Here is a 72,089-nt window from a genome sequence, read left to right as displayed (position 1 = left end):
AGGTTGAAACTTTTACAGTGGAATTTTCTAATACGCTGAATTTAACGGTGTAATTTTTGTTAAGATTATATGACTTTTAGGGTGTGTTTTCACCTATTTTCTAAAATAACACAAATTTTCTCAGGCTCGTAACTTTTTATAAGTAAGACTAAACTTGATGAAACTTATTTATTTAAAATCAGCATAAAAATACAATTCTTGCGATGTAACTATTAGTATCACAATTCCATTGTTTTATTTCGTTTACTATTGAGACGGGTCACTCCTTACTTCCAGTTGGTTCCCATGAACTGTTAGATTGCCGAGTCATGTGAATGTAAACTTTCCCTTCTTTTGTCAAACCACATTTTGTAATATTATAAATCATATGATTGATATATTATTTTGTCTATTAATCAGTGCCTCTCTCTTCTTTTATGAATGGGAAATTGTCTATTCTATGTGAACTGCAAAGATGTTCTACATTTTCAGGTACCGTACTATTTTGAACAAGGGTCAAAAATAGTGGTTCTTATAGCCTGTTATTTATTGCAAGCAGTAGATCTTTTATAATTCAAACTCTGTTTGGATCTTGCATTATCCATTGGTTTCATTGGTCCGTGTCACTTATTGGTGCCTAAATTTCCTTGTACGTGCTCCCTTCTATATTTTGTACCACTTTAGGATCAAACATAGACCTTGGGAGCTTAGGTGGTATCCTTAATAATAGAAAATTGGGCTGATCAACTTCTTCTCCCTTCAAGATCCCACGTGGACAGTCCTCAGTATTTGCACATTCACCACTTCTTACTATTTCTTGGTGGCTTGGTGCTGTTCCATAATTTGGAGTAATTGTAGCTACAAAAAAAAATATTATTTTAGCGCAGTGTCATTTCGTGAGAATTGAACAGAAAAAACAGGTAGAAGGACTAGATTTCTGTTTGAGTTTTTTGAGCCCTAGTTTAAAAACAAAGTTATCGAAAAATTGTTTGAAGAACAGTTTTTTTGCTGTTCAACTGAAACTTGTTGATATACTTTTACATTTGAGAAATAACATTTACTTTGGAAGTAAATACTTCGAATAATACCTGAAAATTTAATATATCAGACCTTATGTGAAGTTTTGACGTTTTATGGTTTTTTATTGCTATAAGAAATCATGTTTAAAGCTATCTTCTCCTAGCCCAAATCCTCATATTTCTTGTGTGTTCCAAGGTATAACAACGAGATCGAGACAAAGAAAACGAATTAAAAAAAGTAGTTCTAAAACTTATAAGTTCACCCTTATAAGTTAGGTAATTTTCCAAATTTTTCGGTATATTAGAAATATTATCGCACATTTGGGTTTTGCGTGCGGTTATATTTATTACGTCCCGGCAAATGGATTTCAACGTGTAAGGATGAAAAACTGCGTTATTTTCTGAAAGATATTTAGCCACCCTTACCTTTGAGGTGCAAGAGGAAGAAGCAAGCATTAAAGGTGTCTCATTATTTGAATTTAAAGAATTCATGCCTGCACCCTTTGACACTAGCAACCTACACACATTCAAGTGACCGTTCTGTGCGGCAAGATGTAAAGGAGTTGAGTTACTAGAATTTGAAGCATCTATTGTAGCCCCATTTGAAATCAATAGCTTACAGGCTTTAAGTTCTCCAGACGAAGCAGCATAATGTAGAGGTGTTTCATTCATAAAATCTGTGGCATCTATTGTAGCACCGTTTGAAATCAATAGCAGAGAAATGTCCAGATCTTCAGTGTCAACAGCTATGTGTAAAGGCGTTTGATTGCAAGAATTTATTGCATCTGCTCTAGCACCCTTTGAAATTAATAGTTGACAAATATATATGTTTTTGGTCTCAACAGCCGTATGTAAAGATGTTTCACCCAAAGAATCTACGTTATCTATTGTAGCACCCTTTGAAATTAGTAGCTGACAAATTTCTTGATTCCCCATTGCAACAGCTCTATGTAAAGGTGTTTTTTTCTTAGAATCTATGGCATCTATTGTTGCACCCTTAGAAATTAATAGCTGACATATATTTAGATTTCTATTCATAACGGCTATATGTAAAGGTGTTTCTTTCCAAATATTTATGGCATCTATTGCAGCACCCTTTGAAAGCAATAACTGACAAATATCTAGATTTCCAGTCTCAACAGCTATATGTAAAGGTGTTTCTTCCCTAGAATTTATGGCATCTATTGCAGCACCCATTGCAATCAATAGCTGACACATATCTAGATATCCTTTCATAACAGCTTTATGTAGCGTTTTACCCAAAGATCTATTTACCCAAAGATCGTTATCTATTGTAGCACCCTTTGAAATTAGTAGCTGACAAATTTCTGAATTACAATTCTCCACACCTCTATGTAAAGGTGTTTCTTTCCAATTATTTATGGCATCTATTGCAGCACCCTTTGAAAGCAATAACTGACAAATATCTAGATTTCCAGTCTCAACAGCTATATGTAAAGGTGTTTCTTTCCTAGAATTTATGGCATCTATTGTTGCACCCTTAGAAATTAATAGCTGACATATATTTAGATTTCCAGTCTCAACAGCTATATGTAAAGGCGTTTGTTTCCATGAATTTATTGCATCTACTCTAGCACCCTTTGAAATTAGTAGTTGACAAATATCTTGGTTTTTGGTCTCAACAGCTGTGTGTAAAGGCGTTTCACCCAAAAAATCTACGTTATTTATTGTAGCACCCTTTGAAATTAGTAGCTGACAAATTTCTGAATTACAAATCGCAACAGCTCTATGTAAAGGTGTTTTTTTCTCAGAATCTATGGCATCTATTGTTGCACCCTTAGAAATTAATAGCCGACATATATTTAGGTTTTCATTCGTAACAGCTATATGTAAAGGTGTTCCTTTCCTAAAATTTATGGCATCTATTGCAGCACCCATTGAAATCAATAGCCGACACATATCTAGATATCCTTTCATAACAGCTGTTTGTAGGGTTTTACCCAGAGAATCTACGTTATCTATTGTAGCACCCTTTGAAATTAGTAGTTGACAAATTTCTGGATTCCAATTCGCAACAGCTCTATGTAACGGTGTTTTTTTCTCATAATCTATGGCATCTATTGTTGCGCCCTTAGAAATTAATAACTGGCATATATTTAGATTTTCATTCGCAACAGCTATATGTAAAGGTGTTTCTTGCCAAAGATTTATGGCATCTATTGCAGCACCCTTTGAAATCAATAGGTGACACATATCTAGATATCCTTTCATAACAGCTGTATGTAGAGGTGTTCTATTACAACTATCTATGGCATCTATTGCAGCACCCTTTGAAAGCAATAACTGACAAATCTCTAGATTTCCAGTCTCAATAGCTATATGTAAAGGCGTTTGATCACATGAATTTCTTGCATCTACTTTAGCACCCTTTGAAATTAGTAGATGACAGATATCTTGGTTTTTGGTCTCAACAGCTATATGTAAAGACGTTTCACCCAAATAATCTACGTTATCTATTGTAGCACCCTCTGAAATCAAAATTTTTCTAAGCTTGGAAGGTACAACATTTTCACCTTGTTCCTCTTCGTTACGTGAACGTTTGTTTTGCGATGATATTTTCGGTACGTTATCTATTGTAGCACCCTCTGAAATCAAAATTTTTCTAAGCTTGGAAGGTACAACATTTTCACCTTGTTCCTCTTCGTTACGTGAACGTTTGTTTTGCGATGATATTTTCGGTACGTTATCTATTATAGCACCCTTTGAAATTAGTAGCTGACAAATTTCTGAATTACAAATTGCAACAGCTCTATGTAAAGGTGTTTTTTTCTTAGAATCTATGGCATTTTTTCTTGCACCCTTACAAATTAATAGCTGACATATATTTAGATTTCCATTCGTAACAGCCATATGTAAAGGTGTTTTTTTCCTAGAAATTATAGCATCTATTGCAGCACCCTTTGAGATCAAGAGCTGACACATATCTAGATATCCTTTCATAACAGCTGTATGTAGAGGTTTTCTATTCCAACTATTTATGGTATCTATTGTAGCACCATTTGAAATTAGTAGTTGACAAATTTCTGAATTCCAAATTGCAACAGCATTATGTAAAGGTGTTTTTTTTTTAGAATCTATGGCATCTATTGTTGCACCCTTAGAAATTAATTCCTGACATATATTTAGATTTCCATTCGTAACTGCTATATGTAAAGGCATTTGTTTAAAAATATCCATGGCATCTATTGCACCACCCTTCGAAATCAATTGCTGACACATATCTAGATATCCTTTCATAACAGCTGTATTTAGAGGTGTTCTATTCCAAATATCTCTGGTATCTATCGTAGAACCTTTTGAAATTAACAGCTGACAAATATCTCGATTTTTAGTCTTAACAGCTATATGTAAAGGCGTTTGTTCAAAAGAATTTATGGCATCTACTTTAGCACCCTTTGAAATTAGTAGTTGACAAGTATCTATATCTCTGGTCGCAGCAGCTATATGTAAAGGTGTTCTACTTCCATTATCTTTGACATCTCTTGTAGCACCATTTGAAATCAAAATTTTTCTAAGCTTGGTAGGTACAACATTTTTACCTTGGTCCTCTTCGCTACGTGAACGTTTATTTTTCGCTGATATCTTCGGCATGGTTCTCTGTAATAAATTGAGGTGACCTTGCTTAAGCGTCTTTTTATATTGGTACCTTACGTCATGAATGACGTCAATACCTTTGGCGTCCCAAATGAAGTCATTTCGGTAATCAAGGATATTCAACATCCTAATGTTTTTAAGTTTTAGTATGACTTTTTTATGATCTGTACATATATAAAGTCATTTTTAAGTTATTTCAACTTGTAGATGCATCTTCTGTCAAAAATATATCACACAGAGAAAGAGCTTTTACCTTTTTAGGTGGAAATGGTAAAGTACGAGCCCCATTTGAAACTTAAGTCATCATTTAATTTTAATTGAACACCATATTTAGTTGTATCCTACGATTATGATATCATACATGATAATGAAAAAAAAGTTATACTGGATTTTTGATACTGTATACTGTGATACTGTATATGACAAAAAAAATGATAGTATATTTGGCAAAAAATTATTTTTATTTCAAACTAGCTATTGGGGTGGCGCTTCGCGCCACCCCAACATCAAGTTGGAGGGGGCGCTCCGCCCCCCCCCCCCCAAAGCCCCCCCCCACGCGCGTAACTCGTTACGTGCCATATTAGTTACGCGCCATTGTAGTTGTGTCCCTTTGTCCCACCTGTGAATATAGATTTATATATATATATATATATATATATATATATATATATATATATATATATATATATATATATAACAACGTAAAACTTGCGAATATACAACATTCTTTGCTGTCCCATTGTCTGTCCATATAAATAGATTGTCAGGTTTACCAACTCTTGAACATGCAACATAAGAATTGTCCATGGGAAAACAATCCGTATTCAGATCTATACCGCATTTTTCTAACGATTGCCCGTGAGCTTTGTTGATGGTGATTGCTAATCGAACATTCCCTGTGTCCCCGTCATCATTTATATGTCCCCCTGTGCCCCCGGTGTCCCCACTGTAGTTGTTTCCCTGTGTCCTGGTCGTAATTTATATTCCCCGTGTCCCGATCGTCATTTGTGTCCCGGTCTTCATTTGTGTCCGGGTATCCCTGTCTATAATTTCTCTTTGAGTGTCCCGGTCGTCATTTATATTCCCTCTGTCTCGGTGTCCCGGTCGTTATTTGTGTCCCGGTGTCCCGGTCTGTAATAGCTCTTTAAGTGTCCCGGTCGTCATTTATATTCCCTGTGTCCCGGTCGTCATTTGTGTCCCGGTATCCCGGTCTGTAGTGTCATCTTATAATAACGTCATATACAAAGCCTTATATACTTATAATGACGTCAAATGCAAACCCACAAACAAACAAACATGCATATATACAACTTATTTTTATATATGTAGATATAGTTTCTTTTTTAGTTTTTTTTTCTTTTTTAGTTCTTTCTTTTCTTAGTTTTTATTCTTTTTTAGTTTTTTGTTTTTTTAGTTTCTTCTTTTTATTGATTTGTTTTCTTCAAATTGTCAATGTTCATTCTAACATTGACACTTGGAAAAATCTTTACGTGCCAAGCATGCTAAAGCTCAAAAATCTATATATATATAAAAATAAGTTGTATGTGTGTTATGTCTGTTACACTATGTCTTATTCATTTCTTTGTTAGTGGCTGGATTTATCAATTTAATATTAAAGTGATAGCCGTCGGCTCCATCCCAGAAAATGATAGGATATTGTAGGGCATCGTAGTATCGATAAGTTTCAGCAATTCTTACCAACTGAGCGTTTCGCTTATGAAGAATAATATCTCGAGGTAAAAACTGATCATCGACCATAACGATTGCCACTTCGTCGATAGTTGGAGCATTGTATGTACGCACATGTTGGCCAGGAGGCGTTTTGTCAGCGGAAATAACAATTTTATGCGTATCAGTAGGCATCAAATCGATGGCTGTCTTGATTAGACGAACAAAATTATTATTTTCGTGGAAAAGATGTTGCAATTGGGAAACGATTGTCCTTTCAACGTCGGGAGAAATTTCGCAACGTGCATTCAATTCAGAATTTCTATCACTGATGAAGTACAATTGTAAAAATTTATGATTCTCGCCTGAGAATGCTAGAAGGGACCCTGTTCTATGATAAATTTGCGCTTTTACTTTGAAAATAGGCATAAATTGATCTGGATTTTCGATTTGGACACCAAACGACGTCATTTGGAAACATGAGTTATATTTTCTGATTTTTGATAAAAAAAAATGCTTAGATTCTGACGTAGTTCCAGTAAGCAAAGTCTTCAGTGGCTCTGGGGGTGCAGCCAGTTGAGGAAGTTTAACTTTTCCTGAGGCGCAACACATTCCCATTGTTTCACCATTAAATTTCAAGAACTTGCAGTAGGGACAAATTTTAGACATAGTCCCGATTTGAACACATCTACTATAATCATCAACTGGGCTGTACCTGAATGCCATGCGATGATTTTCACGTTGCTCTTGTGATTCCTCGGCACGCCTTCTTTTTTCACTTTCTCTTTTAGCAGCAAGTCTGGTTTCGCGTTGCTCTGGTAGCTCCTCGACACGCCTTCGTTGACGGAAATTGCACATTCCTAATCTGGCATTATCTCTTGAAGCCGCAAGCCTGTTTTCACGTTACTCTTGTGACTCCTCGGCACGCTTTCTGTTCTTACTTTCTCTATCAGCCGCAAGCCTGTTTTCTTGCTGTTCTTGTGATTCCTTGGCACGCTTTCTTTTCTTACTTTCTCTATCAGCAGCAAGTTTTTTGGCATATATTCTTTGAGCAGCTTCCTCGGCTGTTGCCATTGTAGGTTCTTCAGTCATTTTACAATTAAACATTTTTCCGTCCACGATCTTCTTACAATTAAAAATTTGTCTTTGAACGAATTTCTTAAATACCTTTAATGACGTCATCGTCATAACAAACATGAAGACAACTAACTTCATGACGACATGATGACATGACGTCAGTCGACAGACATAACACACATACAACTTATTTTTATATATATAGATATTATGTTTGGGGACTTGCAAAAGATATGTTAGTATCTTTTAAAATGTACTCTAAAATAGGTCTCTATGATGTTCTAGTGCCCTACTAATAGCGGAGATGGAAAATATATAGAAAAATGAGGACATGTCAGTGCTACCCATGCAATAAATGATTTATCATGTCGTTCTAGCCAGAGGACTCAAAGTTCCACTGTTACGGTTTTTAGTCATGATGAATTCAATCGTATGCTTTTCATTTTGATTCGGCATTTTTTTTTGGGGGGGGGGGGGTCGACCTAAGTTTTGTAGATGCTTTTAAATTTGTTTTAAAAACAACATTTACTATTAAAACTAATTAAAATAACAGTTATTCATGGGATTCGGCTTGAATTCAGCAAGAATTGGCTATTTTTTCACATAATCTATTTTCTTTAAGTTCATTTTCTGATTTTGGTTACTATGGACATTGTTTCACCATTTACTGGGTTGCAGCAACTGCTGCAACTATGACAATCCCAGAAAGTTTCAACTTGTTGCCCTAAGATGTTCCTACAATATTTTTTATACCTCATTCTGACAACCTTCATCTTCATAGTCTATTGTGATTTAATTTAACATATCCCTCAGAAACCTTGGTTTTTTCTTAATTACATTGCCCTTTTTGAAGACCCAGAATCTCTATATCAAATACGGTATCCCAAGGCTATTTAAATTTTTCTGATCTGATCTGATCCAATGAAGAAGTAATTCTTTTTCAGAAACTTGTATTTTACATCAAATATTATGTTTTGTTATAAACAAAGAACACGTGGAAACAGCTAATTACTTTTTTGTAACCTAGTGAAAAAAGTGTGTTATTTAAACACGCTCGTGTTTGAAACACGCTTTTAGCTTGTCAATGACGTGTTTAAAACACGCTTTTAGTGTGTCAGTAACATGTTTCAAAGACACTTTTAGCTTTTCAATTTAGTGTTTAAAACACGCTTTTAACGTGTCACTAACGTCTCTAAGACTCGCTTTTAACGTGTTTAGAAACGCGGATAGTGAGCCAAATTTCTCATTTGTAACTGATTCATGAATGATGATGATTAGATAGATTACTCTTAGTCGTAAAATGTTAGACAGACATGCAATATCTGTTGCCTTTCATCTAGTCTGTCGCCTTGTCTGTCTGTTGCCTTTCATCCAATGTCTAGTTGCTCTTTCATCTTTTTTTACTCTTAAAAAGTGAACTAAAACTTTCTGTTTCCAATCAAATGAGCCTCTGAGAAGTTTATACGAGCATCCCTTCCATAAGAACCATATATGTTCCCTGGGGATAACTTACAACGCTTGCCCCCGGGCCTGGAACTATTGTGTCGACACCGGATTTTTATCTGACCAAATGACTATCAAAGACTATCTTAGCAAAATGACTATCTTAAAATTTTTATCGGATGCATTTGGAGAAGAATGGGCATGGGTGGGGCTAGTTACTCTCCGATCTCTTTTTACTCTTAAAACCTCAACTAGAACTTTCAATTTCCAATCAAATGAGCTCTCTCTGAAGTCTACGTGAGCATCCCTTCCAAAACAACCATATATGCCCCAAGGACATAACTTACAACGCCGGTCCCTGGGCCCTGAGGGATTGTGTTGATCTCGGAGTTTTTGTTGTATAATCTTTGAACTTAAAAAAATGGCTATCTCAGAGCTCTTATCAGATGGGTTTGAGGAAAATAGGTTGTGGTAGAAGGGGGAGCTAGTTGCCCTCAGATCTTTTTTTTACTCTTAAAAAGTTAACTAGAACTTTCACTTTACAGACAAGCGAGCCTCTCCTAAGATTATACCATCATCCCTTCCACAAGAACCATATATACACTCCCAGGGCATAACTTAAAACACCTGCCCTGGGCCCTGGACGGTTGTATCGTGACTAGAATTTATTTTTTATCTGACCCTTTGAACTTATCTTAACAAAATGGCTATCTTAAATTACTTATCTGATGCATTTGGGGGGGGGGAAGGGCGTGAAGGCGGAGATTAGTTATCCTCCAATCACTTTTAACTCTTAAAAGTGAACTACAACTTTCAATTTCCAAAAACATGAGTCCTCTCTAAAGTTTATACGAGCTTCACTTCCACAAGCAGCATATATGCCCAAGGGCATACATTACAACGTCTGTCCTTAATCCCTGGGGGGTCTTGTCGACACCAAAGTTTTGTTATCTGACCTTTGAACTATTTTTAACAAAATGGCTATCTTAAAATTTCTGTCTAATGCATTTAAGAAAAAAGGGCATGGGAGGGGGGGGGTCTAGGTTCCCTCCGATCTCTTTTGACTCTAAAAAATGAACTAGATCTTTTAATTTTCAATCAAATGAGCCCTTTCTGAAGCTTATACGAGCATCCCTTCCATAAGAACCATATTTGCCCCAAGGGCATAACTTACAAAGCATACCCCCGAACCCTGAGGGCTTGTGTAAATAACAAAATGCATCTCAAAATTTTCATCGGATGTATTTTCGAAAAAGGGCATAGAAGGGGGGGGGGGCTAGTTGCCCTCCGATCATTTTTTACTTTTAAAAAGGGTACTAGACAGACATGCAATGAGACACTTTTTTTATACATCTCGTCAATATACAAAAGAACCACATCAGACACTTTAGAAAGTCCAAGACTTGTTAGTAGTGGCTGATAAACATTCAAACAAACAAAAACGAACAAACAAAAGGAAAATGAAGAAAAAGAGAGAGAGAAGGAAAAAAAATCCTACTTAAAAGAACAAGACAATAAGCCATACCATTTAAATTATTTGCTTAATCTCTTCCCAGAAGGTGGTTCTTCAGTCTACTCTTAAACTGGCGAATATTTACTGATAACCTTATACTCGTTGGCTACGAATCCCATACTACTGGTCCAGCAAACCTGGAATTAAAAATTACCCTCTGAGAGCTGCGACACTCATCTACCAAATCATCCATATTTTTAGTCTCATAACTGTGGTGTGAAGAATTTCTTGTAAACATTTGACAAAAATTTTAGGGGACAAACCATAAACACTATGAAATACAAAAATAGCAAGTTGATAATCATGAAGTTGGCTAACATTTAAGAATCATGAGTTTCTTATAACAATTACCTGTATCATTTTCACCATGGACATAACTTTCTAATAGTCTAATAACTTAATTTTGTAAAACCTTAACACGTTTAAAATTTGTATAAAATCCACTAGGCCAGGGGTCTCCAAACTTTTCAATGTAAGGGCCATATTATATATTTCCCATATTTATGCGGGCCGAAGGGTTAAAAAATGAGAGATAAAAACAAATCATTGCCAGTAATTTAATTTCCTCAAATATTAGAGTATAAACATTAAAAAATTAAAACATATCTTGTTGGAAAATATCCGGATAAAGTAAATAGACTCCTGCCTTTAGTTTTATGCACAAAAATTAGTGTGACGAATGATACTGTCGTTTTGACTTTAAAATTTCATTAAAATCAGGTTCCAGATTAGATGAGCCAATTGTAAGAATAGACTTCAAATGATCATCAGACAAATTTGCTCGATAGTTAGATTTCACATACTTCATTTTGGAAAATGTTTGTTCACACAAGTATGTTGTACCAAAAATGGACACAAAACTACAAGCAAACTTTATCAAATTTGGAAACTGATCTGGCTGCAGACATTTATAAAACTCAATCAGATTTCCTTCTCTATACTTATCTTTCAGTCTGTCATCTGCCTGGAGATCAATAATTTTCATTTGAGATAGAGTTGGAAGATTTTCAGCATTGCAGTCAAATGGATTATGAAAGAGCCTGATTTCATTTCCTTTGGCATCAAGGTCAGCAAATCGCTCCTGAAACTGCTTTTTCAAATCTGAAATTATTTCATTTGCAAATGAATAAGGAAATTTAACTTTACTTTCTGCATGAAATTTTTCACAACATGGAAAATGAGCAAAATTCGTAACTTTCATCTGGCCTTCAAGTAGCGCAAGTTTTGCTCTGAATGCCTTGACATGAACAAAGTAGTCACTGATCAAATTTGTTTTGCCTTGCAATCTCATATTCAAGTGATTCATATGACCTGTCATATCTGCAAAAAATGCCAATATTCAAATCCATTCATAATCTGGTAATAATGGATGAGGTTTATTTTTCTGTGTGAGAAATAAATCAATTTGTGATCTGAGCTCAAAGAAATGCAGCAAAATCTTTCCATAACTAAGCCATCTAACTGCTGTATCAACAAACTCCGAATCAATTTCTTTCACGAAATCACGGAACTGGCGATGGTTAAGTGCATGAGATCCAATGAAATTAACCACAGAAACAACAGGTTTCATGACACAAGATAAACCAACATATTCTAGGCTGAATGCTTGTTGATGGATAAGGCAATGGAGAAAAATGGGTTTTGAGAATCCTCCAACCTCGCAAGCAGTTGTAATTTTCCCAACCAAAACCCGTTTTGTCCCAGACATATTCTTTCCTCCATCAATTGTCACACACTGCACTTGCTTTCATTCCAAGTTATATTCTATTATAGTTTTACTTACTTCATTGAATATGTCTTTTCCAGTTGTTGTGCTGTGCATGCTGTGAACTGATGCTAATTCTTGGGTCACATTAAATTCACTATCAACCCCACGAATAAATACTAAGAGCTGAGAGGTATCACACACATCAGTTGATTCATCCAAAGCAAGAGAATACCAGCAAAAGCTTTTTGTTTTTCCTTTATTTGCCGAATTATGTCGCCTTCTAAATCTTCAATTCTAGGAGTAACAGTATTTGACCCAAGACTTATCATTTTGAAGAGGTTTATTTTTTTCGGACATACCTCTCCTACTGCTTCCACTATACACTCTTTTATGATACTACCATCAGTGAAAGGGTTTCCTTTTTTCAGCCAACACATAGGCAACTTTGTAACTAGCTCTAGTTGAAGTTTCATTTTCAGATTTTTTCTGACTGAAAACAGCTTGTTGAGAATGCAATCTGTGCTGAAATGATTCAAACTTTTTAGTGCGTTCTGCTCCTGTGATGTGAGAATAACCTTTAGATTCATAGTCCCGACGGATATTGTATTTCTTCAGAACAGCAAACACTGTCTCTACATATGAGGCATAAAGCTTTATCACTTGCTTTCACAAAAAAGTACTTTATTTTTCAGTCGTCATTGAACTGACGACACTCACCGTCTACTTTTCTTTTCTTCGTATTTTCCATATATGAAAATATAAGGGTAAAATAAATAAAATAATTTCTACAGGAAAAACAGCTTGTATGTGGTGTTAAAAAGCACACGAAATCCTCTATAGCGAATGGTTCGTTGTGAAGGCCGCCGCTCTGCTTACATGTGAATGCCCAACCGCGCCGCTGAGCTCCATTCCGCTCGGCTCTGCTCGTAGTGCGGAAGCACCCTAACTACACACCACGCAGCCGATGACAACACTGCTCGCAACACGTCATCAGCGATCAAACCCTATCAAAACCTCAGTTCACTCACCCCCACGCTCTATCTCACATAACCGCACAGAATACAACGAAGCCCCCCTCGCCCTCCATCCCTACAATATACAGTTATACACAACTGAATGGTTGTAATGCACAACACATACCTACCAGTACTAGTATCTGTGATTCACACAATCGAGAGAGGGAAACTGACTCAGGCTGAGCCAACTTAGTGCCACCAGTCAACAGCCCCAGCTTTGAATAATCCTGCGATGCCAGTCGTACGATAATTTTTTTTTAAGGCCACCATACGAGGATTTGTTTGGTGGGCCGGATGAAATTATGTAGCGGGCCGGATGTGGCCCGCGGGCCATAGTTTGGAGACCCCTGCACTAGACCATAAGAAATATAAGGCATCACAATAGAATGATAAAGAGTTAAAAGGGCGGAACGGAGTAACTGATTTTTCTCAGACGCCGAATCAGACCAAGCCCTCTAGATACCTTAGCTGCCACCTGATAACTATGTGCTTTCAAACTCAGATTTTGATCAAGGTGGAAACCAAGGTATCTCACCACAGCTACTTGTTTCAATGGCCTATTACCAAGAAGTACTTTTCCACTTAAATCAACTGCACTTCCTGTCCGACTAAACAACATAAAATGAGTTTATAAAACATTCAGTGATAAACAATGGAGCCATCTGACCTAAGCAACACTGTAGTGTTATCTCTGACTCCTCTTTTTTTCAAGATGTTTTCCCCTCAGGGCCGCCAGTCGAGCGGGATACTCCCGGATGTAAATGAGGATGACGTATTGCGCACTCGTGGATGTTACATCATAACTATGTAAATTTAAACACGCTTGTTATTGTATTTTTAGCCTCGCCAGCTGTTAAAACTGATGGTGTTTAATCCATATACTACACTAATTCATGAGAAGACAATGAATAAAGGGTTGATTCAGTTATATTTATATAATATGCAGAAGGCAGTGGGAGTGAGTTTTAAGATCCGGTATCGACCGGCCTATAGGCCTTAAACTGCTGGGGACAGGTAGCTCAAGTACCCGCACTTCCCACAACACTTCATTAGAATTACGTAATTTCATCAGGAGAACCCTTTGGTAGCTGACTGGAGGATATTTCATTTTTAACAAAAAAAAGTATCTTAAAGTGTCTGAAGTTGTCAAGAAGTTGTCAATATTGAATATACATGTAACATTTGTATATTTTTCTTTTAACATATCTAAAGAAAAAGCATATGGATTTGTTTAGTAAGCTTTAATTCTGAATAATTCTGAATTTTGTTGAATGTTTCAGGTTTTCTTATGCTTCATAAAAAGCAGATATTAAAAACGGTTTGTGAAAAAACCTGCATATACATCTGATTTAATGTATATATGTGTGTTGAATATACATGTAACGTCTGTATATTTTTTATTTTTTAACATAACCAAAAGAAAAAGTAGTTGGGTTTATTTGGTAAGCTTTATTTCTGAATATTTTCAAATGTCCGTTTGATTGAAATTTCGTTTTAGAAGTTGATGATGCTATACCAGGTGACAGTGTGAAGACCTCTTGTATTCCAAACCTCTTGTCTCTAAAGCATGAAGATGTTCCTTTCTTTTCCTTACCCAGCGATTCAGGACCATATAAGTTTGAATATGACACCCTGGGATAGGAAGCCACATGCTCTGACAATAAAGGTACATCTCAAATTTTTTGTCATTTTAGATTCCAAAGGATCAGGTAATATTTTATGTAGCGAAAATTAGACAAAGGGACTTAATCTTAAGATACAACTTGTTTTATCTTATATTTACTTAATGTGGAGGTGTTTAATGAAGTGTTTTTGTGGTCTTACATAAATGTTTCCAAATATTTTCTTGAAAGTAGTTGGGCAAATATTTTTTTTGAAAAAACCTAATAATAAGCCATAAATCTATAGATCTCTGTATAGTTTTTACAATTCACATTTATAGTGTATATCTCTAAGTAAATTAATATATGAACCAGATATATGTAATAGGTATAAATAGTATGTAAATATATTTAACAATATGCAGGTGTTGCAATAGATGTAAATGATATGTAAATCAAATATATTAATTTGTAAGTTAAGAGTCGCATATAGAAAATTCAGAAAAGAGTTAAGGGATCTGTTTTAGTGGTTTACTGCTTCACAACAATTTATTTTGAATACACATCTAGAAGAACATAACCAGTCATATTGGATTTTAATAATAAAGTGAAATTCATGTTTTATTCAGGCATGAAAATTCTAGGTATATTTAGGAGGTATTTATTGTCATATGCCCCCCCTAACTCTCCCCTCAAATTTGTAAGAATGACTCTGTTGGGATTTTGAGCTATGACAGGTACCAGCCCCTTACCAGTCCCTCATTGCTGAAGGCGTTGGAGGTAGAAAAGACTTAGGAAAATATTTGGTATTTTAGACTCTTTAAACATGTCCTTTTTTAATTATTGGGATCATTACGGATTAAAAATTGCAGCGTCATCCGATTAATGCTATAAATTTATGCCCAACTTCCAACACTCATGTTAGTGCTGAGGCTCTTTACTAAATCAATTGCGAGATTGTGTCATTTGTGGAACTCTAAAGATATCCGTTGCTTTTCATAAACAAAATTAAAGAAATGAAAAATCGAAGGAAAAAATAGAATGAAATAAAGAAATGAGAAATAGAATTATGGGTGTGACATTTTAATATTACACCCGTATGGTCTAGGTTGTGGCTTTTTACAACTCTACTACTTAGGATTGACACTGGTAAAACAAAACAGGAAGGTACATTATTTTGTAGAACTGTGTAACTCCAGATCCCTGAAGACGACCGTGGTCTTAGTAACAATTCTTAATTAAAGTTTCCTTGTTTGTCTTAGAAAACAGTTTTCCCAGTTCTTTTCTTCAAATAAAAGGTGAACTAATTTGCAGAAGTTTCTAACAAAAGAACTCAACTAAAAAGATGGTTTTATTCTTGCAATCTTTTATTACGTTTAAGTTTCTCTTTGTAGCTGAGATGAAACTGAATCTTTGTATCCTCAAATACATTAGAAGCAAGTAATAGGAATACATAAAAATGCCAACTTCTCGTCACAGAGATAACGACTGTGAACTGTTACTTACAGATCCTACTTTTTCTTAAATTGTCAATTTTTTTGGCACAACACAGATAGCGCTAACTATCGAAGTTCTTTTTAATGGAGTAGCTACGAACGAGTTTTTATATGAAACATTCTTTTGACATATACATAGGGAACGTTCCAGTCAGTAATTTTAACTTCCTGCGTATTAACTTCATGTGAATTAAATGAGGAATTTTATCTTAGTATGTCATGTTAAAATTTGTTTTAAATTAAGATAATTTTAAATTCTAATTATTAGTCTTAGTTTAACTTTTTTATCTACTTTTATAACATTTGAGCAGTGAACTCGCCCGCAACTCTTCTGTAGTTTGGAAGGGTTTGAACAAGTTCAGCCGTTGCTGTGGCTGTTTAGCTCTTATTTACATGTTTAAAATGGTTCCTATACAACTCTTATAATTCCATGACCTCACTTTTTCTTTTCAACATTTTATTAGCAGAAGCACAGGCATCTTTTATTGCAGCTTAAAATAATAAAAAAAGAGATTTTTCTGATAGAAGTGATAAGCAACGTTGAAACTTCAGACGAAAAAACATTATTGATTTTCAATCTATGCAACAAACATGTGTCCCTACATTTATGGAATAATTTTTCTGTAATGTTCAGTGTTTTACCGAGAACACGAAATTGATGGAACAGAGCGGGATTAGCGCCAGACAATATTGATAGAAAAAAGAAACCATATTTGAATATGGGTCCATTCTTGAATGACTGTCCAGCATCTAGAAAAGCAGCCAAACACTTTTCAATTAAAATGGCTTTTGTATATATTGTTTCGCAGAATATGGTATTTCGTATAACTTGAAATACGGTATCCTAATACACCTTTGTCATTTTCTCTCAAACACTTTACTACTACGACCTAATGCTGCTACTACTTGCTACTACTACTACGTTTACTATTACGAACATTGATTACTTGTTCGTTCATGCAGATTTTCTTTATTTTATTCAGGCCTGGATTGAATAGATGCTGGGTCAAATTAGATTTAAATTTTTGCGGAGCCCCCTTTATATATTAAATATGTAAATAAAATGTATTTGCAGAATAGTTTAAGTACGTAAAGCAGTTCCCTTACGTAGTACAAATCTCTCTAATAGAGAACTATCATGAGGAGATTCAATAAATTGGACATACAACTTTTACAGGTATCAGCTTTATAATTATAAAGTTTATATTATATATTATTAAATGTTTAATAAATCTCATCTGGTAATGCAAACTTAAATTGCTTTAATTTCAAGATCTTTTTCTTTTGTTCACTTTAATGGTAACGCAGACAATCACTCAAATCACCGTTCATCCGGCCCTAATTGTATTTCTATATGGGCTTCTACCTTTTCATCTGGTTTTAAATCAATAAAAATAAATCAATGAGGATTTTTTTATATTGAATAGTTCATCAGTCGAACACCCTTGTTTGATTGTTTTACGTTGCGAGTCAGTAGATTTGACCCAGTGTTTCAGGTATATATGATATATGTGGCATAAGCACAAAACTATAGTTTTACTTCTCTTTGTGTTTGAGCTTGTCTTTTTACTTCCGTCAGAAAGTCTTTGTCTATTCAAATTAATTTATGTTCATTTTCGGGGTTTGAAATATAAACAATAAACCTTTAAGAATTCTTCCTATATCAGCACGTTAGTTCTTGTTACAAGTAGACCATAGAAAATATGCTGTATTTCGCTCCTATTTAAAAATTACCCCAAAACCAAACTACAAACCAAGCTTACATAAAGTCTAAGTGATATATTACCCTTGGCGTATAACTTCTTGGTAGTAGGTATAACCTCTGCGGAGTTGTAGATAGAAAATATTCAGCTATTCGTCAAACATCGTCCTACCTTGTAATACTGTCAATGAAGTATCCCTACGGATTATCTAATGGATCTATGTCTATTTGATGAAAATTAAAACAGTAGGCTTGTCGTAGAATTAAATATTGTTTACAACGGTAGCTGTAACCTAGTGAAGGACAAACAAACACGCTTTTGTAACCTAGTGAAAAAAGTGTGATATTTAAACACGCTCGTGTTTGAAACACGCTTTTAGCTTGTCAATGACGTGTTTAAAACACGCTTTTAGTGTGTCAGTAACATGTTTCAAAGACACTTTTAGCTTTTCAATTTAGTGTTTAAAACACGCTTTTAACGTGTCACTAACGTCTCCAAGACTCGCTTTTAACATGTTTAAAAACAAGGATAGTGAGCCAAATTTCTCATTTGTTACTGATTCATGAATGGTGATTATTAGATAGATAACTCTAAGTCTTAACATGTTAGATTAAAAGTGATTTGTGGAAATTTTCTTTTAAAGAAGACATCAGCCATAATGGCTTATTTGATGTCTAATATCAAATGGATCGATCTCTTTTATTTTTATTTTTTTTATTTAACGCCCAAACAAAGTAAGATATAGAACAAAAAATAGAACTTCAATGCAACTGAAGAACACACCAAATAGACATCGATCCATTAGATAATCCCTTGGGATACTTAGTATTTTGGCTCCTATTGTAAATTAAATAAAAAAAAACAAGTTTTTTAAATGAAAGTAAGGAGCGACATTAAAACTTAAAACGTACAGAAATTACTCCGTATATGAAAGTGTCTTTTCCTTCTCAACGCCCCGCTCTTTACACTAAAGTTTGACTCTTTCTCTTAACTCTACATTTAAAAACAGTAAAAAAAAACTTTAGCGTAAAGAGCGGGGCGTTGAGAAGGAAAAGCCCCTTTCATATACGGAGTAATTTCTGTTCGTTTTAAGTTTTAATGTCGCTCCTTACTTTCATTTAAAAAACTTGTTTTTTTTTATTTAATTTCTGAACGTTTTTGAATCAATGCATGTTTTGATTTTGGCTCTCCACAGAGGAATAATTAAAAGGAAATTTGTATATTTTTTTTTTTGGATAAATTGCTTTCTCATAATTTTGATCGAATGATTTTGAGAAAAAAGAGCGGGGGAGGAAGCCTAGTTGTTCTCCAATTTTCGGTTAATTAAAAAGGCAACCAAAACTTTTAATGTTTTACGAATCTTTTTATAAGTAAAAGATATACGTAACTTATAAATTAGCTTACGTAAAGAACTTTCGTATTCTTATGTTTTTATAACCAATATGAGGGGGTTCGCCCCTCGTCAGTACCTCGCTCTTTACACTAAAGCTTAAATTTTGTCCCAATTCATTAAGAATGACCCCTGAATGACAAAAGCCGCAGAATAAATAGTTGAAATCACTAAAAATACTTTAGCGTAAAGAGCGAGGTATTAGGAGGAGGTGAGCCCCTCACATGGTTAATAATTTCTGTTCGTTTTAAGTTTTAATACTGCTGCTTACTTCCAGCTGAAAAAAAACTTTTTCATTGTTTTTTTTTAAGTAATGCTAGTAAATCCTGCGCTCCCTTCATGGACATTTTCTTCTCCCAGGACAAATTCCTCGATGGAAAGTTCCCCCAGCATATCCCCCTCTTCTCAACCCCTGCCTCCAACCAAAAAATTCTCCTGAAAACACCTGTAAACATCCCAATAACCATTACTATATGTAAGCACTGGCCAAAGTTTTGAACTTGTAACCCCTCCCACGGTGACTGTGAGGGAGTAAGTCGTCCCCAAAGACATAGTTATAAGGTTTTTGACTACGCTGAATAAAATGGCTATCCCAGAATTTTGATCGCTGACTTTGGGAAAATAATTAGCGTGGGAGGGGGCCTAGGTCCCCTCCAATTTTTTTGGTCACACAAAAAGGGCACTAGAACTTTTCATTTCCGTTAGAATGAGCCCTCTCGAAACATTCTAGGACAACTGGGTCGACACGATCACCCCTGGGGGAAAAAAAACAACAAAAAAACAAATAAACACGCATCCGTGATCTGCCTTCTGGCAAAAAATATAAATTCCACATTTTTGTAGATAGGATCTTGAAATTTCTACAGTAGGGTTCTCTAATACGCTGAATCTGATGGTGTGATTTTCGTTAAGATTTTATGACTTTTAGGGGGTTTCCCCCCTATTTTCTAAAATAACGCAAATTTTCTCAGGCTCGTAACTTTTGATGGGTAACACTAAACTTGATGAAACTTATATATTTAAAATTAGCATCAAAATGCGATTCTTTTGATGTAGCTATTGGTACCAAAATTCCATTTTTTAGACTTTTGGTTACTATTGAGCCGGGTCGCTCCTTACTACAGTTCGTTATCACGAACTGTTTGATGAACATTATTCTCATATGAACACTATTCTTAACATGTTTCTCATAAGGCAGTAGAAAAAGGTCCAAGATTCATAGAAGAGGTCAGTCTAGACATTTTACGATTAAGAAGAGTAGGAAAGCAAACCACCTTCTCCGGAGGGGGTTGGAGACGAGTTTGCCTATTTATAAAGCTGGCTAATCGTTTTACTAATTTCTTTGCGAAAAATGAAGATCACTAGGCAACAGTGGGTTAGTTAATGTTGCTCTTGGCACTTATTTCATATACGGGTATAATTAACAAATTGAATCCAAATAGCAAAATAATTTTGGCTGGGATTTCAAATCTGGAAGATATAATAAATCAAACAGTTAAATTCAAATCTTGGTTTTTATTTTTAAGACAATAAACAAAACAAAAAACTCTAGATATCCCTGTAGAAACTAAATTAAATATACTGTTACATTTAAACCTTGAAACGTCATGCTAAAATAACTATTTGAAACTTCAGAAGCTGTTTTGTGTTATATTCTTAAATTTATTTTGTTGGAACATTTTTCAAACTGACCCAGTAATCCGGCATAATAATATTAACCCATCTTTTTGTCTGTGATAGCCCTTTCTCCCCAAATAAATTCCCGTTTCAAGTGCTATCTCTGAGCAGCACTGTCTGTGATATTGATTATATCACCTTTTGGACACCTGCTTGCATATAGTCTTTTTTTTTTCTTGAAAATCCTCCTTAACGTTTCTTGAAAGTTTCACGTTAAAAATATTAATGTGATTAGTTACAGTAAGCATAGAAAGAAGTATTGAATTATATACATAGGGGCTTCTGGTTAGTTCAAAATCCACCACAGCTTAACCGGAAAGGTATAAATAAATAATGTAAGCCGTTCTTCAGATATTGCTTTGTTACCCTTTTAACTATCTACATGCTCATAGTTCGTTATGATTTATCTCCATATCTGCCTAATGAATTCTTTAAAGCTTAACCTTAATACACACTTAGCTTGTGTAGTAGCAAAAGTTGTAGTAGCCGTAGCTTCTGTAGTAGTAGTAGTAGTATGAGTAAAAGCAGTAGCATTAGGATGCAAATATTGTCTTTTCTTTAGTTCAACATCCCCCACAACAAACCTTGTAACTTTCAACTTAACACACAAAATTATTCCTAAGATATTGCCGACATGCCCTTATTACAATCTGCATACAGACAGGGTATTTTGACAGTCTCAGTGGTAATAATAGTAGTTGAGGTAGCAGAAGTAGTTATAGTAGTTATGGTAGCTATAGTAGTAGCGTGCAAATATTGCCTGTTTTGTTAACTGATCATGACATTTATTATTTCCTGAAAATACCAAATAAGTATACTTTGTTGTTTTTGAGTTACACCTATTCGACAACCCACAAGCACATAAAGTGCATTGATTTATTTGGGCACTCCCCTTAACATTTTGTGAAAAGCTCACCTGAATGCTCTTCATCTTTTGGAAAGTAATATACCAATCTTGCTCAATAATATATACCATAAGTAAACGATGAAAGAATTACCTAGCTTAAAGCCTTTGCCCTGATGGCTGTGGGGGTTTTGGTATCCTCAAAGGCATAATTACTGGACTTTTCAACAATTTTGAACAACATAGCTCTCAAAATTTTGATTGGATGCGTTTTGGGAAATTATGAGTGTGGGATGAAGGGCTGGTTGCCTCCCAATAAGTTTTAACACTATAATTTAGCATTATTCATTTTAAATGAGCCTCATCCAAAGTTCATACGACTAATCTCCATAAAACCTTATATACCCCATAAGGATAACTTACAACCCTTGCCCCTAGGCTCTGGGGTTTCTGTCAAGCCTGGAGGCATTGTTAATTGCTCTTTGAACTATTTTGAACAGAATGTTTGCTTCCAGATTTCAATGGAACTTTTTTTGAAAAAAAGGGCTTGGGGGGGGGTAGATGCCCTTCGTCACTTTTGACTCTTAAAAGGGAGCCAGAATTTTCAGTTTCCCATCAAATGAGCCACCCTGAAATTTATAAGACGACCCCTCTAATTTTATTAACTTGGTAGAGAGGAGGGGGTAGTTAACATCCAATTAATTTTTACTCTTAAAAAGGGCACTAGAAATTATGATTTCAAATCGAAGTAGTCCCCTCCGAAGTTTTTACCACCACCTCTTCCATAAAAAAAACATTCTATGTTAATAATGGGTGACGTCTATAACTTATAGCCCTTGTCTTGTGGGATGGGGTGAGTGTACTTCCACAACTTACAGTCCTTGTCCTGGAGGCGGGGGATTGTACTTCCATGAATTACAGTCCTTGCCGCGGAGGCTGCGGGATTTAGTCTACTCCTGGGTATTAGTTCCTGTCTTTTGAAAAATTTTGAACAAAAATGGCAGCCTTAAAATTTTGATTGAAGGTATTAGGGAGAAAAAGGAAGTGGGGTTAGAAGGGCTGACTTCCCTCAGATCACTTTACGCTTATAAAGGGGACTAGAAGTTTTTATTAATTATCAAATGAACTTCCTCCGAAGTTTTATCCCCCCACCCATAAATATTTCAGACGTGTTGCCCCGGAGATAGTTGGGGATTTTCTCAACTCGGAGGCATAATTATTTGGCCTTTGGAATATCTTAGAACAGCATTCCTGTTTTAAAATTTTGATAAGATGTATTTTGGGAAAAAGAGTGCAGTGGGGAAGCAGCTGGTGCCCTTCCAATCCCTTTTGTTTCATAGAAAGGGCACTAGAACTTCCAATTTCCTATGGAATGAGCCCCCTCTTCATCTCATTTTTCTGGCATCTCTCCTTTCTTACTGGCTATCGTCCATTGTCTTTGTGTTTTAGGGAAATATTTGTTCTTGCACTTCACTATTGGGAAGTAAAGTCCGTCGGAAATAATTCACATGGCTATATAAACAATGAACTTGAACATGTTACAACCATGATTTCTGAAACGTATAAGCACAAGGATTGCCAGGGTGATATAATGTTCAGCTTTGCGCTTTCCTAAAAAATATTCGACTTCAACAAATGGTTTGCATCCTTTTCGCTCATCCATTAAAAAAAGTCTTATATTTGTTGTAAAACTGGCTCTTCTATTCTGTAAAACAGGGTATTTCCTATATCACTTAAAGTTTTATTTTTGCTCTTTACTTAGATCAGAATAGTTAATTTTATAAATTAATGTAGGTACTAGCAGGAGAGAGGAAAGAGCGATCGAAAACAAAGTTTGTCGTTAAGCGTATCGAAAGGTATGATTTATTTTAACTCCCAAGACTTAAAATTTTTAGGTCGCTTTTCACCTCACATGTCTGGAGTTCGCTTATTGAGAAATAATTCTGAAGCAATATCAAAGAATCCTTCGACGAGTGGCTCCTCAAATCCTTGTGCATCGGAATCTAAAACAAAAGGCTTTGAAAATCAAAAAACATGTTTAAAACGTCACCTTCAAAATAAAAAGCGTAGAAAATCACGGGGAAAAAATATATAATTGTGATGTATGTGACAAGGCTTTTTCTAGAGCATACGATCTGAAACGACACCAAAGCGTGCATACTGGTGAGAAACCATTTAAATGTGATGTATGTGACAAACACTTTTCGTATGCAGCTACTTTGAACACTCACCACAGAGTGCATACGGGTGAGAAACTGTTCAAAATTGATATATGTGACAGGGCCTTTTCTGTAGTGCATGCTTTAAACGAGCATCACAGAGTGCATTCGGGTGAAAAACCGTATAAATGTGATGAATGTGACAAGACCTTTTCTCAAGCAACACATTTGAACAGGCACCACAGAGTGCATATGGGTGAAAAAGTATTCAAGTGCAATGTATGTGAGAAATACTTTTCTCGGCGGGACTCTATGAACAGGCATCAAACAAAGCACACAGGTGATAAACCTTTTAAATGAGATTCATATGACAAAACCTTTTCTGTAGTGAACATTTTGAACCTGCACTATAAAGTAGATACAGGCAGGAAACTGTTTAAATGTGATGCATGTGACAAAGCCTTTTCTTGTGCAGCAACTTCGAAAATATTCATTAAAGAATGCGCACAGTTGAGAAACTCTTTAAATGTGACTTATGTGACGAAATCTTCTCTCGAGTGTATAATTCAAAAACGCACCAAAGACTGCATACAGGTGAGAAAGCTTTGAAATTTGTTATGTGTAAGAAAAACTTTTCTCATTGAAGCAATTTCTATAAGCATCAAAGAGTGCATGTAAGAGTTTAGGAAGCTTGTAAATTAATGAGCTGGATCCTCATTGATTCATGGTCATTATTCTCACAAATAATTTGAAGTAATTACCATTTAATTATATTGTTTTTTGTGTTTAGTTTTTCTTTTGCAATACACCATCATCTTCTGAAATTAGTGGTACAAATTTGCCTGATTGTTACAAATTTTATTCAAAGAAACAAAAGCCAAACATTGTCCAAAACCGAAATGCATAATAATCGGATTTTCGAAGCAAGCCAAAATTTACCCAAGAAAATATGGATGTAATTAATTCACATTTGTTTTATTTAGTTCCACAAAAAGAGGAAAAAAGAAAGTGAAAAGAATAACAAGGCTCAAGAAAGGAAAACCATTGAACCAATGACAAAATCAGATTTGTGGCTCATGTATTCTTTATTTTATGTTTATAAACGATCCTCACTGACCTAATCCGGTTTCGAAAAAAAAAAATTAAGATTAAGTTCAGCCAGAGCGAGACAGAGGTGTGGCACTTTGTCTATGGTACTGTTTTGCCACTATGTGTCTTTGGGCTTTGGAGACTCGTTGTACAAAAAAAACATTGGTTTCTCTGTAAATTATGTTTGAAAAGACCCAAAAGCTTTGTATTTGAATTCCTTGGAAATTCTATTCGTCAGTGTCTGTGAAAAGTTTTTTTTTCTTGAAGCATTTTGACTAAAAAAAAAAATTTCTAAATTAGTTTGAAATTTTCTGAATTCTTAATTTTGATTGCTAGCAAAAGTAGACCTCAAGATTTATTTGAGAGGGAGGAGGCTTGAAAGTGGGTCAAGCTTGCGTTAACTCACAGCCTTTGGCCAAGGTAGCCGAAATTAAGAAAAAAACTGAGGGACTTGTTTGCCCTAATCCACGTGTTGGGGCAACTCCATACTGGGATTCGAATTAGAACCCAAATTTTGTTCGATAGCGTTGCCTGGAAGTGGAAATCGCGTAAGTGAAAAACACAGAATTTCGAGAAAAACGCGGTTGAATATTTCCAACCTTGCAGAAAAGAAATGGTTGGGGTAAAAAATGCAAAAAATTACGTGGTGAAAACCATGGTACTAAAAATGGATGGTGAGAATTTTCAAGCAAAATATTAGACAGTTTCAGCACAATAAATCGGCAAAATACTGTTGGGTCAATTGAGTTTCAACAGTTGTTCAACTTGTCAGATACATCAAAACTGGTTCAAGCGTATTAAACAGCAGACATGGGACTTCCGGTAAAACTGTCCTGTAAGGTGGGACTAAAACTTCTAAGAAATTCAGATTTAATGTATTGACAAATGAATACAAAAGAATTTTAAGAATTTGGCACAGTTAAATGTCACAATTACGGCTTTCGTTTTTTCCCTTGCCTTGATGTGTGACAGCTTTCTCTTAGGGACAGTTCTCAACTCGAGCGTTCATGAAACTGGGCGGTTTACTTTGAACATCTTTGGTAGGTTCACGACCCTTCATTGAAGTAAGCCCTGGCAAGTTCCTCTTGACGAATTTTCTGTAGTAATTTATATTGACAATCGGCATGAATCGCATGATAGGCACTATATCTTTTATTAAATAAAATAAAACAAGTTTTTTTAACTGAAAACAAGGAGCGACATTAAAACTGAAAACGAGCAGAAATTACCCCGTATATCAAAGGGGCTGTTCCGTCTTCAACGCCCTGCTCTTTACGCTAAAGTTTGACTCTTTCTCTCAGCTCTACTTTGTAAAACAGTAAAAACAGTAAAATACAAAGTGTTTTGTATTTTCTTGACTTGAAGCTTAAAATGGTAGGTTCCTGGGCTGAGTTGACCCTAAATTGCGAAAAAAGGTTAGGGGAATGTGCCTCAAATAATAGTGCCCCAAAAAGAGTAATTTTTGGCAAAACAGATAATTCGGTTGCAGCAAGTGAAAGCCCCCCTCCCCCCCCCCCGAAAAAAATACCGAGGATTTAGCTAGCGCCAATTTGAGCCAATCAGACCTTTCATGGGAATTTTTAACCAACTATAAAATTGGTAAAATCTGATTGCGAACGGGGCTCTCAAGTTAAGGATGGCGGACTCTGTAACAAAACACAATGAAACACAAGTTAGACAAGCTATTTTGGATTAGCCAGTCTCGTGAAATAGCAGATACATTATTTTTGGAGTGGGCAGCCGAGTTTTCCTTCTTTTTGTCCTGCCGAAGCTAACTTAACCTTTTTCTGGCGACTATCACAGAACTATTGATATTTCGCAATAGAAAAAAAATACCGCAATGTACTTATCTTTTGCTTAACAACAACAAGCTTTGTTCCGATGTTTGGTGAAACGGAATCACCTGGTCTTACTCCGAGTATCAGTAAATCTAGTATAAGGTCTTTTTGTGTTCTAAAGCTCTTTGCTGACATACTGCTGTAAAAAATTGCTCAAATTGAAATTTTCTAGTTATCCAAATTTTCCTTGCATTTGGTATCTTACTTTCGTCAAAAGACGGAATCAGGTAGACGTCCTTAAAATTGGTAGAAGTAAAAACCTGCCTGTGTTCTTCAGATATTTAGACTGAGCAACTGAGGGGGAAATAATGGGGTAGAACTAAAATCAAAGGCTGACGATAAAAGGGGCAAACGATAGCAGTACAAAAAAAATGCCGTTTGCGTGAGATTTTCAAAGCCAAAAAAGGTAGGTAAAGGATATGGCATTAGACTTTACAGTCCGTACCGGCGGTGCTGATCTCTGTTTCTTGACCCTTCAGCCAGGAAGTGCAATGGGGGGTTGGGGGCCAGCCATCCTGTGCTTTCGCACACCCTTCCTCTTTACCTTCCCCAGATTTCGCCGGGTACCCATTTAGAGCTAGGTCGACCCTGGCTAAGCTTACAGTGTCACGCCACTGACCCCCGTCCCAAACTGAAGAATTGGGTACACTGGGATTCGAACCCGCGTCCTCTCAGACAAAGGATCCCGAATCCAGAACACCAACCCACTCGGCCAGGACGGTTCCATTTTCAAAGCCAAACATCATGGACATTAATTCTCAACTACAGGCTATCAATAGCTGAATGATTGTTTAAAATTAAGGTTTGAAAGTAAGCTAAACATGCTCGCAATACAGTTTAGGGTAACGAACTGTAAGTAAGGGGCGACTAGGCTCAATTGCAACAGAAACTACAAAAGACGGAATTTTAATATCTTTAGATACATCAAAGAATCAGATTATTATGCTGATCTCAATTATATAACATTAATCGAGTTTAGTGTTACCCATGAAAAGTTACGACCCTGAGAAAATTTTCGAATTAGGTGGGGAACACCCCCTAAAATTCAAGAAATCTTTATGAAAATCACGCCATCATACTCAGCGTACCTGAGAACCCTGCTCTACAAGTTTCAAGCTCCTATACATAAAAACAGGGAATTTTGCCAGAAGATAGATCACGGATGCTTGTTTATTTTATTTATTTTTTCCCCAGGGGTGATCATATTAAAATAATTGTCTTAGAAGATCAGGAGAGGATCCATTCGAACGTAAATTAAAGATTCTTGTGCCCTTTTTCAAGTGAATAAAAATATTGGAGGACAACTGGCCCCTCTCCCATACCCATTTTTTACCCAAATTAATCTAACCAAAATTTTAAGATAGCCATTTTGTTCAATATATTTGAAATATCAAATAACTATGTCTTTAGGTGTAAAATGACCCCCCACAGTCCGTCCGGAGAGGCCTGTAATTTATGAAATTTGTCTCTTGTTTACGTGTAGTTTTTGTTATTGGGAAGTATGCAGACATTTTTCGGGGGGGGGGGGATTTGTGCTTGGGTTGAATTTCGGTAAGGAGAATTTCCTTGGGGAGGGAAATAGGGGGGGGGGGGTCAATTTTCCAGGGAAAATGTTACACATTTTCTATTTTTTCAAATTGTCTCACATTTTCTTTGCCAAATTTTACATGTTCGGGAGAATTATCCGGGTCCTATTTTTCATATATATTGATTTCTGGGAAGAAGTTTCCACGAAAGGGAAAGTTTCTGGATTGATCGAGAACCCAATTAGAGGTTAAAGCCTTATTTAGACAAAAGAATGCCTAGGAGAATTTTTCATTCTGAATCGTCCGAAAGGAATTTTACGGAGTGGATGGATTGTCTGGAGAAAATTTGACGGGAGAGGTGTACTTTACTTTGGATGAAATTTCTAGGGGGGGGGGATATTTCATGAAGAGTGTGGCAGATTTACTGGCATTAATTAAGAAAATGATCAGAAATAAAACAAAAACAACACATTTTTTTAACTGAAAGTAAGCAGAAACATTAAAACTCAAAACAAACAGAAATTATTGCGTACATGAAGGGTTGACCCTTCCTCAATACCTTGTTCTTTACGCTAAATTTTGACCGTTTGTCCCAATTTTTTAAGACCGGCTACTAAAAAACAAGAGCAGTGTAATTAGAATTGGAAGCTTTCTTAGAAGTACTAATATCTTTAGTGTAAAGAGCAAGTTATTGAGGAGACAACCTTTCATATACGGAATAAATCAGCTAAAACTAATATCCAAATTTCGTTTTTAATTTTTCATGTACAGTGAACCAAATTCGAACCTGCATTAGTTGAAAAACGTTCAGAAATTACATTTTTTTTTTTTTTACTGAAAGTAAGGAGCGGCGTTAAAACTTTAAACAAATAGAAATTATTCCTTATACGAAAGAGGCTGTCCCCTCCTCGACGCCTCACTCTTTACGCTAAATTTTGATTCTTTGTCACAACTCTACTATTTAAAGCAATAAAAAATTTGGGATAAAGAGCATGGCGTTGGGGAGGGGACTGCCCCTTTCATATACAGAATAATGTCCGTTCGTTTTGTTTTAATTTTTCTCCTTACATCCAGTTAAAAAAAAACTTTTTTTTCTTTTAATCATGCAAAATTTTATGATAATCAGTTTTTGGAAAGTAACACTTTTTATAAACGAAGGTACTACTCTTTTTCCACCCAAAGTAACACCAAAAAGGCTGCCGAGGGGCACGATTGCTCCCATTTGGTGTTTCCGCTTCTACCGATTATTTGGGAGATCTACCGAGTTTCTGAACCATCTCCCGACAAAAAAAGAAGATGCTGAAACTATAAAAATCTACAGAAAACTTAATCCCAGGAAAATGTCACTCTATTGTCCTTATTTGTTTTTTACATGGCTTTTGTCAATTGTATTTTGGGGATTTTTTTTTCTTGGGGAAAAGAACGCAGCCACGTCACAGGCACTTGAGACAGCACGATTTGAATTTGTTGGCTCATATACGAATATTGCTCACTATCCATTTCACAGTGATCGTATTGATTTTCAGTTTTTAATCGTTTAGACACCTTCAATGTTTGTAATTATTTTAGTTCATAAACCAACCACAGGCGTTGGCTAGCCCCAAGAAGATGGAAACTAGTACTGGGTGGGTGCTGCTGATTCAGTAGGTTCAAATGGTTTAATGCTACTAAAAATTGAAAGAAATGTGAGAAAAAATACACTTCGTCTGCAGTTGCTCTATAGAACTAAAAGAAATAGATGGCGATAGAAGAAAAACTTTTCCCTCGGTCAGATAGCCTTTGGTCTTATTTTCAGTTTTAGTTGGTCGGTTACAGACTCAAGAGCAAACGTATATCTCTTTCACAATAGCGCAGAAAAAATTAGAAAAGTTCTTTAGATCCTAAATTTCCTTCACATTTTGGTTACCGCCCCAGGGTCTTAATTTGCTATAGGGTAGGGGGGGTGACTTCCCCCTTCGAAGACCAGTTTCCCTTTTCCATCCCCCCCACCCAGTCGAAATTTAGTTTCTTAAAAAATCTTGTCGAAACTTAGAGAAGTCTGCATAATTCAAGCATCGAAAGAAACGGATCAGTTTTCTTTCGATGCTTAAGCCGAAAACGGCTTAATTAGGTCCGAAGGCCTTTGTAAATAAAAAAAATGATTATCCTAAACATTTTGCTCACCACCTTGGTCATTTTTATGGCACTTGGTATTAACCAAGTGACATATAGCAGTCGCAAATTCTGTCGGTCTGTCTGTCGCTCCTGGTTTTGCTACTTTAGGTTTCATCGTCTTTGGGGGGACCAGAAATCTTAAAAAATAATTAAAGTTGTGGCTGTTAGATTAGACTCTTGTGGAGGACTCTAATCTAAATTAGATTTTTTATCTAGATTAATAGATTTAATCTATTAATTTTTTAAAAGTGATTCAAAACCAGAAATTGGGAGAAAACAATGGAACATGATTCACTTATAGTTACAGTAAATTATAAAGTAAGAATTCAATCCTTTTTTGGAAATGCTTAACTTAATTTAAAATCTTAACAGAATCTTAAAACTATAATATATAGCAAAATGTCATGCTTCACATTCATTGTCTGTTTCTTGAATTTGTTAATTTTGAATCAATTTATGGGTATTGAGTTAAAACTAAATAGTTCTCTACTGCAGGATACACAAGAAATGTATAATTTGGGCCTGGCTTTATATTTGCAAATCAGCAGGAATAGGGTGTAAGTAATGTTAAAAACTTAGCAATGATATATATATAAATATTTTAGGCACTTTTTAAGAATTTTAACATTGTTTCTCAATAGTCCCAATGTTTCCTTGATACCAAAAATACAAATAAAACTATAATAATGAACATATTGTTAGGATTCTAAAAATCTTCCTGTTTAAGTTCTAGCTGTCATTTTCTGAAGGTAATTGTTTATGTCAAAATTATGGTCATTATTAATAAGACTCCATACTTAACACAGGGAGAAGTTGAAAATCTATTCATTTTGTTTTGTATGCACTTTCAATTATGCTAATTTATTCACTTTTGAATACACCCCTTTCCGTCCTTTAGTCCCATATTATATCCTTTTTATATCCCATATATCCTTTAGTCCCAACACATTAGTGCAAATAATATTCCTGAGCCTGAGTGGATAAATTATTATAAGCATGAGTTTTCTTCTCCCGATCCTGCTCTTGAGTCAAAATTTGAAAAAGAATTAAGTGCTTGTCTGAAGAAACACGAACCCTCGACATTTATTATTAAGCCAAGTGATGTATCGTTTTATTGTCAAAAACTAAAGAAAAGAAATTCTGCGGGAGTTGATGGAATTACTGCCAGACATTTTGATTATGCAAGTGCTCTTCTTTTTAATCATTTATCTCTACTTTTTCAAATGTCTATTGAAAACGGAGTTGTTCCTTATCAATTTACAGTTGGTCAAATAACCCCTATCCCGAAAAAAGGCAAAAAGGATTTTACTTCGTGTGATTCGTTCCGACCTATAACAGTTTCTTGCACTATTTTTAAATTGTTCGAGTCAGTTATTTTGGATGAAATTGTTTCTAAATGTTATGTCCCACCCCACCAGTTTGGTTACCAAAAAGGTATTAGCCGGGAGCATGCCCTTTTTGCTTTAATGAATGTTCTTGCTGATGCAGAAAGAAGTAGATCCCATATTATCTTTTGTGCTTTAGATGTTGCTCGTGCTTTCGACTCTTGTATCTTTTCCCAAGTTTTATTTGAAGCGTATAAAAGAGGGGTAAATTTTTGTATAGTGAAGTGCCTTCTGTATATGTACCATCACCTTAAGGCGAAGTTAAAGGGGGGATCTTCCCTTTTTAATATTTTGAAAGGAGTCCGTCAAGGTGGCCTTACCTCACCTTCTTTATTTAATAACTCTGTTTTAAATGCCCAAAATTCTGTTAATTTTAGTTGTATTCACCGTGGATTTAACTTGTCTTTAATAACTTTTGCAGATGACGTATTGAATCTAAGCCGTACTTTTAGTGGATGTGAAAACGCGTTTAATCAGCTTTATAATGAATATAAAAATATTGGGCTTTCTTTCAATGTTGATAAAACTGCTGTTGTAGCTTTCAACTTTAAAGAGACAAATGGCCCTATTTCTTTATCTTTAGCTAATGTTCATGTCCCCCTTTCTCAAAAATTAGTTTACCTTGGAACGCCTATTGGAAAAAATATGAAAGAAACTGTGAATTTATCCCTAGAACTTTTGAAGAAAAAACTGAGAATTGCTTATGCTTCAATTGCATCTAATATTAAACATATTGATAAATTAAATAATAGCCTAGTTGTACCTCATCTCCTTTCTCTTTGTCCGGTTTGGCAGTTTTTTAGTGAACCTCAGAAACTATCTGTTCGTAGAGTATATTTTCGTTATGCTAAATTCCTTCTCAATTACCCTCCTTGGACTAGAAATAGTTACTTAGTGAACAAATTCCGCCTAGTTTCTCCTACATCTATTATTGATAAAAGGCTTCATGATTTTCGTTCTTCTATGTCGATAGTGTCTCACCCATGGTCAGCATTACTTATTTAATTGTTTGATTGTGTTGATTTGTATTTATTTGTACCTTTTTTTTTCTCTCTTATTACTCCATCTTAAGGGCGTTCCGCCCTCTTTTTGTAGATGTGTTATAAATAAATTGAATTGAATTGAATACACTTGCTCATATCATTCTTTAAAGAACTTTGCTTTTCTTTACCATTGCATTTCCTCCGTTGTTGCTGTAGTTTGGGGTTTGACACATTTGACAAATAGGTCATATGCCTGTGTATCACTCATTTGTTCTGTGCCTTCTGTAATCACTAGCTTGCTTAGGTGTCACTTCGGTCAGTATGCACTGAACCAGAACAGTATCACTTGACTTGCTAATAGAGGAGCGTTATTTGCCTGCAGCAACTGCCTGCATTGAAAAACAGGAATTAAAATGCTGCAACTATGCATTGTCAATCAGCAATTAAAATACATATACAACACAATTATAATAAGTAATACAATTTTACACATTATAACCATTCTCATACAACCAAATGCAGATAAAATATATCTAAAATGATAAATGGGATAATTCTAAAATCATTAATATATAGGTGAGAAAAAAACTTATAGGGAATGAATCAGACCAGTAGTCTTAGCAAATCTACCTAAAAGGTATGTGCTTAGTCGTCTAGCCCATGGAGGAGACGTGTAGTGTCCCAGAACAGAATGCATTGTCAATGCATTAAAAGCCATCTCACAGCAAATTCTTAGTAGCCTACTTCCCTCTCTTTTTCATATTTTCTACAGTTAAAGATGATATGACTTATATCTTCATACACTCCACATGTGTCACAGTTGGGGGATGGGGACATTTTCCACTGGAATAGGGTTGATTTTGTCTTTACATGGCCACATCTAAGACAAAATAGGCAAGTAGAAAGGATGCAAGAAGTGAGGTAAATTTATTTTGATGGCTGCTTATAATCATTGAGATCAAGGAGCTGAATATTGGAAGAATGGAGCAAAGCCTCTTCTTCTTCCAAAATTTTTGAGCTGATTAAAGATAAAAATTCAGGACCAGTAATAGGGGTTTGAGTGATCAGGTCTAGTTGGGAGGCTTGTTTTGCAGCCTGATCTGCTAATTCGTTTCCTGTTATAACACAGTGTGCTGGAACCCATATTAATAGAACAGATATACCTTTTTTTGCAAGTTGAGCAACCAAATTTGTAATGTCAATGGCAATATTTTTTGCTTGGTGTTGCTGGTGTGAAAGGTAATCCAGAGCTGAAAGTGAATCAGTGCAGACAATATATTTCTGACTTTTGATCTCTGTTTGGCTTGATATGGCTTGAAGTGAAAATGTAACTGCCATAAGCTCTGCAGAGAAAATTGACAAGTTGGGGGGGTTGAACAATTGGAAAGAGACAGGCTCTGGGAGGGTATAACTACTGCACAACTACATTTTGTTTCTGTCTTTGAGCCATCTGTGTAAACTTGGATGTATTCCTGATATTCGTCCAACTTTCCCAGGAATATGATTTTCATCAGTGCTTGGGGGAGGCCCTCCTTTTTTCCGATGCTGATCTTTGGAATAATTAATTCCTAAATTTCTTTGGAGGCACAAGGCAAATCATCATCCAAATTAACAGTCAGCCTGCCATTCTCCATGAACTCTTCCATGCCCTGAAGGCAAAGGAATCTCTGGAAAGATTACATCTTTGTTGGTTTACAGCAGACATCAGGGTTGTGGTGGCTAATAATTTCTTTGTTGATAATGTGCTTCCTGAGTCTTACTTTCTTTGCAAAATATCTTGCGAGGAGATATTTTCTTCTGCTGCAATAGGAGTAGATTATAGGCCACCAAGGGCCCTTTGTAAGATTGAGGGTAGTGTCAAGTTTCTTCAGGAGACATTTCTTAGCTGATCCTTATATGAAGGATCCATTGTCTATTATGGATATCACCACTGACTTGACAATAGTTGAGGCAAAGGCTGTGGGGGTACCTCTTCTTCCAAGGCAGAGAGCATTAATGAAACTTTGTCTTTGTTTGAGACTGCCAATCAGCTCATCCAGATGGGGTTTCCATGTCATTTTTTGGTCAAATACAACTCCCAGAAAGCATGCATGTTCTGCAACTATAATCCCTTGTCCATTCAGTTACACCTGTGGTTTGAAAGCAGCCAGGCTATGTATTTTGTGGAAGAGCAAACTAACTGATTTATGGGTTGAGAAGACCATATTATTACTATTTGCCTAAATTGATAGCATATCTACAGCTTTTTGGGAGGCTGACTGTAAGCATAAAGGGCCTCTCACCACAACTGCAGCAGCAATATCATTAGCATACAGAAAAAGCTCCGCTCCAAGGATATTTTCCAGGCTTATATCATGACAATACACTGAGAAGAGAAGTGGACTTAGAACAGAACCTTGAGGGATTCCAATGTCATAAACTTTTCTCTTAGACTCTGCATTGGATCCCCCAATGAGGCCTGAACTTCTCTGCCCATCAAGAATTGGTGGATCCAATTTACCAGTAGGTCTGGTAAACCCAGTACAGATAGCCGCCCCACATCAACTCTATCAAATGCTGAATCCATATCTAAAAATATTGCATAAACAGCTTTTCCTTTTTTGAAGCTAAGTTTTATTAGATGCTCTAGTCTAACTAGGGCATCTGTGGTGCATCTTCCTGGTAAAAAGTCAAGCTGTTCAATTTAGATATGGTCTGATAATGGGGTTAAAATACTTTGTTTTATCACCCTCTCATTTAGTTTTGCAACACAGGAAGTGAGTGATATGGGGCAGTATGAATCAACCAGCTTAGGGTCTTACCTGCCTTGAGAAGTGGGGGGGTCCTCTTAAACTTCCAAAACACTTTAACTTCAAGAGTGGTCCACTAAAGTCTTGGCTTGGTTCACTTCACTGAGTCTTTGGCCGCGTTAAGGCCGCAGCTTTTCATACTTCTTTTCACTTCACTCTTTTTACAGGTTTAGCTTCAGGGGTCCTCTTGCTATTCGACCATAACGCGTGCGTAGCTGCAATGGTGTTTCGCTGGTACCCTGGGGCTGAGATACGGTGGCCGTCTCGTTGGGGCTCGGGCTGGCCTGCTGACCGTCCCGCAGTGGCAATGGGGACATGAACAGGTCTGGCTGTGAAGCTGAGGGTGGTGACTCAATAGCCGTTTCTGTTGTTGGTGGTGCTGCTGCATCGCTTGTCTCACTGAGACGGCTCAAACCTTGCTGGCTTTGATGTGGACGGGCTGTGAGATGTTTACGGTTTCTCCTTAGCACGGAACCTTCGTTGGTACGCACCCGGTAGGATCGTGGCTGTCCTGCATGGGATAGCACAACAGCCTGACTCCATGGTCCGTCGGGTGTCTTCTGTACGTAAACCGTGTCTCCAGGGGTGAGTTGTTTCAGTGATTTAGCTGATTTGTCATGATACAGCTTTTGGCGTTTCTGCATTTCAGTTCTTCGTCGGGTGAACTGTGTGGTTGGAATGACTTTCTTCTTGAGGTGTTGTGAGGTGCACGGCAGGATGGATCTTAGCTGACGCGACATTAGGAGCTGGGCTGGTGACGCGAACCCGTCGATGGGTGTATTCCTATACTCTAGTATACCCAGGAAGGGGTCTTCTCTGCTTTCTGTCGCTTTCGTCATGATGTTTTTTTGAGATTTGTACCGCCTTCTCGATCAGTCCGTTGGATTTTGGGTATCCTGGGCTGGACGTGGTTAGTGAGATTCCCCACGTCTTGGTAAAATCGGTGAATTCTCTCGATGTGAACTGAGGTCCGTTGTCTGACATTAGCTGAGACGGTATGCCGTGTCGGGCGAAATGGGCCTTGAGTTTCGTGATGACTGCACTGGATGAGGTCGTCGGAAGCTTGTCGATTTCGAAAAAACGGCTGTGGTAGTCGACGGTTACCAAGAAACTGGCGCTTTTCCATTCGAAGAGATCGGTCGCAACCTTTTGCCACGGCAGCGTCTCGATGTTGTGGTTTATCATCGGTTCCTTTGAATTGCTTGGCATGTTGTTGGCGCATGTTTGGCACTTCGTTATGTACCGCTCGATGTCTGCGTTGAGTCCTGGCCAATATACCAGCATTCTGGCTCGTTGTTTCGTTTTCTCGATTCCGAGATGGGCTGCGTGTAACTGCTGCAGTGTAGCTGCCTGCATATTCTTGGGGATGATCAGCCTTTCTCCTTTGAGTAGGATGCCTTTTTCGAAGGAGAGTTCATGCTGCAAGTTCCAGTATGCTAGGATGTTGGTTGGTCAGTCTTTTCTTGCTTTCGGCCACCCCGCTTGGACCGTTTTGATCAGGGTACTCAGTTCTGAATCCTTTGTTGTTTCCACCCGGATCTCTTCGAGCTTCTGGTCACTGGCAGGTAGGTTTCGTACAACTTGGTGTACGTAGACATCTAGACTTTCTTCCAGTGTTGGATCTGCATCGCCCAGGTGTAGGCGGGATAGAGCATTGGCTACAGGAATTTCTGAGCCCGGTCGGAACTTCAGGCTAAGGTCATAAGGCTGGAGCTGGAGCATTAATCTCTGTACTCGGGGTGGGGCCTTGTGGATAGGGTTTGCCACCACCGTTTCGAGTGGGCGGTGGTCAGTAGTAACTTCGACATGCCGGCCATAGAGATAATGGTGGAAATGTTTGCAGCCAAATACGATGGCGTACAGCTCTTTTTCTAGCTGGGAATATTTCTGCTCTGTTTTGCTGAGCGATCTCGATGCGTAAGCTGTGACTTTCCCCTCCGAGACCAGGTGTGCACCAAGTCCGTGGCTAGAGGCGTCAACTATGAGTTCCACGTTGTTACTCTTGTGGTTGAAGAACGGGGTGTTGGATACTATGGAGCTCTTCAAGTCTTCTAGGATCTGCATGTGTTCCTCTTCCCAGATGAACGGGTCTACTTTAGTCAGGTCACGGAGTTTTTTGTTCTTTGTTGAGAGACTTGGAATGTACTTGGCTAAGTAATTGATCATCCCAAGAAGTGTTTGGAGTTCTTCTCGGCATGATGGGCTTGGCATGTTGTTTATGGCACGGATCTTATCGGGGTCTGGCTGCATTCCTTCGGAGCTTATGACGTGTCCGAAGTACTTAACTCTGGATACTGAGAACTCGCACTTCTCTCCGTTGAATCGGATGCCCTTGACAAGGGCTTGTTCCAATATTGCTGCTAGACGTTCGTCGTGTTCTTCTTGGGTGTCGCCATACACGATCATGTCGTCAATGATGATTTCGAATCCTTCTAGGCCTTCGAAAGCGTCTTCCATTCGCCGCTGAAATTCATCTTGGGCTGAGATGATTCCGAAGGGCATTCGCTTGAAACGGTATCTCCCATAGATCGTGCTGAATGTCATGAGATAAGAAGAGTCGTCAGACAGCAGAATGGACCAGTAACCGGATAGGGCATCAAGTTTGGTGAATACTTTGGCTCCGTGTAGCTTCGAGGTGACATCGTCCAGAGTGAGAATCGGGTAGTGCGGTCGCTTGATGGACTTATTTAGATCAACTGGATCTATGCACAGTCTTATGGAGCCGTCCTTCTTTTCTACCATTACCATTGAGTTAACCCATTCGGTCGGGGTCACTACTTTGTCTATGATACCTAGGCTTTCTAGGCGACTGAGCTCTGTCTTGAGCTAATCCTGCATAGCGGCGGGGACTCGTCGGGCTGGGTAGATGGTTGGCGTAGCGTTATCCTTTAGGTGTATGTTGCATTCTCCGTCCAGCTTCCCAATTCCTCTGAATACTTCTTTGTACTTTTCCTTCAGGTGTGGTACTTGGGAGGTTGCTACGTCTATGTTTAGGACTAGCTTGATCAGGTCCAGGTTGAGGCTAGAACGGTAGCCAATGATTGGGGAGGATGAGGTCTCGACTACATAGAACTGCTGCGTGCTGCTCACGTTGTCTTTGTACCTACAGGATAGTTCACAGACTCCTGTTACTGGGATCCGTGCTCCACAATAGCTTGTGAGGTGCTTATTGGTGGGTTTCATGGTGGGCATTGGCGTGATGAGGTCAAAATACTTCTTTGGGATGATATTCACCTGGGCTCCTGTGTCGATCTTAAATTGTACAGGGAACTGGTTGTTGATAGTCAGTGGAATAACTGCTTCGTCTTTGTTCTTACTTTGCTCGATGGAGTAAAGGAAAACAGTTTCGTCGCTGGGGTTTGTATCTGCGGCGTCTTCATCAACTGCACTGACTGTCTTACTTCGACAGACCCTGGCAAAGTGGTTGGTCTTTTTGCATATGGAACAGGTTTTCCCCTTTGCAGGACAGATGTGTCAGGGGGAGTATATTCCGCCACAGAGATAGCATGCTTTACTCTTGGAGCCGCTTGCTTCTGTTTGTTTGTTTCTACCACTGTTCCGGTTTTGGTAGCGGAATATAGCGTCGATCTCTTGTTTGATGGGGGCTGGTCTCGTTCCGTTGAATGTCTTGAGTTGAGCCTGGGTTTTCGTGGCTTCTGCACATAAAGGTTGCTTTATCCAGTGTGAGTTCATCACCTTCAGCCAAGAGCTTTTCACGCACGTTTTGGTTTTGGATTCCACATACAATTCGGTCCCGAACCATTTCATCTGGGTCTGAGTAGGAGCATGGTTTCACTAATGTCTTTAGATCTGTGATGTATTTTTCCACAGTCTCTGTGTCGTTTTGGTCTCGCTTCTGGAACAGGTATCGTGCAAAAACTGTGTTCTTCTGAGGTGAAGCATATGCTTTGAATTTAGCGAGGTAAGGTTCAATTTTATGCAGCTCTTCAGGCGTGACGTTGAAGGTGTTGAATATTTCCCGACCTTTTGCTCCAGCCCAGATGAGTAGGTAGGCACACTGTACTTTTTCTGTTTTGCCTGAAAGTGGCCCTGCAAACATCAGCTTAGCGTGTTCTTCAAAGCGGTCCCATTCCTCTGAAAGGGAGTTGACCTCCCAGTTTATTGATGGCTGAAGGACGTCCATTGTTATTCAGATCCCACTTCTGACACCATGTAATGTTGTCTATTGAATAGGTTTATTGACCCAGGCTACCTACAAAAAAACATAACATGAAACTTCCATACAACGTAATATAAAAATACTACACCAGGCTGGAGCTTTGAAATGGTGTCTTTACCTTCCCGGGAGCTGAAAAAGGGGTAGTAATATTTTTGGGACTAGGTTGTTGGGGTGTGTATTTTATTGGAGTAGGCCTAACTACATTCAGAAACTTTTCTAAGAAGAGATTAAGTTCACCATTAGTTGAAGATTCTGTTGTCCTTCCCATCTGTATTTCTGCTGGGATGGGGTTTCTTCTTATTTTGCCTGAAAAAATCTGGAAGTTTCTCCATAGCTCCTGAACAGGAGTATTGTGGCCAAATTTGTCTTTAATGAGCCTTCTCCATCCATCTTGTGTCTCAGCTATCAGTATCTTTTTGAATTCTGCTGTCTTTTGCTTAAAAACTATTTTGTTCTCAATTGAGGGGTATTTAAAGAAATTATTTTTTGCTTTTTTCCTCTCTAGGTAGGCTTTCTGGCATTTACTGTTCCATACTGGAGTAGAATTTATTCTTTTGGGATGAGGTTGTTTGTAACCAAATATTCTTTCTGATGAAGCTATGATAGCTGAAGTAATCTTTTTAAATATTGATTCCACTAACTCATCACTTGTCTTAATTTTCAAGGCCTTTTGGTCTAAGATGTGTTTCCAAGAGTTTGTCTTGGAATTTCCATAATTTCACTGGTTGGTACCCTGACCTTACTGGGTTAATCTCTAGTATCAGTGATACAATCTCATGTTCAGAGTCAAAGTCACAGGGTTTCTAGATTTCTGCACTATTTACCATATCTTTTGATGTGAAAGTGAGGTCAATGGTTGAGTACTTGCCTGTCTGTGGGTTCAGCCGTGTGTTTAGGTCCTTGGGGGTGACAAGGAACAACTTATTTTGGGGTTCCAGGATGTACTTGGTTAAAGAGGTTGCAATTGAATCTTCAGGTGATATAGTGTCCCACATTCTGTGGTGTAGGTTAAAGTCACCACTAATTATTTTCAGAGGGGTCACTTGCATTCACAATCAGTTTGAATTGCTTCAGGGAGAACTTATTTGTCTTTGGAGCATAACAGTTAGCAATACTAATCCACTTATCACTTCCAAGTAGCTTTATGTCAATTATACCAACCTCCATTTCCCCTTGTGGGCTGAGGGTGTGTATTTTAAAAGCTAGTTAAGATAATATATTTATTTCAAATATCTCTATCATAAGCCCTCAATGGGCCGAATTCGGACTTTGGAGTTGACATAATACATGGTTGCACTAACAATCCAAAAAATCAAAATCAAAATGAATAATCAATTATGAGTCAATAAATAAAATATAATAAGCTAATTAAAAAGTTATAATGAAAAAAACTGGTCAAACTAAACTTGAACAAAATACAAGTCAGAAAAGACACTTCAGTAAAAAAAAAAAAAAAAAAAAAAAAAACTAGTTGGATATTTTATTCATTTTTTCTGCGATGAATGGGACAAAAGTTTTTTCATATCTGGAAGTAACGCAGTGAATGGGGGGAAAACTAGGATGAGCTCAGAAACAGCTCAAGGCAGTCGTAATCTGGATGAGGAGTGACGTTTGGGGAAAATACTTGCCGTCTGACGGTTCGTTATTGCATTTTCTGAAAAACGGAGGCACAGCGACACCCTCCTTCGCTCAAGGGTTTCCAAACTAGCTTTTTTTAGGAACAGAGAGTAAGGCACCTTGTCTTCTTTTTAAATTATTTGCAAGGCTCTTTTTTGGATTGACTCAATTTTGTTTGATTCTTCACGAGAGATGCCAGGGTGCCAAACTGGACAAGCATATTCAGGATGCGGGTGGACAAAAGATGTCTACATCCTTAAGGAGTGAGAAGGGGGGACGCTATATTTATTTAGGAGCTTAAGGAGGGCGATAGACACATTTGCTTTATGGATGATTTCTTTAACGTGGTATCTTTGAGAACAGTTAATCCTCTTTAAATTTGAAGAAATTGTGACGCCAAGTAATTTAAACGAGGACACATAAATTTCGGGAGGGATAGGATCAACAAAACAGGGCGAGGATTTGAGGGAACAAATCAGCATTATCATGGACTTAGAGGGGTTTACTGTCATGTCTAAGTCCAAAGCCTCACCTCCAATTTCATTGAAGATACTCATAGGGTCGCTTATTAAAGGTCACCTCTGTCCCAATGGGCAATATTGTACCCTTTAAAATCATGGAAAGTGTTCTTTGGTTTAAGGTAGGTCTCTTGAAGTAGAAAAATATCAGGAGCATGCCTGACTAAGATGTTTTGGGGTTCTTTTCTTTTGGCTTGGTTGAATCCCCAGATATTTAATTGGAACACTGAAAGGGAGCTAGACATTGGTGCGTGAGGGGGCTAACCGGGGTCTCTGTAGCTTATTACTACTACCTTCTGGACTAGGTATAGCCTCCTTTCCTTTACATTTTCTTTCAACTTTGCCAGGGCTGCTGGTTTGTGGAGGGGCATTACTGGTTGTAGGGCTTTATTCAACTCTGTTTAGGTTTTCAGCAATTTTGATCAGGCTGAGGACAGCATTTTCAAGACCAAAATACACCTCTTTCCCTTAAATGAAAATACTGTTAATTAGCTAAATATATTTATTTTTGAATTATTAAATGTATAGTTTGTGTTTTGCTATATTTTTGTACATAAGCAGATTTTTAGGGGTAAAGTAATGTGAAGCACTTAGTAACAATATATTTAAGTATTTTAGTTTTTTTAAGGTTGAAACAGCATTGACAAAATGGAGAAACAGAATAATGCCATAGAAATATGTAACTTGGGCTGTATATTTGCACATTAAAGGGAGCTGGGGTTAAAGTTAAATGAAGGTCTTTTATGAACAATATATGAAAGTATTTTGTATTTTTTTAACTGTATAGTGTTTTCTTCTGATGTGACTGAAATTTACACTAATGCTATGTTTTCTTCTGAGGAATATTAGTTCTTCATTAGCATCAAATATTTCGGTGTTTAATCATCACTGTTATACTTTTTAGCTCCTACATTAACTTTTTCATCGTCTCAGCTTCTAATTGATCTCTGCGGGCTATCAAGTGCATAATTTATCAAAATGTAATATTGAAAAATGTATAATAACTGAAGTGAACATGATAATTTGATTAGTTGGAACATCCTGGGTATTATGAAGTTACAATTTTAATGCTTTGGTGTATTCTTTTAGTGTTTTAAATATTCATTGGGCTATATGGAACCACCAGAGGGTATTTGAATGTCAACTGATTATTATGTTTTGGAAGAGCTTAGGCAAGGAAATCAGAGGCGCCATTTGGGGGGGGGGGGTTCAGGGGTGGGCAAATGCCCACCCCAGATTTTCCAGGGGGGCCCAAGCTTCCACCACAAAGGACCCTTTGCCGGCCATAATAATCCATTATGTCCAACATGATCTATTCTGTCCAATTGATTTGAAATTATTGCACGCCAATTAACCAAAGAGCATAATTACTTGACGACCCTTGGGGTAATTACGCTATTTGCTATTAATCATTGTAAACTTTGAAAGTAGGTAAGATACATAATAAAATTCTAGAGTTCTGTCAATTGCCCATTTCCTAGATGATTACGCAACACAAAGTGAGTCGGGGGGGGGGCAAGATGGAGTTCATGCCCACCTCAAGATTTGGTCCAAATGGCGCCTCTGAAGGAAATCATGTCATATTTTCAGTTTGCTGCTATATTAGGTTTAAAGTCTTGTTCATATTGACAAAAATTATAGGTAAGAAGTTTTCTTCAATGCTAAAATCAGCATTCAAATACAATGCTAAACAAGAGTTTTACCAAAGTTTCTCACCTGACAGGTTTCTTTTACATGCTTTTAAACTTTTGGCAACTTTGTACTGCATTACCTTTTTGGTACCTCCAATTCTGGACCCTATGAGTAAAGGCAAAGCCTCAAGTAATATATTCACTTTTATTCCAGCTAAATTATGTTTTAAATTATACATTTACCCATAAGAGTGATTGATATTTGTTAAACATCCTATTCATAAGTCTAAATATAATCTCTCCTTACATTTAGCTAATAATTGTGCTTTTTTCTACCTAATTTGGCAAAATAGCTAAAGGTCAGAATGGTTCGTCTTCAGAAGGTGACATGCTAGAACAAATAAAGGGATAATTTATTTTCCCAATTTATTTATTTTTGTATTTTGGACAGTTCATCTCCAGCATCTCCCTCTCCCCCCTTAATAATGTCATATCTTTAAAAAAAAATTAAAACAAGAAAATGTAATTCACCGATAATAGCTTAAAATTATAGAGTAAGAATTTCATCCATTTTTTGGGGGAGGGGTTAAGTTTTAATATAGCCAAAGGCTAAATGAGGCAATTAGCTAAGACTGTGAATAAACTAACTAATTTGTAATTTTAATGCACTACCAGGGTTTTACTGAAGGTATTACCTTAGAAATCAGAAAAGAACTTTATAAAACCTGAAAACACTTAGTTAGTTTTAAAATCCTAATACAATCTTAAAATTAAGACATATAGTACAAATTGTAAACTTCCCTTGCTTTTCCTTCACATGAATTCGTCAGTGTTGCTTCAATTCATAGGTATTACCTTAAATCACACTTACCAGCATTATGATCATCAAGTAGTTGCCTATGACTATCCCGATCATTATGACTGATCAGGTGAGTGGAACAAATTGGTTTGAAACTAAAGAGTGAAGTACTGGAAGATGCATAAAGGATATATAATTTGGGCTGAGTTATATATTTAAATATTACGAGGGGTTAAGGGGTAAATAATGTATAACACTTGTTAATGATATATGCAAGTATTTTATGGCCTTCTTAAGGTTGAAGCAACATTGACAAAAAAAAAAACTGAAAAATGTTTTAGTAATATGTAACTTGTGTTGTGTATTTACAATTTAAAGAGGGTTGGGTGTAAAGTACTGTAAACTTCTTTTAGGAATGATTTAAGTAAATATTTTCTTATTTTTTAAAATTATTTTCTAAGCCTAACCGTGTTTTCATCTTCTTACAGTGAACTGTACACTAGTACCATATCTCCTTCTATGATTACACTGAACTGTACACTAATAACATATTTCATTCCATGATTTTTAACATTCTTGAGCTTTGGTATCAGAATAGCATCCTCTCTTGCTAAAAGAAACACAATAAATTGTCAAAACTATTCTGACTTTTTAAAGGATTTAACAAGCAAACCAATAACATTTGTAGCACCAGGCAATAGGTAATTTTACTGATAATATATGATTTTGTCTGTATATTTGATGATTAGGAAGGATGGTGAGAGTAAAGTGAAACACTTTATAGATTAATATAATTAAGAGGTTTTACATTTGCACAAGTATATTTGTTTAATTTTATGGTGTTTCCTTGAAGGTAACAAGTTGAATATGAAGAACTCACTGAAAATAGATATTATAATTTTAGACAATTATTTGTATATTTTAGCAGATGTTAGAAAATAAAGGAATTATATGTCTGGAATTATTTGTTTGACTGCTTGATTTTTAGTTTAGCTTTGATTTTTTAAATGCTTTAGAAGGTACAGTAATTGCTAATTTGTTTAATATGTGAATACAAGGCAATTTCATAATATATTTGTGTTGCGAGAGCAACACTTTGGTTTTGTCCCGGTTTTTTTTTTTTTTTTTTTTTTTTTTTTCTATGCCGCCGATCTCAGCTTATTCCTGGAAACTGGTAAGGGTCTAACCTGTGCGGCTTTTACGGAAAGTGTGGACCTCAGTCCGGATTGATGAATATGACATTACATTTTGGAAAGCTCCGTAGAACTCTTGCCTGGGGCCAAAAAGGATGGTTTTTGCTTGTCCTCGAGCCAGAGCCTATGGTGTGCGAAGTGAAGTGGAGTTATATAGCCTATGTCAGAGAGGAGTATCTGAAGTTGTGCAGCCAAGCTTTCGTTTCATCAAACCATGTTTCTGCTTTCGAGTGGAAAGCTCCGTTCTAGCAGGCAAGCAGGCAGGCACCAGTTTCAAATTGAAGATGGACTAAAATCTATAAGTGTTAAATATATGCGGTAGTTCCCCGGCCCCACAGCCAATATATCTTCTTTGAGTGATAAATAGAAAAATTTACAGAAACAAAAAAGTGCGATTTTCCCACGGGTCCGAAAGTGCTGCCATCTATTGTTTCTAGCCATTTCTGTTCGTGATTTCAGCTGACTTTACCATTCTTTTTTTTTCTACTTGGGATTGCAATAGAGAAATGGTATCAGATATACCTCTTAAACTTTAAAAATTCTCTCATTGCTAAAGAAATTAGAGCTTATCCTTTGCTCCTTTCTAAGTGGTGGTGTTAGAAAGTTGGCCTCCGGCAAAAAAGTCAACTTTTGAACTAAGACAGATAGAATTTTTTTTTCAATGACAACTGATAGACCTTGATGAGCTGATCTTATTATATGTTATCCATTTTTTGTTACAAAAATTTCTTCATGACATACACCAGTTTGAAAGTTTCAAGGGGTTGACAACTTCAGTGGTAAGGTACACACTTGAACCAAAAATAGGCCGATACCAATTGTGAGATATGTAGGGGACTTCCAAGCAACAGTCGATTATTAGCTTATAATCATCTTTGGCAATGAGGGGTTTGCAACTTTTGCTGATTGGTGTACCTATTATCTGTTTCTGGTGTAATTGATGGTAAGAACAACTTGGTTCCCGATTGTAAGACATGTAGGGGAGTTGTAAGTAATAATCGGCTGTTAGGCTACAATGACTTCAGCGACAAGGGGTTTGCAACTTTTGCTAGTTGGTGTACCCATTATTTGTTTCCGGTGAACTTGGATGTATATCACGGGAGAGGGACTTGTAAGTAAGAATCGGTTGCTAGAGGAGGTTCATCAGAGGCTAAAAATTGGTGCACATCTATGGTATTTGATCCTGAAAAGTCACGAATAGCTTTATAATACCAACTAGATTATATAAGATAATGTTCCAAGTTTCCATCGGTCACGATGTCTACGATTGAAAAGGATAAAGTTCAACTGGCTGCAAACTCAATTTAGTCCCTTCTTCCGATATTCTTTTGCTGTTGTTTTTTCAACGCTGAAGAAGTTGATCATGTGATTACTGATTGTGTTCTGCTTTGAATATGCCGTTTTGAATGCTTTGATAGTTTTGACAACTTCAGAATTTAACCGATAGCGAAGAAACAAAACCAAAGTGTTGCTCTCGCAACACTTCACGTTGCCCAGGCAACGTAGGTCTAGTTTTGATTGAATTTTAGATCTATGGTCACATATTCTTGAAGACTGATTTGTAGGAACAGTTGGATATTGACTCTTGGAAATGAGCAATAGGCCTACCAACTGTAGGGTTTTAAGCAATGACATTATGGATAAAGCTTTTATTTCAGTAACTAAACCAAATTTTCCGAGCCAACTGTTTTCAGCTTCAAAAATTTGCTTAATGAGTAGCCTACAGCTGTAACAGCTATCAGAATAAGCTAATAGTTGTATTTTGCTCCTTTTTTTTACCATGAAAGTCTACTATTGCCTAAAATCCCAAAATACACTTCAAATAGAGTTACATCAGAAAAACAATTTTGGAAGTTTGACACTTTCTTAAAATAAGAAACTAATCAAATCATATCTCTAATGCTTTTGCCTGCTGAAGGAGTTGGACTTGTAATATTAATTGTGTTAAGATGAGCTGAAAGCTGTGGTTACCATTGATGAATTGCATTAATACTGATCAGTCATTATAGCATTTTTATTTCCAGAGACTTTTGCCACTACTCTCTTGACTCAAATCTGAGTACTGTATCCAAGTGTTGATCATAATATTATTCCTTTCATCAGTTGCAACAACTCTATTCCAGGATCTTTCATGGCCTTCCCTTAAGTTTCTAATATGGCTGAACTCATAACAACTTCTGAGGGTACTTTTATTTAAAAAGGTAAGTTATATAGTTAAGTTCTTTGTTACAATAAAAAGAAAGCTGTTTTACTCTAGAAAATTATTTTCACTTTTTATTTTTTTTTAATCCTGATGCAGGCCTAAGGAAATCAAAAAAGGTGGAATTTATTAGTCATAATTATTAAGTTTTGGAGACAATTAATCATATGGCAAGAATAATTTTGTCTTACTCTCTCTCTTGTCTAGGTATGATGAGCAAAATGTTTCCACCAAAGCAGGGTATTAATGGTTTTTTGTTTTTGAAAGTTATAATAATTATTTTTTTTTATAATATTTCTTTTATAAATGTATGTATGTACATTCAGTATATATAAATTCAATATAACTGATATTGAATTTAGATGGGAATCTTAAGTTACAAGATATATAAGGGAGGTTAAAGTTAGTTGAATGCAGATGCTGAAGTTTGGCAAGCTACAGTTTGTTTTCTGTACGTTTTGAGAACTAACCCACTTGAAGCAGAAAACTCCAATCAGTTGGCATTTTAGGTATTTTTAATTGTGTAAAAAAATGTCTGCTTCTGTGACAAAAAAGTGATTAATTTTTGGCTGTATTTAATTATTGAATACTCAAATTTTTTCTTGTTCAATTAATTATTGTTAATTTACCCTATTCCAGGACTATCCATTTTTAATGAATTTCCATGAATTTTGCTGAACGTTTAAGGTTGCTTTTGCTTTACTAAAAGCAGATTGTAAAAACGATTTATTAAATTGTTTAATTTTATCTAGGTCTGTTTAATTTAAATTTTCTTTTAAAAATTGATGGTGCTATACCAGATGACAGTGAGAAGTCCTTTCACATTCCAAACCATTTTTTCTCACCAAAACGTGAAGATGCTCTTTTGCTTACTTTACCGAATATTTCAGGATCATGTGAATTTGAATATGACAAAATGGAATCAGAATCCAAATATTTTGAATTCAAATAGTTATATTTGTAGAATCAAATGTATTGGATAATATTTTATTTGACAAAAATAGGACAAAGGGACTTAATCTTAAGATGAAAGCTGTAATTTCTTATTCCAATGTGCAGATGTTTGCCAAAATGGTTTTATGTTATTTAGTGATGTAAATGGTAAAATTGGTCATAGTGAAACTGGTTATTTTTACCGTAATTTTTACGGATCCCTGTAAAATTGGTATTTAATCTGTTTTACCTATTCAACAATTTTACCGGTATTTCACGTTTTTTAGCGGTATTTTATGTATTTTACCGATATTTTACATATTTTACCGATCTTTTATATATTTTATTACGCCTAGTATTTATCATGGTGCAGATCTTCCCAAAGACTGGGAGAAACAGGTTTGGATATGGCATTGTAAAAAAAATTTGCTAGAGACACAGCAATGAGCTTTACTAGAGACACAGCAGGTCAAATAAAAAGTTACTTAATAACTAATAACAATAATTTATTTGTTACTGGCCTGTTTTGACAATTTAAGCAGAGTAAAAACGCTAAGGAAAGAAAGACAAAATAACACAGACAATACAATCAATATAGTCTAATCAAAGGGTGGTAAGGACCCAAGTGTTGACAGGCCTCAGCACCTAATCTAGCATAGAGTTTTTTAAACAAAATAATATCCGTGGCACAATACTTTCTAATAATCTTCTGATTTCTATAAGAACGCGGCAGATACAATAAATATTTGCAATAATGAAAATACAGAACTCTTATACTTTGCAAATCTTGGTTATTAAAAAACGGGCGCAAACCGGAAAGAAAACAATATAGAGTGATCGCGGTATGTAGAATAAAGTCTAGTTAAAGCCTTTCGTGAAAATCTGTCTCGGTTCGGGACAATTTTTGTGTACCCAATTTTAAGTTTACTATTATTGAGCCCACAAGATCGAAAAGCTGATAAAGATGAACAAATACTAATACCAAGCCACCGAATCGAAGAAACGAGCTTAGCTGAAAAAGAACTACAAGCAAGATCACTACTTCGATGTTGAGCATTAAAAAGTAAATATTCATATATCAGTATTAAGTTTGAGGCCGATTTCCTCAAATGACTTAGAAACAAGCTGGCTTGACTTAATTAGGCTAGATTTAGTGCGGCTGATCAATAGTAAATCATCTGCATATGCAATATACGAAAGATTAGTTAGGCCTAAGAAGCATGATGGATTAATACGTGTCAAAACAGAATAAAGACAAGTATTAAAAGATAAGGGGATATAATTTTTCCTTGCTTAAGACCAGAACGAATAGGGATATTACTAACGTAGGTGTGACCTGACTTGCATTCATTAGTTTTGTTATGAAGTGTTTAGGATTGAGTGATAAACTAGTATATGACTAGCCCTTCTCTAAAAACATATCACCTTATTTACATTTGCTTATTCTCTTTTACTACGCAGTTTAAGTAAACTTCCCACACACAAAAATTACAGAAAGTAACATAATTGTGTCTGTGGGTTTGTAGCAATATGCCTGGATTAAAGCTTAAAATTGATGTAGCTTTTGTTGGTGCCAATTTGGTAAATCCTTGTCGATTTGCCAAGAATAAGGTGCCAATTTGAGCTTACAAAAAATTGTAGTTTTGGTGCTGATTTGCAAAAACCGATATTGAACTTCATTATGATTATAAAAAAATAGAGTTTTTAATCGCTTCTTCTCTTCATTATGAAAACTAGATGATGTGAATAATAATAATACTTAAATATTTAATAATGAAAGAATTTAAATTTTAATACAATTTTTTTAGTGGAATAAATATTTGAAAAATAATATAAATTTTATTTTTGCTTATTCCACAAAGTTCCCTTATATAAAATTCCCTTATTCCCTTATTTACATTTTTGCTTATTCCACAAAAAAATTACAAAAAGGAATATAATTTCACCTATGGGTCTGTAGCAATATCACCCAGTTTAAAGCGTAAAACAGACGTAGCTTTTTTTGGTGCCGATTTGGTAAATCCGTGGCGTTTTGCAAAGAATACGGCGCCAAATTGAGCTTAAAAAATTCGTAGTTTTGGTGCTGTTTGTGTTTCTTTTTTTCGTCTTCAATGAAAATCTTTTTGTGTTTTCAATGAAAACAATTGAAAAAAGACAATCCTCCCCCCCCCCCCTCTAAATATTGGAAAATACATTGTATTTTCCTCCTCTATATTCGTAAGAATTAATTGTACAGTTCTTTACAATTTAAAATTATCTTTAACCGCCCTCATAGTTTTATTTCAGGTAATATTCCAACATTTTAAAATTATAACCACCTCTACTTTAATACACTCATTTGTTCTGATATGTTTTGTTAATTCAGACGGCTTTTTAGCCCGGGGATGCACTTGATGTGTGTTACCGAGCGTTTCTAAGAGGTGCAATGTTGCGACAGACACATTGGGCAGTATTAATCAAATTTATGTGCTGGAAACTCAATAGAATTTTTACAAAAATTTAATTCATTTACGTTAAGATAATTTCTACACATTGGTTTTTATGGCACTTGGTAATAACCAAGTGACATAGAGCGATAGCAAATTCCGTCGGTCTATCTGTCTGTCTGTCGGTCTGTTCTGTTTCTGCTACTTCAGGGACTTCCAGGCAAGCAAGGATGATGAAACTTGGCAGACGTATCAGGGACCGGACCAGATCAAATTAGAAATAGTCGTTTTCCCGATTTGAACATCTGGGGGGGGGGTTAATTCGAAAAAAAATAGAAAAAATGAGGTATTTTTAACTTACGAAGGAGTGATCGGATCCGCTCTCTTTGGTGGAGTTGGAAATCTTGGAAAACGCTTAGAGTGGAGATATCGGGATGAAACTTGATGGGAAGAATATGCACAAGTTATAGATACGAGATTGACATAATTGGTACGGATTCGTTCTCTTTGGGGGAGCTGGGGTTAGTTAATTTGGAAAAGTTAGAAAAATTGAGGTGTTTTTAACTTAAGAACGGGTGACCGGATCTTAATGAAATTTGATATTTAGAAGGAACTCATGTCTTAGAGCTCTTATGTCAAATCCTGACCAGATCTGTTGACATTGGGGGGGCTGGGGGGAACCAGAAATCTTGGAAAATGCTTATAAATGTCGTAGATACGTGACTGACGTAACCGGACTGGATCCGCTCTCTTTGCGGGAGTTAGATGGTGGGGTTCAGTGCTTTGGCGAGTTTGGTGCTTCTGGACGTGCTAGGACGATGAAAATTGGTAGGTGTGTCAGGGAGCTGTACAAATTGACTTGATAAAGTCGTTTTCCCCGATTCGAACATCTGGAGGCTGAAGGGAGAGGAAAAATTACAAAAATTGAGGTATTTTTAACTTGCGAGGGGGTGATCGGATCTTAATGAATTTTGATATTTAGAAGGATTTCGTGACTCAGAGCTCTTATTTTAAATCACGACCGACATTAAGCCTCTGATTTTCCTTTTAATGCAATCTATTGGCTCTTAGAATTTCCTTAGAGCTCATACCATATGAGCTCTCGGCTCTTCCGACCTCGTCACAAGTGCCATATGAGCTCTTAGCTCTTGTTAAAATGGAGAAGGGGCATCACCTCTTAAGCCTAGCAAAATCAAATATTAAAAATCCTCAAGTAGCGAAGGCTAATTGAAGACAAAGCCAAGACAGTGTGATAGTCTGAATGAGAGGCAAAGCTTGCATGAGCCTTTTCAGAATTATATAGAAATGTTGTAATTTCACTTTTCGATAGATAGTCTATGATCTATTCATCTAGCCTATACTAGGGCAGAACTAAGGTATTAATCATGGAGTGAGGATGATTCAAATAGTCTATGAATTTCTATTAGCTATCTGAAGGCAATTGGAAATCCCAAATAAAAGCAGGTTTTCGAAGATTTATGACAGACCATGCCCACAGGACTTGAGCAACTAAGATTTTTCTCATTATATGAGCTATTTACTGGAATTGTAATGGGGATAATTGAGATTTGTGGATTGACTCATGACGGACAATGTCAACTGGACTTGTATGCAAAACTTGGGACTGAATTTGCTTGGACTCAGTGGCGAACACGTGACCTTAGCCTATAGCCCCGCTTTGAGTCTCAGGATGACTGTCGTATTTTTGGACACATGACCGACAAGTCCATTAGACTTGAAGGCGAACGGGGATGATTTTGAGACTTCATTAATTAATTTTTAATTTAAGAGAGGCCATCTACGAAATTCTTTTTCTTTTTTTTATCATACTACTTAGGATTAACGCTTCTAAAAGTAAAAGAAAGGTACATTAGTCAGCAGACCTGTATAACCCATAATCCCTGAAGATAATAATGGTCGTAGAACAACTTCTTACTTAAAACTCCCTCAATCGTCTTTGAAAACTAATTTCCCTATTATTTTCAACGAATAAAATGTAAACTAATTTACGAATGAAACGAAACTGAATTTTTGTACCCTCAAAGGGATTGAAAGCAAAAAATAGGCTTACCAACTCGCTAAAAATGCAAACTTCTCATCGTAAAGATGACGAAAACATAACAGTCGAATGTTACTTACAGGTCCTGTTTTTGTCTTCCCTATTCTTTTAAACGAATAAAATGTAAACTAATGTGGAGAAGTTTGTTATCCTTCAATGAAAATACTAATTGGTCTCTTACTGTCTACACTTATTTGTGCATCCCTCTACGAATGAAATGAAACTGCATTTTTGCACCCTCAAATCCATCGAAAAAAAGAGATAGGCTTACCAACTTCCTAAAAATGTCAACTTCTCGTTGTAAATATGACGAAAACTTAGTGAAATGTTACTTACAGGTCCTCCCTTGTCTTAAAATTTGAAGTTCTTTTTTTCTTTTGTCCTACAGCAATGATAGTGCCATTCCCTTGAAATTCTTTTCAATGGTTTAGGTACGACCCCAGTTTTGTCTTACAAATAACGATCATTTTAAAGGATATGTTCATCTAAAAAGGACAGGGGTGAGACTGTTTTCCCTCCAATCTCTACCACATACCTCAAAAGTTACAACCTAATATACAAAACCGTTACTTTGATGTTGCTAATAATCCAATAACACAAAATGCCAATACATTGTTTGTATTGATTGTTCTTGGAATCACCCTCACCATTTTCTTAAAGTTTTAACTTATTATTCTAAGCTTTATTGAATATGTAGGATCAAATATGGCCTCTATTCTTAGTAAAAACTTATAATTTAATAAAAAAAAACTTCTATAACTTATTGTCCTTGCCCCGGAACCAATGGGAAAGGTTGTCGACTTAGGAATAATTATTGGACCTTTGGAAAACTGTGATCAAAAGCTGCCTTAAAATTTTGATAGGGTGCCTTTTTTTTGGGGGGGGGGGGGGCAAGGTAGGAGGAAAAGCTGGTTACCCTCTTAACTTTTTTCTCTATCTTAAAAAGGGCTCTTGAACTTCTGCTTTTAAATTCAAGGAGTCACCTCCCTAACAATGTTTTAATTAACCGTAACAGTGGTTAATTTTCATAGTTTATAGCCCTTACCCTGTGGTATGAAGAGGGATTGTCAACCTCGGAAGCATATTTATTCTACCTTTAGTTTATTTTGAACAAAGTAATCATCTTTAAATTTTGATCGAAAGAATTGTTGGAAAACAGGCACGGAGACTGGGTCTTTTCCCCTCCATTTGCTGTTGATTCTTCAACGAGAACTAGAACTTCTCATTTTGCATCAAAAGGGGCCCTTAGTCTTACCTTTTTTGGTGGCAATCCTTTTTAGCCTTTATGTCTTGTTGACATTTTTCACCTTACTCATCAGTAGTGGCGACTGAAATTTATGAAAAATAGTTAAAATGGCGACGTTATATTATAAACAAGGTTTCTAAAACGTAAAAGCATATTGTTTACCAGGTTAACGTTTTGTTGTAAAATTACCGCAAAATGAAAACCCGGTCAGTAAAACTGGTGAAACAAGGTAAAATTGGTAAATAAAAAAAACGAAGGTATTTCCTGGGATAATGGTGGGTAAAATTGCTGTTTTAGAGTTGCCCTGGCTTGAGAAGACCAGTTGAGCTTTTTTTCAGCGGGGTTGATTGCCCTCCACTTGCTGTTAACTCTTAAACGGGCACTAGAACTTCCAATTTTAACATAAATGATAAACTTCACTGCTAATGTTAGAAACGAGGATTCTGAAACGTAAAAGCATTTTGTTTACCAGATTGACGTATTGTTGTAAAATTACTGCAAAATAAAAATATGGCCAGTAAAACTGGTGAAACAAGGTAAATTGGTAAAATGAGATATTCCCTAGGAAAATATAGGGTAAAATTGCTGTTTTAGAGTTGCCCTGTATCTAAAAGATCAGTTGGGCTTTTTTTGCCTGTCTTTTATTAATGAGAATTGTTAATGTTATTGGTTTGGCTTGGGTTAGTAAGATAATATCCCTCCTCTATTTTGAAAAGCAATAGGTAGAAATTTCCTTAACGTAAAGAAATTCAAAATCTTTTTAAAATACTATTTAGTTTTGGGCGCATAAATTTGATCACTATTCATTCTATTCGTTAATAACAAATGGATTTTGATTTGCTTAGGGTCGACGACAGGGGCTAATTTGGGCCTGATCCCCCTGACACTTTAAAATTCTTTGAATTTCTTGATATTCCCCTATCAAATTATCTAGCATTTGTTTTACATGGCAGGGGCTAATTTGGTCCTAATCCCCTGACACTTTAAAATCCCTTTAATTTCTGGACATTCGCCAATTAAGTTATCTCTTAATTTGTTTTACAATTGTCCTCTCCCTTCTCAATAAAACAAAAAAAAATGGAAAAAGTCTATGATGAATTCAAGTCTGTTTCTATTTTATGATATACCTTCTGCAAACACACTCATTTGTCAGCAGTTAAAAAAAAAAACAAGAAAATAAAAACGCCAAGTGTGTCTCCTTCCGTTTCTTCTGCTTCCATCTCAACGTAGGCTTTAAAATAAATGATCTTTTATTTCGCCTTTCGTTAATTGCTTCGACAAGAAGCAATTAACAAAGAAACATTTTTTGTTTCTACCCCAATGTGTCCATGGTAATACACTATCCTATACACTTCTAAGGAACGCTCGGTAAAAAACAACAAGTATATCTCGGGGATAAAAGGTCGTCTGACTTAAGAAATCATATCAGATCGATAGAGTGTATTAAAGTTGAGATGGTTATAATTTTTAAGTGCTAGATTATTTCCTGAAATGAAAATTATGTGTGCGGTTAAAGATAATATAGTCTTTAACCGTGTAATTCATTCTTACGAATATAGAGAAGAGACACATAAATGTATTTTATAATGCATATGGGGGGGGCAAATGGTCTTTTCTTAAATTGTTTTCATTGGAAACACAAAAAGGCTTATGATCTATAATGCTTGACCGACGTTACAACGGTCTATAATGATCTATAATCTATAATGATCTATATAATCTGTAATCTATAATGATCTATAATGCTCGACTGACGTTACAGCGGTCTATAATGATCTATAATCTATAATGATCTATAATCTATGATCTATAATGCTTGACTGACGTTACAACGGTAGAATGTTTACCGCCTAGTTTTTCTGTGCTAGAGTAGCAACGGCAAAAAAATATGCTAGGTAAAAATTCCAATTTTCTCTTGGGCTTTTAGCCTAGAACACACGTAGTTTTTTTCAGGCACTCCTTTCATCTTAACTTTCACCTTAACTTTTCATCTTAACTTTTTATTTGGTTCTTTTATTATTATTGTTAAGTACTTTTATAATTAAAATTTATAATATTTTCAATATTTATTTCATCAAAAAATTTTATTTAAACATTCATTCTTTTATTATTAAAAATTTACCTATTGTTGTTATTATTCAGGCCTTTTGGTTTTCATGCTGAAGAGAAGGAAATGATTGAGATTGTCCTTTTTTATGATCAAGATTAAATTTGGTGCTGTTTTTCCGAATTTTGCAATATTTCAAGCTCAAATTGACGACGTTTCTTGCGAAGTGACAACGATTTACCCAATTGGTTCCAAAAAAAGCAACGTGTGTTCTTGGTTTTAGACTGGGTTACATTGCTACAGGCCTATCTTCCAAACCTGTTTCTCCCAGCCTTTGGCTACTTTTGCACGATGATAACTACAGAGTGCCGTAAAAGAGGTAAAATACCGGCAAAACACGTAAAACAGTAAAATAGGTAAAATACCAATTTTGTGTGGTCTCTAAAGTTACGTATATACCTAGGCTGGCGTACTATTCAGCTATGCAGTTACCCTCAAATGTTATCGACTTCAATAAATAATTTGTATTCTTTTCTTTCTTCCTCATTCATTTTTTTTTTTTTTTTACTTGGTGGACTTTTAAATTTTTAGGTCACTTATCATCACGCGTCTCTGGACTGCACTTACGGGAAAATGCGTCACTAGTTGCTTCAAAGAATTCATCTGCCAGTGGTTTCTCTAATTCAACTGCTTTGGAATCTGAAGCAAAAAGCTTAAAAAGTCAGAAAACATGTTTGAAAAGTCACCTTCACAGTAAAAAGCATACAAAATCGGAAAGACATCAAAGAACAGATAAAGTGGAAAAGCCATTTAAATGTGATCTATGTGAAAAGGATTTTTCTAGAGCTCACGATCTGAAACGTCACCAACGAGTGCATACAGGTGAGAAACCTATCAAATGTGATGTATGTGACAAGACGTTTTCTCAAGCAGCATCTTTGAACACGCATCAAAGAGTGTATACGGATGAGAAACCGTTTAAATGTGATTTATGTGAAAAGGATTTTTCTAGAGCTCACGATCTGAAACGGCACCAACGAGTGCACACAGGTGAGAAACCTGTCAAATGTGATGTATGTGAGAAGACCTTTTTTCAAGCAGCATATTTGAAAGCGCATCAAAGAGTGGATACGGATGAGAAGCCATTCAAATGTAGTATATGCCACAAGACGTTTTCTCGAGCAGTATATATGAACAAGCACCAGAGAGTGCATACGAAAGACAAACCATTCAAATGTGATGTGTGTGAGAAATACTTTTCTCAACGGGAGTCTTTGAACTCCCGTTAGCATACAGGTGATAAACCTTCTAAATGAGATGTATTTGAAAAAGCCTTTTCTTTTGTGAATTTTTTGACAATGCACTAAAGAGTACCCACACGTGAAAAGTTGTGTAAATGTGATGCATGTGACAAAACTTTTCCTCTAGGACACAATTTAAAAATGCAATCAAGAGTGTATATGGGTGAGAAACCGCTTAAATGTGTTGTAGGTGACAAAACCTTTCCTCTAGGACACAATTTAAAAATGCAATCAAGACTGTATATGGGTGAGAAACCGCTTAAATGTGTTGTAGGTGATAAAACCTTTCCTCTAGGACACAATTTAAAAATGCAATCAAGAGTGTATATGGGTGAGAAACCGCTTAAATGTGTTGTAGGTGACAAAACTTTTTCTCTAGGGAATATTTTAAACACAAAAAAAAGACTGTGTAAAGGTGATTAATCTTCTAGATGTAATGTATGTAAGAAATATTTTTCTTGACTGGACTGTTAGAACGCGTACAAATGACTACATACAGATGATAAAACCTCTAAATGTGAAGTTTATAAGGAAGGTGTTTCTTATTTGAGCAATTTGATGTGGCATCAAAGAGTATGTGCAGGAGTTTAGGCTTATTACAATAATATAAGCTGGATCCTTCTTCATTCTGGGCCTTTACTCTTGCAAGTAATTAGAAATACTTATCATTAAATTAGGTTTTGCTTTTCTATGGTTTTCTTGTATGTTGGGTTTATTAAACAATTTCTTGTATGTTGGGTTTATTAAACAATTTCATGATCATTTCTTGAAAATTAAATAAAAAAAACAAGTTTTTGTTTTAACTGAAAGTAAGGAGCGTCATTAAAACTTGCACATAAACTAAAGCACTCAAAAGAATCTCACCATGATGAACCTTGAAATGTAGTCAATGGGCCTCTCTCTTGGCCATAAATGTCCTTTCGTATTTATGTTGAATAACTCACTGAAAAGTCATTCGCTATTTTCAAATGTTTATGATTTCTTTGTTTGTAAATGTTGCCTTCTAAAAGGTTCAATCCATGTTCTTTACTATATGAGAACTAAATTTATACTGCATTCCATTTCACATTATTTAATACATAAAAAAGACCACGGACATATAAAGTTTTAGAATTGAACAGCATGCCCAAATAATGTTATACAGAAAAATATGTAAGTAAAGCGTGTTCAAATTTAAAGATTTGAATTTCTAGAGTTCCATCGATAGCGAAACCATGTACAGAGGTCACCCAGGAGGGTCTCAAGGCGAGAGGAAAAATTCCCTACTTCCTGGTAACAAGAAGACGTATCAAAAGTGGAGAATGAGACTTAGTCCCATTTAAAATACATTAACAAAGCTTTGCTCTTTTCAACATTGACGTTACAATATTAAAAAATAAGTATTTAAATTCAGTCGCATTCAAAATACCTAAGGGGTGAAAAACGTTTGAATTATTTTTATTTATAAGTCAAAAAGTTTTGTAAAAAAAACTAAGATACTTACGAGACTCGATTTCATTTTCTCTAATATCAAAGAATTTCAACAAGATAAAATAGCTTGTCGTATTTCAAACAGTCGGCTGTACAAAAAAGTGGTTCAATCTCGCTCTTTAGGGCTATAATGAAAGAATGGTTGAAATGGCTAGGGCACGCTCTGCGGATGACCGATTACCGAAGATAGTTCTTTTCGGTCAATCGTCTAGGGCTAAATAGAAAGCAGGTCGTCTATGGCTGAGGTGGGAGGATGTCGTAAAGAAAGATTTAAGTGAAATAGGAACTTCCTGGGAGGGTGTAAAGAGGAAAACTTTCAATAGATTAGGATAAAGAAGGAGTTTGCGTACCTGTGTTGGCATCAGGCGGCTTGGTAATGCGGTGAGTTGTTAATAGCAATAAAATAGTATAGTTTATAGATTACAAAAACAATTTGTTAAGAAGTAGGGCCCCGAAGCCCGATAATAAAGACAAAGTGAGAATTGGACCTCTAAATGTTGATCTGTGTGACTTAAACCCATATAAACCAAAAAGTGCCTGCAAACCTCAAGTTACTTTCTTATCACTGCTAGCACCTTCCTTTTTTAATGGAATCATGGTTATAGTTATGTTATTCAATTGCATCGCTCTCAATTGTTATTATTAGCTTAAGTTTAGCACTGTTGATGTGTCTTGATCGTTGTTAAAGCCATTTAGTCGTACAAGGGTTCTTCTTCTTCTTGCTTAGATTGGGGTGGAGAGGCTTTCCCATAATCTTATCAACAGAATCAAATTCCAGGACCAGAGCCAGAGTACTCTTCCAGAACGTCGAGTTCCAGAGCGAACACAATACAAAAAATCGAATAATGACCGGTAAAGATAAGCCTCAGTGGTCGTACAATATGAGACTTCAACAGGAACTTTCAACATCAAAAAGTCCCTGCTCATGAAAAAAGCTTTTCAGAGATCAAACACAATGGACTAGCACAGCCAAGTAAAGCCAAATTGCTGGACTGAAAGTGAGAAAACTGGCAAAAGCACACTGTTTACTTGCACCAGGTGGGATGCTTGATCAGCCTCTTCCGAACTCAACTGCCCTTCGTCGCTTGTCAAATAGTGTTTGTGCACTTCTTCGTATTTTTGCTACTTAGTCATTGCGACTACTAAAGGGGTAACTTATAAGAGAACTGGTATTAGTATCAACAAAAACCCCAATCATCTAGCATTTGGCAAGACTTGGCATTTTGTTCACTGTAATAACAAGAATAATTAACCTAATTTGTGCGGTTGGTGAAATTAGTTTAATGAAAAGTGTCCGAACCCAGTTCTCGACCAAAAATCATTACAAAGCCTGAAAAAAATGTCAAGTGTCCCCGAACATTAGATGGCCTTGATAATCTTTTTTGCCGATATTACCGACTGTTTCCACTACTGTAAGTTACCAATCCTCTTTGATGAATACTTTGACCATACTTCAAGGTTCCTAAGAAAAGGCCTTTTAATTTATTCACCAGAAAATTAGCAATAAAAACCTTATTATGACTAAAGAAGTCTTGTTTTTTGATCTGGCGGCACAACGCAACATGGCAAAGGAAATGATTCCTTTTTATGGCACTTGGTATTAACCAAAAATGAAGTATTTTTAACTTACGAACGGTTGATCAGATCTTTTTGAAATTTCATGTTTGGAAGGATATCGTGTCACAGAGTTCTTATTTTAAATCCTGACTGAATCTGGTGAAATTGGGGGGGGGGGAGCTGGGGGGGGGAAACCTAAAATCTTGGCAAACACTTAAAGTGGAGGGATCGGAATGAAACTTGGTGGGAAAAATAAGCACAAGTCCTAGATAAATGATTGACATAACTGGAACGGATCCACTCTCTTTGGGGTAGTTGGTAGGGGGGGGGGTTAATTCTGAACAATTAGAAAAAATGAGGTATTTTTGACTTGACTTACGAACGGGTGATCGGATCTCAATGAAATTTAATATTAAGAAGGATATCGTGTCTCAAAGCTCTAATTTTAAATACCGACCTAATCTGGGGAGTTTGAAGGGGGGGAACATAAAATCATGGAAAACGCTTAGAGTGGAAGAATTGGAATGAAACTTGGTGGCAAAAATAAGCAGAAGTCTTAGATACGAGATTGACATAATTTTAACGGATCCGCTCTATTTTTTTAATTCTGAAAAATTTGAAAAAATGACGTATTTTTAACTTACGAAGGAGTGATCAGATCTTCATGAAACTTCATATTTAGTTACGACCTCGTAACTCAGATATCTTATTTTAAATCTCAATCGGATCCAGTGTCATTGGGGGGGGGGGCAGTTGGGCGGAGTTGGGGCCGGAAATGTTAGAAAATACTTAAAGCGGAGAGATCAGGATGAAACTGGATGGGAAGAATAAAAACAAGTTTAAGATACGTGACTGACATAACCGGACCAGATCCGCTCTCTTTGGTGGAGTTGGGGGGGGGGGGGGGTAATCCGGAAAAATGAGGTATTCTTAACTTATGAACGGCTGACCAGATCTTAATGAAATTTAATATCTAGAAGGATCTTGTACTTTAAAGCTCGTGTTTTAATTTCTACGAGATCCTTTGACATTGGGGGGAGTTGGAGGGGGAAACCGGAATTCTTGGAAAACGTGAAAATTAGGGTATTTTTTATCTTACGAATAGGTGATCGGATCTTAATGAAACTTGATATATAGAAGGATATTATGTTCCAGATGCTCGATTTTTGACTCGAAGTGGATCCGGGGACATAAGGGGTTGGAGGAGGGAAACAGAAGTCTTGGAAAACGCTTAGAGTGGAGAGATCGGGATGAAACTTGATGAGAAGAATAAGCACAAGTTTTAGATACGTGATTGACATAATTGGAATGGATCCGTTCTCTTTGAGGAGCTGGGGGGTGTTAATTTGGAAAATCTAGAAAAATTGAGGTATTTTTAACTTAAGAATGGGTGACAGGATCTTAATGAAATTTGATATTTAGAAGGAATTCATGTCTCAGAGCTCTTATTTCAAATCCCGACCAGATCTGTTGGCATTGGGGGGGAGTTGGAGGGGGAAATCGGAAATCTTGGAAAACGCTTACAGTGGAGGAATCGGGATAAAACTTGGTGGATAGAATAACCAAATATTGTAGATACGTGATTGACGTAACCGTACTGGATTCTCTCTCTTAGGGGAGGGGGGGGAGGGTTCAGTGCTTTGGCGAGTTTGGTGCTTTTGGACGTGCTAGGACGATGAAAATTGGTAGGCGTGTCAGGGAGCTGCACATATTGACTTGATAAAGTCGTTTTCCCACATTCGACTATTTGGAGGGCTAAAGGGAGAGGAAATATTAGAAAAAATGAGGTATTTATAACTTACGTGTGGGTGATTGGATCTTATGAATTTCGATATTTAGAAGGACATCGTGACTCAGAGCTCTTAGTTTAAATCCCGACCGGCATTAAGCCTCTGATTTCCCTTTTAAATCAATCTATTAATTCGTAGAATTTTGTTAGAGCTCCTACCATATGAGCTCTTGGCTCTTAGCTCTTCTTGCCTCGTCACAAGTGCCATATGAGCTCTTAGCTCTTGTTCGTGAGCTCCTTTCATATATCATCTATTGTTCAAATAATAAAATCAAATAATATTCGTTTTTTTAATTACACATATTTACAGGCAGATAATTATACTTATCTGATAGTCAGACGGCAATAATCCCTTTTAATTTTTTATTCAGGCTCAATTATTTTCCGCTTTGAAGATTTATTTTCATTCTTCAGCGTTTTGTTGTTTCTTTAGATCTAATGTGAAACTTTCTTGTCCCTATAGACATCTTTTTCCTTCCCCCAGTCTAGGGTTCCGATGAGTATGTGACCTGATGCCTGGATTTCATCACTTACTGCTCAAAAAGTTTGATACGTCAGTCAACAAGCAGTCTGTTAGATCGAACACCTCTACCAAATGCTGCATGCTTCAAAGCGTGATTTACCAAACAGTAGGGAATACATATTCATAATTTTACCTATCATTAGTTTAAAGATATGATTAAAAAGTTCACAGAAAAAAAAATATTACAAACTAGATGGTATCTCATTGACAGTATAAGAGCATATATTTCTGATTACAATTGAGAAACAGGATAAAGCCGTACGGTTTGTAGCTCTGGATGAGGGGGAGGACGTACTGAAATGGTTCAACCCAGGTTCTGCTCGCAAGTATTTAAAGAGGAAAAGTATTGATGAAGACGTTTCAAGCTTTCAAATAAAAGCTAATTTGATATCTACCGAAACAACAGTAATTGTCGTTAAATTTAGAATATTATGCTCGGGTTAGTACAGTCACACTTATGGATAAAATCAGAATCACGCTCGATTACAGTAACAATCACATATCCTTTTTGTATTATGTCGAGAAGAACATTGTTTAACATTTAAGCCACAAGATTTACGAATGACCATTCAGTGTAAAGATTTAAGCCAAAAAAAAAAGAAGCTTGGAACGATTGTTTTCTTTTTGAACTGGTATTTGATTAGGTATAAGCCTAGAGAAAAAACCTGGAAAGAAAGAAACATCTTAAGACAACAATTCTTACTTTAAAATATGCAAAATAATAATAGTTGACATGTTTTGCTTGCAGCTAACCTCTATCTTCACTTTTATCAGTGTTTTCCGATTTTTCCAAAAAAATTATCAAATTTTCGGAATAGCCTTTGTTGAATTTTGAAGTCTGCTAAACGGAGCACTGTTAAATTAACAGCTAACCTCTATCTTCATTTATTTTGGTGCCTAATAAGCTTGTAGTTGCTTCACAATCGCTCCTGATTGCAACCACGACGTTTTAAGCGATTGCTTTACAATTGGTTATAACTAGAAGGCACCTTTGATTTTCCCAATGAGTTAGATAATACACCTCAAACGGGTACTAATCTAATTGTACCTATTTATAATGGGGTTGGTTCAAATCTGCCAAATATCGCCACGATTGATCATTTATATTAATGTCGATAATTTGGCTCGTCAGAAAAAGGGAACTGGAGTAAGAGATAAATTGTTCATGCATTCATTCTTGGCATTTTGTCTGAAGGTTGGAGTTTACATTGTCTAAAAACTGTTGACATTTGTAGCGAATATTTGAAAAGTGTTGAATTTTGAAGTCTGCTAAAAGCAGTACTGTCTGCTTAAGATTCTGGCCATTTTTGTGAAACAAAGCGCTATCTATTTTTTTCTTAGAACTGCCCTTAGTCAATAAATTTTTTTCGTAACGCCACTGCAACTACTTTAGTGTCCTCTACCAAAATTTTATTTAAAAGGTTATTCCGTTTCAGAGATGACTCAAAACTGAAGAAAAGCCATTGAAAAAAAAAGTTAAATACATTAGGAAAACACTGAAACAAGTGTAGATAAAGATAAGTTGCATGCACGATGAGTTAACTATGATTATTTTGCATATTATGAAGTAAGAATTGGATTCTTAACATGTTTTCTTCTTTACAGGTAGTTTTCTAGGCTTATACATTTAATTATTTTTTTTCAACTCGTGGATCTTTCTGCTTGGTTCTTATTTTTGGCTCAAAAAACTTCTTGATTGCACAGTAATAGTGACATCAGTTTCAGTTATTGGGCACCAGGAAGTTTAGACGATTGAAAAGACGCTGTAGAGGCAGCTAGGTCCTGAACAATTGAAAAAGAGCAAACTGATTGTAGTGAATTTCTAGGATGTGATAACATATTGACAATATTACTAACCTGGGCAGAAATGTCACATTTGATATCAGTTCTCAGCGGGAAAAGAGTTTTGGTTAAGTAACTTGAGGTGGCAAAGTCCATCTTAAGACCTGCCTTGTAAGATTTCATTTGATGTTAGTTTTCAGCTGGGAAAGTGTTTGGGTCAACTGACTAGCGGTGGCAAACTCTATCTTGAGATCTTTTGTGCAAGAATTCAAAGAATTAATCATGACAGAAGCTAGTTTTGTTATCATAGTTTCTTCACTACAGTGGAAAGGGGAGGTTGACTTTGCAGGCTGGAAATGACCTTGAACAATGAAGCGATTGCATAATCTTGGTTAATAATTTAGAAACTTACCACAAATCCACTTATGATAGATGTCACACTCAATAGCAGAGGAAACCTCATCGAATTCTGAAAAACAGGCAACACGCCTATTATGGCCTTTAACTGGGAATATTTGTTTATGCTTTGTCTTGCTGATTATTATAATTCAATTCAACTAAATCAGTAAATGGAATTAAACAAGTCAATGATATGTGCTAGGCTATTACCTAAAAAAAAAAATTTCTAAAACCTACAAACTCCAACAAACAATACTACTCTGTAGCAACTTCTCAAACTATCAGTAAATTAGAAAATTGGAATTAAGCCAAGTAATTCTTAAAAGTTAAGGCAGGTGCTTGGCTCACTAAAAAAAATGATTTATTAATCAAAATTTTCAACTATAAGTAAGAAACAGGATTTGAAAAACCTAATATTTAATACATAGAGGTGGTATTTTAATTGGGTAGGAAGGATAAAGATAGCCTGCTTTTGTAAAATTCTACTCCAGAACACTTAATTTAAAGCCTTTCGGTTTGAAAAGAGTTTCAGTATGTAGAAAAACATCTACAAATATAAACATTTGATTAAAAGTTTGATCAGAAAAAGGTGCAAAACTCTGATTTTCTTGAAAATATATATATTTTTTCCAACAAAATATTTTTTTTGCAACAAAAATCAGCACGCAAAAAGTTTGATGAACAAAATCTGTTTTCCGAGGAGAAAAATCAATGTACAAATTTCACGAAGTGAAAAATCAACAGTTTCGAGAACAAAAAATAATCAGCTTCCAGCAAGTTCCATGAACAAAAATTAGCGCACAAGTTCCATGTACAAAAATCAGCACGCAAGAAATGTCATGAAGAATTTCAGTAAACGAGGATAAATAGCAATTGTACAAGTTTTGCGAAGAGAAAAATCAAGATACAACAAATTTCGTGAACAAAAATCAGCATGCAACAAGTTACATAAATAAAAATCAGCAAACATTAAGTTCCATGACCAAAACTAATTTCAATCAATTAGTTCAGAAAAATGAATGTACAAGATTCATGAAGAGAAGAATTAACATGTTACAAGACTCGTGAAGAGAAAATCAACATGCAAAAGTTTTTCGAACAAAACATCAGCACGCAACAGAATCCCTGAACAAAATCAATTTCGTGACGAATAAACAGACAATGTACAACTTTTACAAGGAAAAAAATCATCATGTAACATTTTCAAGGAAAAAAAAATTTCAAGCAATAAGTTCCAGCAACAAAATCAGTACGTAAAAGTTCCATAAAAAAATTCAGTTTCACCTGGAGAAACATCAATGTCAAGTTTCACAAAGAGAAAAATCAACATGCAGCACGTTTCACGAACAAAAATTACTAAAGAACAAGTTCCATAAACAAAACCAGTTACACAGTGAGAAAAATCCATGTACAAGTTTCACAAAAAGAAAAATCAACATGCAGCAAGTTTCAAGAACAACAATAAGAATGTAATAAGTTCCATGAACAAAACCAGTTTCAGGATATTATCGTAAAATTTTCACAAAGAGAAAAATCAACAAATTACAGGTTTCATGAACTAAAATCGGAACGAAACAAGTTCCATGAATAAAAATCAGCATGTTCCATGAAGAATATCATTTTCACAAGGAGAAAAATCGAGTGTACAAGTTTTACGAAGAGATACAACATCTCAATTTTATCTCAAGATAAAACAAATTTTATAAACAAAATCAGGACGAAACAACTTTTATGAACAAAAATTAGCATGTATTAAGTTCCACGAACAAAGCCAGTTTTTTAGATAATTAAAATCAATATAGAAGTTTCACGAAGAAAAGAATCACTATATAACAAGTTTCATGAACAAAAATGAGCACGCAACAAGTTCCACAAACAAAAACAAGCTCACAACAAGTTTCATGGAAAAAGCAGTTTCACGAGGATAAAAATCAATCTAAAAGTCTCTCGAAGATAAAACTAACATGCAACAAGTTTTACAAACAAAATCAGTAGGCAACAAGTTCCATGAACAAAATTAGTTTCGTATAGACCAAAATCAATGTAAAAGTTTCAAGAAAATAAAAATCAGCTTGAAGCAAGTTTCACCAACAACAATCAGCACATGACAAGTTCCATGAACAAGTCCAGTTTCACGATGAGAAAAATAATTGTACCAGTTTCACGAAGAGAAGAATCAACATGTAACAAAGTTTCGCGAACAAAATTTAGGACACTACAAGTTCCACAAACAAAAACAAGCACGCAACAAGTTCAATGAAAAAAAAATAGTTTCACGAGGAGAAAAATAAATCTAAAAGTTTTATGAAGAGAAAATCAACATGCAACAAGTTTCACGAATAAAAAAAAATAACAAGCAACAAGTTCCATGAAGGAAAATTAGCACGCAGCAAGCTCCCTGGACAAATCAGTTTCACAAACAGAAAAATCAATGTACAGAATTCACAAGGAGAAAACTTAACATACAACAAGTTTCACATGAAAAATGAAAAAAATCAGTTTCACGACGAGAAAGATCAATGTACAAGTTTCACCAAAAAGAAAAATTTTCACGCAACAAGTTTTTCGAATGAAAATTAATACGCAACAATTTCCATGAACAAAATAAGTTTCAAGAGGAAAAAAGTCAATTGACAATTTTCAACAAGAGAAGAAATCAACTTGCAACATGTTTCAGAAACAAAAATCAGCATGAAACAAATTCCACGTACAAAAATCAGCACGCAACAAGTTTATTGACTAAAATCAGTTTCATAAAGAAAAAATAAATGTACAAGTGTCACGAGGAGAAGAATCAACACGCAACAAGTTTCACGAAAAACAGCAGGCAATAAGCTCCATGAACAAAAATCAGCACGCAACAAGTTCCATGAACAGAATTCTTTTTCACGAGAACAAAATTCAATATACAAGTTTAACGAAGAGAAAAACCAACATGCAATAAGTTTTACGAACAAAAATTAGCACGCATCAAGTTCCATGAAAAAATATTAGTACACAACAAGTTCCATGAAAAAAATCAATTCCAAGAGGAGAAAAAAAAATGTGCAAATGTCACCAAGAGATTAATGAGCGTTCAACAATTTCCACAAACAAAAATCAGCATGCAATAAGTTCAATGAAAAAAAATCTATACAAAAAGTTCTTTGAACAAAATCAATTTCACGATGAGAAAAATCAATATACAAGTTTCACTAAGAGAAAAATCAACATGTAACAAGTATCTCGAACAAACATCAGCACGCAACAAGTTCATTGAACAAAATCAGTTTCAGGTAGACAAATTCAAGTACAAGTTTCGTGAAAAGAAAAACCAACAGACAGGAAGTTTCATTAACAACAATCAGCAAGTAACAAGTTCCAAGAACAAAAACATTTTCACGATGAGCAAAATAATTATACAAGTTTCACGAAGAAAAAATCAGCATGTAACAAGTTTCATGAGGAAAAATTGGCACGCAACAAGCTCCACGAAGAAATATCAGCACTCAACGAGTTCTATGAAAAATTTATGTTTCACAAGGACAAAAAACCAAGTGTACAAGTTTTACGAAGAGAAAAATCAAGATGCAACAAATTTCATAAGCAAAATCAGCTTGCAACAAGTTTCATGAAGAAAAATTAGCACGCATTAAGTTCCATGAACAAAACCAGTTTTAAAATTATTAAAAAAATCTATGTACAAGTTTCACAACTATATCAATAACCATTTAACAAGTTTCATGAACAAAAATTAGCACACAACAAGTTCCACTTATGAAAATTAGCACGCAACAAGTTCCATCTCAAAGAGAAAAACTTCCAAGTAATAAGTTTCATGAACAAAAATCAGCATAAATCAGTTTCATGAGGAGAAAAATCAACGTACAAGTTTCGCGAAAAGAATAATTAAGAGGCATCAAGCTCACCAAACAAAAAATGGGCACGCAACATGTTCCATGACCCAAAATCAGCACGTGGCAAGTTCCTTGAAAAAATCCACTCCACGATGGAAAAAAGTACAAGTTTCACTAAGAGATGAATCAACGTGCAACATGTTCCAAAAAATCAGTATGCAACAAGTTGAAAAAAATTCACGAAGAACGTTCTTTTGAACAAAATCAGTTTCACGAGGAGAAAAATTAATGGACAAGTGTCACAAAGAGCAAAATCAACATGTAACAAGCATCACGAACAAAAATCAGCACACAACAAGTTCCTTGAACAAAATCAGTGGCATGAGGAGAAAAAAATTTCAATGTACAAATTTCACGAAAAGAAAAAAAGACATGCAACAGGTTTTACGAACAAAAATCAGTACGCAATAAGTTCAATGAACAAAATCGTTTCAGGTAGATAAAATCAATTTACAAGTTTCATGAAAAGAAAGATCAACAGGCTGGAATTTTCCCGAATTACCATCACCTCGTAACCGGTTCCTAGAAAAAAAACATTTTCACGACGAGAAAATAATTGTACAAGATCCACGAAGAGAAAAATAAGCATGAAAGAAGTTTAATGAACAAAACTGAACGCAACAAGTTCCACGAACAAATATCAGCACACAACAAGTTTCACAAAGAACATTAGTATAACAAGGAGAAATTTCAAGTGTACAAGTTTTGCGAAGAGAAAAATCAAGATGCAACAAATTTCATAAGCTTAAATCCGCATGCAAACAATTAAAAAACAAATTTCATGGACAAAAATTAGCACGCATTAAGTTCTGTGAACAAAACCAGTTTTAAAATGAGTAATATCAATGCACAAGTTTCAGGAAGAGAAGAATCACCATTTAACAAGCTCTACAAACAAAAAATCAGCATGCATCAGGTTCTATGAACGTATTTCAGCAACCAGAACGTTCCTTGAAAAAAAAATCAGTTTCACGATGAGAGAAACAAATGTACAAGTTTCGCGAAGAGAATAAATAAATATGCAACAAGTTTCGTTAACAGAAATTTGTATGTAACAAATTGCACGAACAAAAATCAGCACACAATTAGTTCCACGACCAAAATCAGTTTCACAAGGAGAAAAATTAATGTACGAGTTTTACAAAGAGAAAAATCAACATGCAATAAGTTCCGAGAACAAAAATCACCACCCAAGAAGCTCCATGAACAAAACCAGTTTCACGAGGAGAAAAATCAATGTGCAAGTCACACGAAGTGAAAAATCAACAGAAAAATGAAAAATAAAGTTTCATGGACAAATAAATTAGCTTGTGACTATTTGCACGATTAAAAATTAGCACACAACAAGTTCCATGAACAAAATGAATTTCACGTGGCGAAAAATTAATGTACAACTTTCACGAAGAGAAAAATGAACATGCAAAAGTTTCACAAACAAAATCACCCCGCAACAAGTTTCATGAACAAAATCAGATCCCAACAAGTAGCTTGAACAAAAAGCAGTGCACAATAATTAACATAAACAAAATCAGTTTCATGAGGAGCAACTTTCACGCAGAGATAAATCAACATACAACAAGTTCCATGAAAAAAAATGAGCATGCAACAAGTTCCGCGAATAAAACTCCACGCAATAAGTTCTATTAACAAAATCAGTTTCACAAGAGAAAAATAAATATGCAACACGTTTCACGAACAAAAATCAGCACGCAACAAGTTCCAAGAAGAAAAATCAGCAAGCAGCAAATTCCATAAGGAACATTAGTTTCACAAGGAGAAAAATCAAGTGTACAAGTTTTACGAAGAGTAAAATCAAGATGCAACAAATTTCATCAACAAAAATCAGCATGAAACAAATTTCATGAATAAAAATTAGCATCCATTTAGATCCGTGAACAAAACCAGTTTTATAATGAGTTAACACAATATAAAAGTTTCACGAAGAAAAGAATCCCATGTAACAAGTTTCATAAACAAAAATTAGCATCCAAATAGTTCCAGGAACAAAAAATTAGCACGCAACAAGTTCCATGAACAAAAATCAGTATCCAGCAAATTCCTTGAAAAAAATCAGTTTCACGATGAGGAAAACCAATGTACAAGTTTCACGAAGAGAATAAATCAACATGCAACAAGTTTTTTGCACGTAACAAATTCCGTGAACAAAAATAAGCACGATATAAGTCCTGTGATCACAATCAGTTTCACAAGGAGAAAAATAATATACAAGTTTTACAAAGAGAAAAATCAACATGCAATAAATTCCAAGAACAAAAATCACCATGTAAGAAGTTCCATGTACAAAAACAGTTTCACGAGGAGAAAACTCAATGTGCAAGTTTCACGAAGTGAAAAATCAACGGTTTCATGGACAAAAAAAATCAACTTGTGGCAAGTTCCATGACTAAAAATTAGCACACAAAACGTTCCATGAACAAAATAAATTTCATGTCGCGAAAAATCAATGTACAACTTTCACGAAGAGAAAAATAAACATGCAAAAAGTTTCACGAACAAAATCAGCCCGCAACAAACTCCATGAGCAAAATCAGCTCGCAACAAGTTGCATGAACGAAAAGCAGCGCACAACAATTACCATAGACAAAATTAGTTTCACGAGGAGAAAAAAGCAATCAGGAGCTTTCAGGAAAAGATAAATCAACATAAGACAAGTTCTATGAACAAAATCCACACAACAAGTTCAGGCAACAAAATCAGTTTCACAAGAAAAAATTAATTTGCAACAAGTTTTACGAACAAACATCAGCACACAACAAGTTCCATGAACGAAATAGTTTTAGCGAGAAAAGTATATGCACAAGTTTCACGAAGAGAAGAAACAACTAGCAAC

General features: G+C 35.8%; 2 protein-coding genes and 1 long non-coding RNA gene across 3 annotated transcripts; 1 reads left to right on the top strand and 2 right to left on the bottom strand.

Moving 5' to 3' along the window:
- Window positions 1–843: 843 nt before the first annotated feature.
- On the bottom strand, window positions 844–4,965 carry LOC136028348 (serine/threonine-protein phosphatase 6 regulatory ankyrin repeat subunit B-like). Its single transcript, XM_065706134.1, has one exon. The coding sequence runs from the start codon at window positions 4,737–4,739 to the stop codon at window positions 1,149–1,151; it is 3,591 nt and encodes a 1,196-aa protein (XP_065562206.1). The 5' UTR covers window positions 4,740–4,965; the 3' UTR covers window positions 844–1,148.
- A 6,016-nt stretch (window positions 4,966–10,981) lies between these two features.
- Window positions 10,982–11,632, bottom strand: LOC136028549 (general transcription factor II-I repeat domain-containing protein 2-like). The gene has a single exon (XM_065706394.1). It carries the CDS (start codon window positions 11,630–11,632, stop codon window positions 10,982–10,984), a length of 651 nt encoding a protein of 216 aa, XP_065562466.1.
- Window positions 11,633–14,513: 2,881 nt separating this feature from the next.
- LOC136028347 (uncharacterized) lies at window positions 14,514–57,280 on the top strand. The gene is made up of 4 exons (XR_010617812.1): window positions 14,514–14,704; window positions 23,645–24,502; window positions 47,635–47,811; window positions 57,113–57,280. It is a non-coding gene; the product is annotated as an uncharacterized LOC136028347 (long non-coding RNA).
- Window positions 57,281–72,089: the final 14,809 nt, after the last annotated feature.

This window comes from Artemia franciscana, chromosome 6 (assembly GCF_032884065.1).
Source record: "Artemia franciscana chromosome 6, ASM3288406v1, whole genome shotgun sequence".
NCBI classification, from domain to species: domain Eukaryota; kingdom Metazoa; phylum Arthropoda; class Branchiopoda; order Anostraca; family Artemiidae; genus Artemia; species Artemia franciscana.
Note: the sequence above shows the minus strand (reverse complement) of the source record. Positions and strands in the feature narration are given on the sequence as shown.

Bases quoted from the DNA above. Each gene is read 5' to 3' on its own strand.
- LOC136028348 (XM_065706134.1), bottom strand. From the start codon at position 4,739: ATGTTGAATATCCTTGATTACCGAAATGACTTCATTTGGGACGCCAAA.
- LOC136028549 (XM_065706394.1), bottom strand. From the start codon at position 11,632: ATGACAGGTCATATGAATCACTTGAATATGAGATTGCAAGGCAAAACA.